Raw genomic sequence first — 70,922 nt, 5'->3', positions numbered from 1 at the left:
ATCCATTGGAGGCCCACGGTAGCCCTACCTGGCAGACAATAAACCCAGCTTCACAGCGCAGGCTGCATTCTTGGTCTCTTGGTCTTTGCAATTCCCCTGGTCTTGTCTTTATTCTTCTCTTCTCTTCTCTTCTCTTCTCTTCTCTTCTCTTCTCTTCTCTTCTCTTCTCTTCTCTTCTCTTCTCTTCTCTTCTCTTCCTTCTCTTCTCCTCTTCTCTTCCCTTCTCTTCTCCTCTTCCTTTTTAAAAGATTTTATTTATTTATTTATTTATTTATTTATTTATTTATTTATTTATTTAGAGTGAGTGAGTGGGGTGGGGGTAGAGGGAAAGGGAGAGAGAGAGAAACCCAAACAGACTCTGTGCTGAGTGTGAGCCCAACACAAAGCTCTACCCCACGACGCTGAGATCATGACCAGAGCCAAAACCAAGACACCCAGCAGACCGAGCCACCCAGGCACCACTCCCCTGGCATTTTCAAACACTGCCCTCAGAGTGGATCAGTAAATAGTGTCCCTCTCAGTGCTCATGTGGGCCAGTGGGTTTTTCAGAATAGACCATTAAACAATGACACAGCCTCAGCCGTAGAAGCCTAATGGGCGCAGAGGTGGGATTGCAAGCAGGGTCCATCTGTCCTGCTTGAGAGGCTCTGTGCTCTCCGGGGAGGCTTTCCCTCTCTGAGGCTTTTCCCTGTCCTTGCCTTCTCATAGCAGAGAAGAAGGGACATGCCTGGTGTCAGCCGGAGCCTCTGAATGGGGTCCAGCTGGAGTGAGGAGGGGTTGTTATGTCTCTGGCCCTTCACACACTCTTTCTTCTAACCCTTAGCGAGAACTTTCTAAGCTCATTCTAAAAAATTGTCCAAGTCTCCATAACTGATATCATGGAAGGGAGTCAGGCAGGCATTTCTGCATTTCTCTTCTCAGCTTGCTTATAAAATGACACTGTTGGGAGTACCTGGGGGGCTCAGCTGGTTAAGTGTCTGACTCTTAATTTCGGCTCAGGTCGTGATCTCAGGGTCGTGAGATTGAGCCCTGCGTCAGGCTCCACACTCAGCACGGAGTCTGCTGGAGACTCTTTCTCCCTCTCCCTCTGCCCCCCACCCTCTAAAAAGATAAATCTAAAAAAAAGGCGGGGCGGACTGTTTTCCTGACTTCCAAGGTCCATGACTTAGGAGGGCATGTCTAGCAGATACAGCAATTGCATCTGGTAAGGCTGCTGTGTATCCTGATGTGACAATGATGGTTTCTTGACTTTGCTAAATCTGCTCCCCTTGTCTAAATCTAGCAGCCTATTTACTCCAAAGACTAGAATCCAGCCAAGCCTAGAGCGATGATGCCAGTGTACTAATTGGCCAGGTCAAAGTGTGCAGACTGAGGGGTTAGCAAGGAAAGAGCAAGCAGGCAGATCGTGGCATCTCCTGGTGCCTTCATCTGTAGGCTGAAGGCTGGGTCTGTGCTTCATTCTGCTCCACTGCCCTTCCAGGACTCGCCCTTCTCATGTGGGCTGCAAACACTCAATAATCCCACATTCCATTTCTGTTCCTAAAAAAAACCCCTGTGATTTTGGGTCCGTACAGATTCTGTGATTGTATTGGATTTTTGTGCTAGATTCCAAATCTATTTATGAGAACATAATGTCCAATTAACTTAGTTTACTACTCATCATGGGTCAAGTGGGAGGCAATCCCACCTCATGAACATAAGTGTCCCTGGAATGTGGCAGTTTACCTCGCCCTCGGGAGATGCCATCCAAAGGTGGGCAGGGTGGGCTCTGTTTTGAGGCTCGTGCTGTCCTTCAGAGTCACCTCCAAAATATCAACACAGCTTTATGGGGTCCATGATGGTGACAGTCTCCAGTGAGTGTGGGAAATGCCCAGTGAGGGAGGAGTTTGATCCTGTGCAGACAGGTGATCTTGTCATTTATCCCTTTTTCGTGAGCATGATCCTGGAGCAGTTTCTGTTTTGATTCTATTTTTTTAAATTATTTATTTATTTGAGAGAGAGAGAGAGATAGCAAGAACACACACATGGAAGTTGGGGAAGGGGCAGAGGGAGAACATCTTCAAGCAGACTCCCTGCTGAGTGTGGAGACTGACTCGGGGATGGGTCTCACGACCCTGAGACCATGACCTGAGCCGAAACAAAGAGTCGGACACTCAACCGCCTGAGCTACCCAGGCGCCCCTACTGTTTTGACTCTTAAAACGTGGAATCACAGGCCAAGTCATTTCCATTTAACTGGACTTTCCAATTAGTTTGATTCTAGCTAATACAGAATTTGTTAAGCTGAGATTTTACTGTCAAGATAATGGTTGTGATGAATTTTGACTTCTTACAAGTGTTCAAGTTTATTGATCCAGAGCAGTTGAATTTTATCATGCTTGTGACTTCCCCATAGGAGGGCCCATGAACGTGCCTTGGAAATTCTGAGGAGAAAGCCAGTTCCAAAGGCCTGGAAGCCTGTTCTTAAATTGGAGCCCAGGTTCACATGACCATGAAGTAGGAGGATGAACCTAACCAAAGGGTTAATTACAAGAAGACGAATTCACTTCTCTTAGCTCCCCGTCAGGGCTGGCTGGTGGTTTCCAATGTCATTAACCAACTACTAACTAGCTAATTATTCTTAAAGAAAGATGACTTGGGCGTGTCACATTTCCCGGAAGACTCCTTCGCTGAGATAGTGATGTTGATCTTGCCTGGACTACATTCTGGCCCTTTCTGGGACTCAGAGATAGGGAAGATAAAGACATGGCGGGCTGGTCTTGGGAGAGAAAGCCCTCAGGAGGGGGGCGTCCAGGAGGGAGGGAGGTGTCTTCCCACTCGGGACAATAGGAACAACTAAAAGGACACCATGGAGGTGGGAGAAAGATGGGTTCTCAGCCTGGGAGAGATGAATAATACATTGGAAAGCAAACATAAGCATTATTTCTCTTCTAATCAGGATCATGAAGCATTTTACAAATTAACCACTTTCCTCAGACACTTACCATATTGAGTGGCTCCAGGTAGAGCCATCAGCGCGCACTCTGCCATCTGCATTTAGAAAATTGCCTATACATTTATTAAAGTGAAATTCACCCATTAATTAATGCTGTTCTCCCTGAAGACTCTCATTAGCACATTGAGCTAATTACTGAAACCACAGGCCCAAGGGTAGTTTGTTTTTTTTTTTTTTCTATTACAGTAAAATTTGCTCCTGCCTTACCTTTATAGGATTTAAAAAGAAAAGATGGCAGAATCAGAATAACCTTTGGACCCGGGAATTGAATAAAAACTTTCATGCTGGCTGCCTTTCCCTTCTCTGTGGGAGGCATCCGCAGCTGCTATTTCAGCAAGAAATCCTTCTAGAGTAAGAGAGGCCTGAATGTCTAGCCAGCACTGTCTTCTAAGAGCCCAGCTGCTGGGTGGGGGTGAGTGAGGGAATAAATTTGGAGTGATACACAAGTCAGTGTCTGTCCAATGGGTCCTCTCAGACATTCATTTTCTCTTTTCGTCTTCCCCACCATCCTTGTGGCTCCCACGGGTCCTTCCCATCCAGCGGAAAGCAAGGGGGTTGCAGATGACAAAAAAGGGGGGGGAGGGGACAGATATATTTCCGAGGTCAATTGAAAACATCTTAAGCTGTCCTGGAGGTGAGGCATCAGGGGACCAGGGACCGGGGCCCTGATGTTGACTTTGGGAGAAAGAAGCAATCCCAATCACCTAGGAACACCTGTTAACCTCAGTAGTCCCCTGGTATTTTATAGAAGTCTGTTACCACACCCTCTTTGGCACGGAAGAATAAGCTAAAATAAGTTCTCGGTTACAGAGAACTTTAAAATACATATTAAGTAAAAAAGGCAGAACAGAGATCATATTAAGCTTATGACAGCAATTACAGGATGGTATGTCTGCGTTTAGCCAAGGACAAGAGGGAGAACAGGAAAAAGAAGAGTTGTCGATTTGTTCAAGGGGTAAGTAGTGGGATGGTTTTTCCTCTTCTATACTTTTACAAATAATATTTTGAAGTTTACATTTTCGAGTGAATTGTTTGCTTGCCATATTGGCCCTGCCCATTAAGCCCTCTCGCACCGGGTCCTGGTGGCGACGTTGGGTGGGGTCAGCTGAGTAATGGTCCCCCAAGATGTTCATGGCCTGAAACCAGGAACATGCAAATGTCACCCTACATGGCAAAGGGGACTTCGCAGATGTGACTAACTTGGAGATCTGGAGATGGGGAGCTTGTTCTGGTTTATTTGAAATATAATCACAAACAAGGACCCTGGAAGAGGGAGGGAAGAAGGTCAAAGTCGTGGAGGGGCGGGTGTGGGAATATACTATAGGACAGAAGCAGAGACTGGAGTGATGGGCAGACAGAGCCAAGACACGCCAGGAGCCTGCAGGAGCCAGAAAAGGCACGGAAGCGGATTCTCCTCTGGAGCTTCCAGAAGGAACCAGCCCTGCCAACACCTCGGGGAGACTGATTTCCAAATTCTGGCCTCTAGAATTGTAACTGAGTACATTTTTGTGGTGATAAGTCACTTGGTTTGTGTTGATGTGTTACAACAGCCACAGGAAACGGATACAAGGTTCTCCTCGGGGGGGATGGCTCGGGAGCCGCACCTTGACCCGATAACGGGCTCAGACTTTCTCGCCTCACACAGGCTGGCTGACCACGGGATGGGTTTTGTGGCCTCCACAGCTGTAGCTGCAGTGTATTAGTCCCTGAGCTGGAGGGCCAGAGTGAGTCAGTCACCTGGACAGCGCTGAGGGCTTTGACCCTGAGACACTGGGTACTGGGTATCTTGAGCGAGTTTGTGCACTTTATTATCTCCATGCAGAATCTGCTCCTCTGTCTCCCCATCTGTAAAGTGGGGGTATTTATGCAATTCATGAGAGTAATACAAGATCGTTTTTACATCAAACCTCAAGTGCACAGCACCTGGTAGGCATTCAGTAGGGAATGGGTCCTACCATCTCCTAGAGAGCTCTGCTTCAGTATCCTGAGGGAGAGGCCTCCATCGTCTCCTGCTCGAGGTCTGGCCCAGCCACAGCCAGCAGAGGTTGGCGATGTTCTTCTGGAAATCTAGAACCATCTGCAGGCCTCACGTGCACGCCACAGAGTTCATGGAGTGGTGGGGGCAGTCTGCTCCTGGACCTCTGCCCAGCGACCCAGGTGCCTCCAGTGAGACCACCAGGCTCCCACCCTTTGTGCCAGAATGCAGCAAAGGGCAGCTGACCGGGTCCTTTTCTGGAGAGAAGCCTCAGAGTGAGCAGAGGCAATCTAAAGACCCAACTGGAATGAAGGAGATAGGAGAAAATGCTTTTTTTCTAATTTTGAAAAACTCAAAATATAAAATAAACAGAACAAAGAAGACAACGAACCTCATGTTCCCATCAACCAGCTCTGACAATGAGGAACTTTCTGCTGTTTCACCTCTGTATGCCCACCCTCTCTTCCCTACTCACTGCAGAACGTACACATTGGACTGCACACAGCTCGGAAGGACAATTTTGACCAATGATACACCTTGGAACCCACACCTTATCACAAAATAGACCATCTCCCTTCTTGCAGAAAGCTTCCTCCTATCCCTTTGCGGGTAATCCCCACATCCTCAGAGGTAACCATTGATCTGATTTTTTTTCACCTTAAAATGTTTTTGCTTGTCCTAGATCTTCATATAAATGGAATCATGCAGTGGGAGTCTTTGTGTCTGGCTTTTTTCACTCAACAGCATCTGACATTCACCCATGTTGTTCCGTAGATCAGGAATTTGTCTCTTTTATGACGGAGTAGTATTCCACAAGAACACATATGTATGTTTAAAAAACATCTATTTGGTCTCCCTTTGGATAGACCGCTCTAGAGGACTGCAAGAGGGGACAACAAAGACACAGAAGACGGGACCTCTGCTGAGCTCAGGAAGCTTGGTCCACCTGTAAGGAACAAGTCAGCGCTGAAGGGACAATGACGGGTGCTGCTGGTTACCTACCCAGGAGCCTTTCCTCCTATTTCTTGCCCACAGAACTCCAATTTGTCTGGCCAGTGGGGTCTGCTCAGTCATGGGGGTTGACTTGTGATTGGTCTCTTCCCAATCGCATCTTCTCTTTGCCACCGTGTTCTCTAAGGTTGGCCATGTGGCCAATGAGACACACGGAGAAATACAGTGGGGGCTTCTCTAAAAAAGAGGAGAGGGAGAGAAAACCCGTGAACCCCATCCTCTTCCTTCATGCTTTGGACATTGCCATGCGAAGTCGATGCTGTGTCCACAAAGAAAAAGCACACCTGACCTACTAAGGGTGACAGCAAAGAGTCTGGTCTTTGATGATATTGTTGAGTTGTCAAACCAATCCTTATGCCGCTCACCTCCTGACTTCCTGTTAAATAAACAATACAAATCCTTCTGGCTTAAGTACCACTGAACAAAGACTTCTACTATTCGCAGCCAAATGCAAACACAGGTGAGGCACACAGAATGCTTCACAGGTGTGTCAGGAAACAGGCCTCCAGCTATGGTACAGGATCACCTGCTCCCACTGGGCCAGTACAAGGAGGAAGCCCAAAGTGGAAATAGAGCAAGGGACTTGAGTACCAAACAGCAAAGAGGACCTACCAGGAGGTGGGCCTGGGCAGAGGGAAGACTTTTAAGGTTTGGAATTATTTTTAAAATATCCACACTGATCGAAAAATATGGAGCTTTGTGGTTTGGGACCAGTCCTGGGGTGTCTGTCACTCACCGAGTGCACAAAGAAGTCCTTGTTTCTGGTGAAGAAACAGCTTGAAGTGTCACCTCCCACCTCCTGGTGAGCACCACAGGGAGAGTGTCACGCCATAGCACAAAACATTTTAAGATGGTTCTACTTATGAAGATATTTATGATCAAAATTAAAATAGGTATTTGATTAAAACCAGTTTTCCCACGGTGGCTGCATTTTAAGATGGTTCTACTTATGAAGATATTTATGATCAAAATTAAAATAGGTATTTGGTTAAAACCAGTTTTCCCACGGTGGCTGAGGATTTCCATTTTGCAAAGTTCTTAAAGATACAGCCCCTGAGCCTGTGCACACATCGGGGAAGCTGCTCAGTCTTGCAATCTTCCCGCTTGCCTGGATAACTCCCGAGCAGAGCCTTCCAACCAGTATCTGCAAATGAGCTACATGCGTGCCAAAAAATGGATCCCGCCAGCCCTGGAGGTGGCCGGGGGGGGGGGGGAGGGGGAGGACAGGACCTGGGACAGCTCTGGCCCCTGGTCTGTGTGCTCTGGCCATGAGTAGCTTTGACCAAGTACACTACACAAATGTTACTTTCTATGCATCACATGGCATGAGACATTTGGGAAGCTCGGCTCTGAAGGCCGCACGTGTTAACAAATGCTCAGTCTTTCAACTGCCTTTTCGGCTAGAGGTGGTCCCATGACACAGCTCTGGCTGATGAGCCCTAGAGGACATCACCAGTGCTGACCCTTGCTCTTCCTCCTTCCTTCTGGAGCGCAGCTGTAGGACGGGGGATAGGTAAACTGCGGCCTGACAGCCAAATTCCACCCGGCACCTGTTTTTGTAAATGGAGTTTCACTGGAACACAGCTAGGCTCTTTGGTTTGCATGTCTGCGGCTCCTTCTGTGTGACGAGTGGGTCATCAGCTGTGACAGAAGGCATGGCCCGCTTGCCTCTCTCTGGCCCTTCAAGAGAAGTGTGCTGACCCTCGATGCAGAGGGCCCCTTGACGGCTATGAGGATCAGGGCCACACACTAAGGACGACAGAGCAGGGGGAGTCCTTCATAAAGCCACCGGGCCCACCGGGGACTCCCCACCTCAAGTCTACCTGGTGCGTGACACAAACTTCTCATGGTTAAGTCACTATAGTCAGGTCTTCTCTGATACTGGCTTCTCCAGAAAATCACTACATTGGCTGGGGTTCAAAGATGCAAATCAAAGTGGTGTTGAAAGAGAAAACAGACTTGTTAAAGGATGTTTGAAACATCTTTAAAAAGTTTTTGAATAACCATCTCAAAAATAAGATGAAAGCTCCAGGGTCTCTGGCAGGGCTGGAACTCCAAGCTCGGAGCCACACAACTAGGAACAAAGCCCAGCGACATCGCAGCTGTTCTTTTGGCAACAACACTTCTGCCGCTTGTTCCCTGATGGACTTCAGGGCTAGGTTCCAGAACCTTCAGCCCGGCCACCTCCAAAAGAAACAGATGCCTCTGCCAGCATGCAGGATGCTGCCTCATCTCGCCTCTTAGTCAACTCAGGTGGCCAAACAAAATACCACCCCAGATGGGGAGGCTTCAACAACAGAAATGTATTGCTCACAGTTCCGGGGGCCGGATGTGGTCAACATTGGTTCCTCTTGAGGTGTCTCCCCTTGGATGGCAGGTGACCACCTGCTCACTGTGTCCTCACGTGGCTTCTTATCCAGTCACCAGTCCCTGGTGTCCCTTCCCCTCCTGGTAAGGACACCAGGCCTATTGGATTAGGGTCCCATCCTTATGACTTTATTTCAACCTTAATTATCTCCCTAAAGGCCCTATCTCCAAACAAGTCATATTGGGGGTTAGGGCTTCAACCTATGAATTTTGGAGGCACACAAGTCAGTCCACAGCACCTTGCTCACTACGGGGTCCGGCCTCATGGGGACTCACCTGATTGGCGGAGACCAGGCCATACACCTGGAGCCTGGTTTCGGGGAATTCCTGGAATGGAGATTTTCTGGCTTCCACTTCAGAAAGGCAAGACCCCATATAGAGAATTATCACAATGTGGAGAGGTGGTCAAAGTAGTAAGCAGCCCCAAATGACAAGTGTTTACTCCAGCAGACATGCAGCTCAGTACCGGCCCCCATCCTGAGCAGTGTTCTAAACCTCTTCACACTGTTTTATAGGTTGTTTTACTAACAAACCTGCCTCCAGATCCTGCCTCTTCTGGAGCCCTTTCGGCCCCCTGGCCCAGGGAGCTGTACGCCATAGGAAGCTATTTACATAGACACCAGCGCGAATGCTGCCCCCTAGTGCTGTCACAGGGCAGTCCTGTTTCTGGACCTTGAGCCAAGTACACCTGTGGTTTTCCCTCTTTCTATCCTGGTTCTGATTCAAAGATGTGTTCATCTTATTTTTGAGATGGTTATTCAAAAACTTTTTAAAGATGTTTCAAAATGTTTTGAAAGATTGTTTTTGTCTATCATTGGTATGTGTTTGGAGCACAGAAAGAAGTAGGGGGTGGCTTCCATGTGAACTAATTTTTCCTCCTTGACAGATACTAAAACAGTTATGCGATGGACAACTTTATTTAAGTTAGTCCTTTGTTCAGCATTTATATCAAAGTAATTTTTCAAATTGACATTGATTTTTCTCATAGAATATAAGATTAAATATAAGATTAACTACATCAAAGTGGTACTGGTAAAAGAGTCGAAGAGAATGAAGAGCCCAGAGACAGACCCAAGTATATACAATAAATACACTATCTATTAATAGGTGATAACAACCTGATTCTCTTTATTGAACATTTTCTATACACAGGTGCTGGGAGACAATTTTCCACGGGTCTCTCACTTTTCTGCATGTCTTGCAGGAGAGACGCTAACTGTTCTTTGTTCCAGACCATCGTTTTAAGGATGGTCATATAGCAAAGAGCCTCAGGGTACAGAGGAAGTCCCTTAGAGCAAAGAGCAGGCATGCTCCCTGAGCATTATGGAAGCTTTGGATTCCCTAAGCTCAGGGTTCCTTTTCTGGAATGCACCCTCTGTGCCTACCCATTCACTGCCAGGGTCCTTGTGGCCAGGTACTGAGGCAAATATGTGATGCTCCTGCTGCCGCCGTGCCTTGAGTAACAAAGTCCTTTGTCTCTGATACAGGAGTCTCGTGTCTTATATCAGCATCCTTGGAAGTGTGGCGGCTAACTTGCTAGTTGGAAAGCAGGGTAAAATCTCAGACTCTTCACAGTTCTTGACAAGAGGCTGCTTGTAGGGAATTTTGCATGTATTATATCATTTAATCATTATAATCCAGCTAAATGGGTGCTATTATCTCCATTTTACAGGTGATAAAACCAATGTTTGGAGAGATTAAGTAACTTGTTCAAGGTCACGTGGGAATTTATGCCTGCGCCAGGATTTCAGCTGAGGACTCTGTTTCAGTGTTTTGCAAGTTATTACTTGTTAGTTCAAGTAAAGTTAAATTCTTACCTCACGAGGTAGACTAAAATTCCACATGGAACCCACAGTAAAATACAAACATACATACCTGATCTCTAAATGGATAAGAATTTATTTAATGGTGACTGTAACTAACAATATGGTATTATATACTTGAAAGTTAAGAGAGTAGATCTTAAATGTTATCACCACATAAAATTTAAAATGGTAATTATGTGAGGGGATGGAGGCGTTAACTAACCATATCGTGATTATCATTTCACAATATACGTTTGTATCAAACCATCACGTTGTACACACCTTAACCTTGCATATGTTTTATGTCAATAGTATATCACTAAAGCTGGGGAAAAAACTTATTTCAGCATAAAGTAAGATATTTTAAAAAATGATTTTGAAGGCATGCCAAAAAGCACGGGTGAAAAGCAAATTTGAAAACTGGGGAAATACTTGAAGTAGGGTAAGGAATTACTATCTTTAACATATTAGGAGTTCATAAAAATCAATAAGAAAAATACTAAGTCTTCATTAGAAAAGTGAGTAAATAGCCAAAAAATCCCCACGCTCTATTTTTTATAAAGATTTTATTTATTAATTTGAGAGAGAGAGAGAGAGCACAGGCAGGGGGAGTGGCAGAGGGAGAGGGAGAAGCAGGCTCCCCGCGGAGCAGGAAGCCCAAAGCGGGACTTGATCCCAGGACCCGGGGATCATGACCTGAGCCGAAGGCAGACGCTTAACCGACTGAGCCACCCCGGCGCCCTGTAAGATATTTTTTTTTTTAAGATTTATTTATTTGACAGCAAGAGAGGGAACACAAGCAGGGGGAGTGGGAGAGGGAGAAGCAGGCTTCCCACCGAGCAGGGCGCCCGATGCGGCGCTCGATCCCAGGACCCTGGGACCATGACGGGAGCCGAAGGCAGGCGCTTAACCGACTGGGCCACCCAGGCGCCCGTTTTGTTGTTTTAAATAAATGGAATCCATAGCCAAAAATAAGCACAAAGGAAAAATGTTTGACTTCATCATTAACGAAATGCTGCCCTCAAATACTTTTCTGTAAGTTGGCTATGTTGTTTAAATTAAAATACACAGTACTAGTGAAGATACAATCAAATGGTTGTTATACACCTGCCGATGAAAACATACATCGCCACAACCTCTCTGAAAGACACTTTGGCAATATTTTCCAAGAGCCTTAAAACTGCTTTTTGACCTTTTGACCTTATTGATAACACTTCAAGAAATTTCTCCTGATGAAACAATCAGAGGTGCATTCAAAAATTGATGCATATGCCTAAAAAAAATGTTTTCCACAATTTTTTAAATGAAAATACCTTTGTAGTTCTTCACTGAGACAAAAGGAATGCATACCTTTCTGGTGGGCATGTGTTACTTTTACAATTAACAATCTATTGGAAGTCTTTAAAAGAATCTTAAGAGAAAAAGGCAAAACTATTTTTGCAGAAATAATGCAGGCTCATTGTAAATAATTATTTAAATCTAAGAAAGTGTGTAATGTCGCCTTCCCTCCCTTCCCTGGTTGTTGGAAGGTTTTGTTTTTTTTTCTTTTTTTTGCATCATATTTCTAGTCTAACAAACATATATGAATATGTATTTTCATCAATGTCAAGAATTTGAAAATATGTGTAGGTCCCCCAATTTCAAAAAGGATGCAATATTTAGCATACTCTTAATTTTCTACCTCCCTTCCCCGGCATTTCCGCTGTGGTCGAAATCATCTAAATGTTGGAGTTTCTGCTAATATTAACTTTTATGCTATGTCTCTTGTATTTTAAGAATACTTTTACAAATCTATGGAACTTAAGCTTGTTACCAGTAATGATTCAGACTCAACTACAGCTTTTATTCTTGTTGTTTAAAGAGAGAGAGCACGTGCAGGGGAGCTGGTGGGGAGAGGGGCGGAGGGAGAGAGAGGAGAGAGAATCTTGAGCTGAATCCCGCTGAGTGGGGAGCCTGCGGAGCTGGAGGGAGGCTCCACGTGGGGCTCTATCTCACCACCCGAGATCACGACCTGAGCTGAAATCAAGAGTCAGACCCGTAACCGACTGCACCACCCAGCGCCCCTAGAGTATAGCTTCCGTTGTGTATCACTGTTTCTTCTCTTCATCTTTTCTGAAGTATCTATTTTGGTGCATTTTCACTTACGGCCTGGAGGCTCTGTAGTTGCTGTGTTTTGTTTCAACAGAGGAGAGATGGTGGCCTTGGGACCACACCACAGACGGAAGTGAAACTCCAGCTCACAGTTCTTTCTTCTCAGGGGCCCTGGGAATATTGTTCCACTATCTTCCAGCATTTGGTGCCATAGGCAAGATGTCTGTTCTCTTTTATTTGGTTCTCTTATTAATTTTTCTGGATTTTTTTGCTTTGTTTTGTTTTTCTGTCTTGAAGCTAATAATTTTTCTCTTTGACCTTGGAATTGAGGTGTCATCAGAACATGTCTAAGTGGGGTTTGTTTGTTTGTTTCCTACTTGGCACTTGATGACCCTTTCTCTCCACTCGGAAAAAAAAACGTATTATATATTGTCACTGATTCTTTTTCTCCTATTCATTCTATTCTCTCCTCTTGGAATGCCTATTAGTCAGGAATTCATTTTTTTCATCCAGTTACTCACTCATCCAGTTACTCTGGATTCATTTTTTTTTAATCCCTCCTTATGATTTCTATCACTTTTCCTCTAATTCACTGGTTCAATTTTCAAGTGAATTACAAGTCATTGTACCCATTTGGTAGATTTTTTTTTTCTTTTTGAGACGGCATCCATTCATGTTGGTTTTCACATCCTTTTTTAAATTTCTGTGTACGTGAAACCATACTGTGTATACTTTTTGGGTCTGGCTCCTTTGGCTCAGCATAATGCTTTTGAGATTCATTCAGGCTGTAGTCTCACAATAGTTTTTTTCCTTTTTATTGCTCAGTAGTATTCCACTGGGTGAATCTACCACACATTGTTTCCATTTCAGTTTTTTAATTTCCAAAATAGGTTTCTGTCTTATTATCTAAGTGCTCTTTTTCAAAATGTCTGCTCTTCCTTCATCAAAGGAACGTCTACTTGAATATTCAGAGAATATAATTATAGTTAAAAAAATTTTACCCCTTGCTTCCTGAATTAACTCTGTTAAATACGGGGGCAGGCATTCATTTTGATCGCTTGGAATGCTTTCTTTCCTTCAGGGTGCTGATTCTCCACAAATAACCGATGATCTTTTGTTGTTTTTGTCAGTTTCCATAGATCACATACCATGATTAGCAAGTATCAGTAGCTCCCTCAGCAACTGTGTCTGATTTCCCCACCGGGACCCCGCTCCCCAACAACTCATAGCATGTCAGCTGCAGGAGGCAGAGAGCAGCTGGTTTTTCTTCTTAATATGCTTAGAGAGTCCCTATCTGCAAGCCTGAAATCCCTCCACTCATCTTCAAAATATTCATTTTCTCTCTATTTTGCAGTAAAGAGGAAACTAACAAAAACGAACTAACAGGTGTTATACTGAGGTTTATGGGTGCCTTTTCCAAACAGACAGATTGCACATGTGATCACGGTAAAGTTCCTGTTCAAAAGTGTCATCAGTCGGCTGCATAATGCTGCTATGAAGAGCAGGAGGGCTATGGCCATTACGACTGCCCTGACTGCCCACTGGTCATGGCTGGACCTCATCACTCACGATCATTTACCCTGCCACAGCTTATAAAAACGCCTCTCCCACTTTGAGGCAATCATTTGGTTGCGAGCAAACACTTTGGTCCACCGCTGAGAGGCTGAAAGGCGGGTGATCAGTATCTGCGGATCGTGCAAGCTCTCCCCAGCAGACAGCTGGGCCAGTGCGGGTAATGGTGGACTGTTGTTTAGTACTCTCTGGATGGAAAATAAAGAGGCGGTAAAAACAAAACCATGAAGAGCCTCTCACTGGTCTATGGAGTCCTGAAATTTTCACCCCATGGCTCACTGGGAATACAAAAAAAGGCCTTTGGGGCACCTGGGTGGCTCAGTTGGTTAAACATCTGCCTTCGGCTCAGGTCATGATCCCAGGGTCCTGGGATCGAGTCCTGCATCGGGCTCCCTGCTCAGCGGGGAGCCTGCTTCTTTCTCTCTCTCCCTCTGCCCCTTCCCACCGCTTGTTCTCTCTCTCTCAAATAAATAAAATCTTCTTAAAATTTAAAAAAAAAAAAAGAAAGAAAAAAGGTGTAGGCCAGGAAAAGGAGTTCCACCTGATTTGGGAAGTAAGACAGTGTGGCAGAGGACCCAGGCCCCTGCTGGAGAGAAGCCCAGGCGGAAGACACACAGCCAGGTTCTTCCCAACCAGCTCACGAGTCCAGCCCCTGTCCTGCTGAAGTCTGGCCTGGATGGGGAGGGTTCTGTATCCCCTTTCCTGAATGGTTCCCCAGGAAGGAGATTCAGGGAAGCTAAGTCCTTGCAGGTGTTCTGAGCTGAGCTCTGTCTTTGTGGGGCAGCCAAGGCTTCCTGGCCCTGCCTCCAAGTGCACCACCCTCATCAGAAGGCTGCCTCACCTTCTGGTGGTGTTGGGGAGGGGAGCCTGGAAGCAGCCTGACACCTTTGCTCTTCAGGTCCTCTTCCCACCTCACCACTGGCCCATGACCCGCCTAAGCTTGGCCTGGTTGGGGAAATGGTCCAGTGGTTTCTTGGGAGAGCTCTGCTTTTCTTTCCCTGTGGGAACCGTAAGGCTGAGTGTGGCTTGACCTTCGCATTGCTCCAGTTCCCTCTAGTTTATGGTTCTGCCTGCCCGTCTCACAGTCTTGCTACGCGTATCAAATGCACTGCATGGACACGCGTTGCACAGTGCTGGGTACGTGGTAAATCCACAGAGCTCTTACCATCTTTATTATCACAGCAGAATTTCTCAACATTTCTATCTTATGTTTTCCTAATATCTACCTGTGCGGTACATTTTCCCCCTATTGTTTAGTGTTTTTGTGTTGTTATGTATTTCGATAGGGTCTTGAGAGCGAGGGTCTTGAGAGAGATAAACACATGACAATTTTCCATCTTTAAACCTCAAGTCAACATTATTTTTTATAGTTTTTTAAACGTGGCAACAACCTAACGTCCAGCAGTAGGGCAAGAGTTAGGTCATGGGGTGCTTGGAGGATGAGATTTTAATGTAGAAAGATCTTATATAGAAAATCACCCTGAAGCAGATCTTAAGCTGCAAAACCTTGTCAATGCCATGGTCTCCTATAAACATAGGGCAAGGAGGCACCCATTTTCCCAAAGCAAGGAAGACACAAAACATTTTGTTTTTCCAAACGGTTAGTAAAAGCTGACACATTCCTTGATCTGCAGAGCTCTTTGTTGGGGAGGAAGCCAATCGGTTTGCCTAAGAAGCCCAGGGTTCTCTGGTTGAGTCAACAATTCAATGGCTGCTCCCCAGAATGTGGAAATAGCAAGATCTGTAAGGTACAAAAGGGAGGGCTCAAATCTAGTGGCAGGGAAATGAACAAAACCCTGATATAAAATTATCTGGAGGGAAGAGAGTCATGGCTCATGTTCCAAGTGCACAGCAGGAGCTTAGGCACTGGTAGAGGAACTGGTTTCAGAACAGTAGGTGGCTGATCTTGGAAGTGCCTCAAGACCCACAAGTCTTTCCCAGTGCCTGTGTCTCAGAGAACAATGGCTGAGAGTGGGAATGTAAACTACAAGGGACTGGACCAGGATGTCCTAGGTGGGGATGCTTACGGACAGCAGGTGTGCACGGGACTACCCTCCAACAGTGACACCTTGTGGCAGTCTCTGGGAACTGCAGTCCGGGCGAGTTGGGTCCCCAGTTTTGTTCGCTGGGCCTCTGGAGTCCTTCCTTTTCTTGGAGTGAGGAAGGATCAAGTGTTCTTGAAGAACATGGGTGGGAGGTGGATAGGCAGGGAATATTGAGAGGGATGCAACGGACTTTCTGCTTAAAGGACCTATGGTTCTCCAGAAATTAATTTAAAAAGGAATATAGAAGAGCCATTACCATATTTTTATTCTGTGTAGAATAGGTCTTATAATTTATATCTGTATTTCTGAGCAAGGATTAGATGGACTGCTATAAACCTATTAATATGATGTTTTAAAATACTTAAAGATTAAAAATATTTATGATGTGTTAATTTTAAAAAGCAGAATATAAAACTGTACATATGTATGATCACTTTTATTACATTTATCTATCAAAACTAGGATCATAGGAAGAACTGAAAGTAAATGTAAACAAGGAGTTAATTAGAGATTATGTCTCAGTTATAGCAATATGGCTGGTTTTATGTTCTCATACTCAATATACTGCCGCTCGTGACACTGGCCTCCTTTTCATCCAAGACTTCAGGGCCAAAACACCCCAATGACCCCGTTATCTGCACAGTTTGCAGTGGTGGTGGGAGGAGGCATCCTTCCTCCTTCTTTCCTTTACTTCCCACCTTGGCACTCAAGATAGGATCTTCTGTCTACATTTTTACCACTCAGAGAGGTATTACAAAGGGATGCTTCACCCCCTTCTCACCCCCTCCTAAGGGAGAAGCAATAATCTGATTGTCAATAGTAAGGGTAAGGTCACTGTTGCTCCAAAGCAAGACCAGGCCCCAGGCTTCTCTCTTGTCCCTTGGATCTGTTTGCCCTCAGGGAAGTGTTCTTTCTGTCTTGGTTTCCTGCACCCCCCACACCCTCCTGAGCAGGGGCCTGCTCTCCCAGCTCCTGCAGCTGCTGCTAAGCAGGGACGGGCAGTTTGGGACTTTGGGACAGGGAGAGAAAAGCCCACATTTTGTCCAGGACAAGATTGCAAGCCAGCTTTGTTGTTCTACAGCTCATCTTCTGACGCTCTGGCCCCGTAGCCATTCTCAGCTGGGTGGAACTTAGAAGCCAGGGCCAGGAGTGACAGGAATCCTGCAACCACGGTGCCGTCATTTATAAAACATGTAGGAGGTCCTTTTAAACTAACTCAGTGTTTCCATCTTTGCAGTTTGGTAGGTAGACTAAGAAATATTTACCTGGCATGACTCCCGTACATCCTGCTAATAGGTGGGGAAGTGAGGGTGGTTTCAGCCCCAGCGACACTGAGGGGAGCAGACTGCTCTCAGTGTCGCTGGGGCTGAAACCCAACCAGCATCAGGGTCAGCTGCTTCCGGCGGGGCGGTGGCTCAGGAGGTACTGGTAGGAGACTAGAGAAAGAAAGGGAGAAGCCAGGACTCTCCTCCCCCGCCCTCCATGCTCCTCTAGAGCCCTGGGTCCCCACCAGAAAGGAGCTCCTGCAGAGTCACCCCTTTGTCCCTGCAACCTAGAGGTGATGGTGACTTCCTCCTAGTGCTAATCAGAGTGCCCTTTTGGCTCCTCAGCAGGGAAACCAGTCTCGTATATTTATTTCCCTCTGTTTGCAATAGTAGGAGATGTTTCCATTGTCCTAGTTGGACCTTGCCTGATAATAAATGGTCACCTTAAAGCCCAAGAGTGGAGGCATTCCACGGTCCCAGAGTTCTCAGTCAGACCCAGGATGTGGCATGTGGGTGAGAGACTCAGAAAATAATCAGAAAGCTGTGGCATTTCTTCCCTGTCACCACCGCATCCCCCTACCCTCAGATACTGGTGTCCCATCCTATTTCTCCGAGGCCTTGCTCTGAGCTGCCTGTTCATTGATTCTTCTGAAAATGTTGCCTGATAATGAATTAAGAATTAACCAGTTTCCAGGGTACTTTTATAGAGGAAATAAAATGTTTTTCCCCCTGATTAGTAATAGAGTCTCCTATAGACCTTTTGAAAGAATGTAAAAAAGGAAACTAAAAACCAATTATAATTCTGACTCTTCAGAGCTAACTTCTTTTAATACTATGGTGACAATGTGCGGTCTTTTTTCTTCAACTGCACGTGTGCACAAGCGTGCGTGCATATTCATAGCTGAGATTATATATAGCTTGTATATGGTTCTGTACCCTCGCTTTTACCACTTCAGAAACAAAGGCTGTTCAAAGCCAGAGAATCCCTCCCTCCCACCCCAACACGTGAAATTCACTCAATATAACAAACACTGATTGAATGCTTGCCCACATCTCCCTACTAAGTGCTGGGATTGTGCTGGTACAACCAAAGAAGGGGCTTGGAGACAGGCTGACAGGAGCCACATACTGAATCCAAAAGAATGGTCCGTGTGTGCATGCAAATCAAGTGACAAACTGAAACCACGGCATTTGGGGGAAGTGGGCAGCTGCCGAATAGGGCTCTGGGGTGCCCCCCCCCGTCTGCCTCTTTCTTAGCTGGCAGAGAAATAAACCATGCTCTCCGAGAAGAAGAAGTAGGGGTGGAAAACGTGCCTCCAGCCTCCCCTACACAGAATAAATCCTCCATCTGGAGGAGACGTGTCCTCAGTAATAAGTGTCTTTTGCAATAAGCGCATCGTCTGCACAATTTAGCTTTGGGTTCTACCTGGTGTCCGGCCCATCTCCTGCACAGTGAGCACAGCATTGTGTAGAGTAAGCTACAGATAGAATTCAGAACTCCCTTGGGATTGCCTGGCTTCTTAATCCGGGAATAGTTAATCTCAGCTTTATTTTGTTTGTTTGTTTATTGAAAAAATAAAGCCTCTTACATGTGGATATTGTATACAGTAACATACAGAGGAGACATGAATAAAAATCCTACCTCCTTCACAAAGATGCAGGGATTCCCCTCCCCCGTTGGGAGCTTTTCTTGCCTGGGAAATGTTTCAGAGAGAGGCCAGGGTGATGACCCAGGAGATATTATGTTAATGAAAAGCAGGATAAATGCTCAAAATGATTTGCATAGAAGGAACCTGACCCAGCTGATATTTGAAGAGGAAGTCCCAGCGGAGATGCCCCACATAATGGGCCTTCCTTTGTCAGCCTTGAATGGGGGAGAAGTGTCTGAATCTAGAAAAACAACTTCACAGCCTGTCCCCTCCAGCCAATGCTTGCAAGTCTCCAGACCAGCGTTTGCAATCAGAGCAGTCATGCTGCGGTTGTCTGTGTGTTTGTACTAATGTTTGCTCTGGTAATGCCTGGCGACCCCTCTAGGGCACTGCTCCCTGTGGAGCCCGGGGAAGCCCTGAGCTCTGGCACAGCCTGCCAAGGACAGAGAATGGTGTCGCCAACGGCTGGTTATTTCACGGTCACGTGGAGCCTTCCTCGTGGTGGGAGTAGTTCAATGGCAAGTTACCAACCTCCAGGGAGGATTTTCAGCCTCCCTCCCATCCTCTACTTCCCTACTCCCATCCCTGCTGACATCAGCCTCTAGGGCTAAGAATAGTGTCCGGCCATGGAATTGCCGATGGAGACCAGGCAGGGGGTTCAGGACTCGCAAAGAGGTTCTCTGGACCTCACAAGGTGCCCGGAGCCTCGAAACCTTCCCACCACCCTCTCTTTGCGGGAAACACCACCTTTCATGGGAGCCATGATAATTTGGGATGCTTATAGAAGCGAACGCGTCCTGACCCTCGGACTGGATTTGTGGTAAGAGAAAAGATGGGCAGTGCCACTGCCGAGTGCCTGCTGTGTGCTGGGCAGGTTGCTGGTGCATGGTTCCCTTGATTCTCCCCAAACACCTGCCACCTTGGTGCAGGAGCCTGCTGCAGGTATGGAAGCTAAAACTGGGGAAAGCTCAAGGTCATCCAAGCTGCGGTTCAGGTCTGCATCATCCCACTTCCCTCAGCGCACCTTCCCACAGTCATTCTTTTGTGATGTTCACATCTGTCGAGCACCTACTGCCTGTCAGGCTTTCCCCGAAGCGCTAGGAATACAGAGGTAGTCTAGCCGCGGAAACCAGTCTCACGCCCAGAGCCAGATGTATGGCGACAGCTGTGCACGGCGCCAGGACAAAACCTGAAGGTGCCCGGAGAGAGGACAGCTGCCCTCCTGATTTGGAAGGCACCCTGGAGGCAGCAAGGAGGCAGACACTGCGGGGTGAATGACCCAGGGGATGAGGGTGGGAACAGCCCCCCAGCTGAGACCCAGCCAGCACCCGGAGGAATGTGAGCTCAGTGGCGGGCCCCAGCGGTGACGTCTCAGGGACGCAGGCTGGTGAGACAATTCTGGAAAGGTTGCACAGCATTGCCAGCTCGTTAAAGGTTTGGGGGCTTATCTCACCTGCGGGAATATAATCAGATTAGCATTAAAAAAATATTCTGACACAACCCAAATGTCCACTGATGGATAAATGGATAAACAAAATATGGTACATCCATCCATACCAGGGAACTTTTTTTCAGCTTTACCAAGGAAGGCAAATCTGCCACGTGCTATGTGGGGGAACCTTGAGGACGATGCTAAGTGAAATAAGCCCCTTACAAATGGACAAACCCTCATATGAGGTAAATTCATAGAGACAGAAAGGAGAATGGGGGTTGCTGGGCTGGGGAGGAAAGGGGATGGGGAGTCGGTGTTTACTGGGGACAGAGTTTCAATGTGGGAAGATGAAAAAGCTCCGGAGGTGGATGGTGGTCATGGTCACACGACTGTGTGAATGTGTCTATGCACTTAACGTGGTGAAAATGGTAAGTTTTAGGTTATGTATATTTTCTCTCTCTCTCTCTTTCACACACACACACACACACACACACGCACACGCACACACACACACACACACACACACACACACACAAGACCATGCCAGTTGTCACCTCATTAATCCCTCTACATGGAAACATTTCCACCTAAAACTCACCAGGGGAATAGTCTTAGCTCTCCAGAATGTCTGGCTGGTGTTTGTCTTGGTGAGGATGGTGGTGGGTTCCTGTGCAGATCCACCAGGGGGCTGCCTGTGGCGTGAGGCCCCCAGACACGTGGACTTCGCGTCATAGACCTTTGAGGATGAAAGCAGGACTGTGGCTCCCATCTCCAGTGGGGCACTTGGGGCAAGTCCTTTCTATGGTTTTGAAGCTTTGGCTATGTATATGTAAACATGACAAATGAGGCTAGTTGTGGGCAGGACCCAGCACATGGTGGGCGTGGGGGAGATTTGGCTCCCCAAACTTCACCAGGCCTTCCTGGGTCTCAGGAGGAAGATGCCCTCAGGGCAACATCTCTTCCCGCCCCCCCTTACTTTAGCCGATCAAGTTAGGGGTGTGTGCCGATGCTCGTCCTCTCCCCAGACGTTTTCACTGAGGAGCATCCGAGGCTGGCCTCCTGGCAGTGAGGAAGTTATGTAACAGGGGTAAATACATCTTTGAGGCCTGTTCTTATAGAAGAATAACGTTCTGACTCACAAACAAGCATGCTCCTAGGTCTTGCTAATTCCTTTCTGAACTGCGCCCCTCCCCATTCAAACAAAACCACAAGGCTCTCTTTGTTTCAGGAATGGATGAACCAGCAGAAAAGCACAGACTTAAGGAGTCTTTGCCTGCCTTTCCATTTCAGAAACCAAAGCATTTGTATATCAAGGGCCAAGGTCATGAAGAACGCAAGCCTTAATCACCAGATTTAGCTGAAAAGTGAGCAACAGAAGCAGTTTCCCGGGCTCTGGTGGGGGGCTAATAATTGATTTGGCTGAGGAGACAGAGGAGTCTGAGGGCTTGAGTCCCTCACCAGCTGGTTCTAGGACCACAGGTAGGTCAAGTCATTGGGGGCCTCAGTTTCTCATCTGTGTCCAGGGCTCCTGCACCACCCACCCCGAGCCACTCTGATGTCAGGGTCATCCATAGACTCTGACATTGGAAAACCCTCAACTGAATCATTTCTCCCAGCTGTGACATCTTAAGTCTGTCTCCAAAAGGACTTCACTTCCTCCATGTGCCAGGCCAATTTGTGTCTCTACATGGATGCCAACTTTGCCAGGAGAGGGTGTGGGATAGTGGGAAAGACCTGGCCGGGGAATTGGACAGAGGTGGGTTCAGAATTCTGAGCCAATCGCTTTTAGCTTTGTGTCATCTGAGCCCCAGTCCCTCACCTGGAAAATGGAGACAAAAGACTATGTCTCAGGCCATCGTACGGATGAGAAATAACATGAGCACCCAACACAGTGCTGACACCCACACACAGCAGCCTTAGAACGTAATGGCTAAAAGCTCAGCCTATGGGGTCAAACAGACTTGGATTTAAACCCATTTCCATCACTTCTGGCTGGAGATCATGGGCAAGCACTAAATAAGAATCATATTCGTTATTGGCAATTGTTGGGGGAGGGGTTTTAGCGGTACGTAGAGGTTAAGAGGGGCTTCTTGTTTTCAAGTGGGTTTTGAGGACTATAGTCATAAATCAATGCACTACAGAGCTCAGAGTTGCAAAAATAGGGCACAGGAAACTTAATCTAAAGGAGCAGAAATCGCCAGTAATAGTGATTTTACGTAGATAATCTGTAGATTGAAAGCTCCTTCCACCTGGTAATCTTAGTGTCTTCTCTTGTGAAAAGATTGTTTCAGCTTCTGGGTTCTATGCCCACAAAGCCAGGCTCGAGGGTAAGCCCAAGAGCAGCCACTTCAGAAGGAGTGGATTGTTTCCAATAAACAAGGTAGGGTTCACCCCTCGGACCTCCCCAACCCGTGGTGTGGCCATCCCCCAGGGGCTGGGGTTCCTAGAGAGACACCTATCTGGTCATCAGCCCCACAGAGACAGCCAATTCTGGAAGGTCAGGTGACCACTGTGGAAGGATGTTGCTGCAGCCCAAGCTCAGAGGGCTGTGCTTTGCTCCCCAGGAGATCAGGGGGGCGCACATGGCCCCTCTTCCCAGATGAGTCCTCAGCAGACTTTCTTACACTCCAATGCAGATTCTGATTCTGCTGATCTGGGGGAGAGCCTGAGGGGTGTGCCAATGCCGCTGGACCCGGAGCCCTCCCCCGGGGGACCAGTTCTTCCTTGAGAATCCCGGATGAGTCTGGGCAATCCAGACAGAGCAGAGGACCCCAGAGTTACCTCCACCATCTTGCAGAGACCATGACGAGAGGCAGCTGGTTTGGCCCTATTCCTGTCCTTGCTGATGTTACAATCATACAATCACAGTATCAAATTAAAGGTGACAGAAACCATTGAAATAGGACTGCAGAAAGGCAATAAAAACCAAATTGCAAATCACAGTAAGAGTGAGTCACTAAAAATAAAGACTGTTGAAATCAATGTCCGGGGGGTAACTATAAAAACCAAGGTGGGGGGGGATCTAGACGATTCTGCCTTCCTATTGCTCCCCAGTTGTCTAATTCCCGACAGCACAGTGTGGAGTGGGTGTGACTTGCACAAGAAGACTACATGGCATTTGAGGCAGCAGACTCACGCTCAGAAACCTTTAGACTCCACATAAAAAGGCTGGAAAAGAAAGGTAACTGTGTATTTTTGAAGTAAAAATAGATCCTGTCTTTGAAATATGTACTTTTTTTAAATCACTGGTTCCAATTGAACTGCACAGAAGGATTCCCTTGTATCACTTCAAAAAGCAAGTTAATATTCCCATGTATCATAATTTAGTACATCATTGGGTTTTGCCATCACTAATGCTCCATTATATCATTTGTAAATATTTTTAATCATGCAACAATAAACACTTTTTAGGCATATGGGTTTTTGCTTATTGGTTAAGGATTAACTTTCTGCTTTCCAAAAGGGTAATTATTTCTACTTCCTTAATGTAACTCTAACCCCCATAACTTAGGGGCTTAAAATGACCAGCATTTCATTATTTCCTGTGATTCTGACGGTTGACCAGGGCTCAGTTGAACGGTTCTTCTGTTAGTCTCCTTTGGGGTCTTTCCTTCAGCCACCTAGTCAGTGAGCACCTGAGCATGTCCAGAGAATTTGGTGTGAAATCTCCAGGCTTCTGGCAAATAAACTGCTGAGCTAGGCATGGGTTCTCAGAAGGCCGAGAATTCAAAAGTGTGAGAAGGAAAGATTGCTTTTAAGATCAGACATTTCAATCTACACCTTCTCCCTCACCCCCTGCCCCAGTTGTGCGTGAGGGATGAGGGATAAAGCATCACAGCGCAACTCAGAGCATGGGCCCAAACCCCAAGACGTGGGTGGATTTCAAGGGCACTGAAGTCCTTATTTAATTTATGCGAAGAACCTTGCTTTAGCTAGAAATGAGGATTCCAGCTTCCCCCCCGAAGCAGGGGGAGTAGAAAGCTTATGTGAAAGCTTTTGTTCTGAATTCATTCTGATCCCCACACTGGGGTGTGCCCTTAATAATTACTACTTTCTTTTTTAAACACCACTTTGGCAAAGCTGGAGTGTCACCAATATGGGAGGCAAACGTTGACACGGAGACCAAAATGTATAAATAGCCCCTCTGAAAGCACAACAAAGGCTGGGCTGTGACCTCCAGGGAGGAATCAATATTTCAAATGAGCCTCGGTGCTTCTGGAAACATAATTCTGTCTTCTCAGCCAGGCCCCATCCCCACCCTCCGCTGCACTGCTCCCCCCACATTCCACCCCTCCCCTTCCCCAGCGCCCTCCCACGTCCCACCTCCGAACAAAAGAGCAGGACTGGGAGAAGCTCCAATATAATTGCAGAAGGTTTCCAGCAGCACGCCACGGATGGCTCTCAGACGGCAACTTCTGGAAGGAATGTGGGACTCCGCAGGGGGCTCTGGCATCCGCCCTACATTTAGGAAGTCAGCAGTGGCTTAAGAATGCCATGGGAAGAGTTTCCACGACCAACCCATCAAAAAATCGTCTTCCCCCCCATGCTGACCTGAAGTTCTCCCTGGGTGTAGAAGCGTAGAGAGAAGGTGGAAACCGGTTACGGGTGGGAAGACAGCGGGAAGATGGGGGAGAGGATCCGTGGCCCTTGTGGCGAGGCCACGCCAGGGACCACCACACGTGGCTGCACCCCCTGCCAGCCCCAGCCACGGCCACGTGGGCTGCCGTCCTGCTGAAGGCTTTCTTCTTGGGCGGACCCAGTGTGGATGGATCTGTCCCAATGGTTCAACATCACTGGCTTGGGGAAACCCTGAACCTGCCCATCCTCCAGCACTTTGTGTAGCATTTTATCATAAAACCACAACCGCAATAAAGTGGCTGTACCTAATACACATGCGGCGTTCCAGCTACGTATCAAAATTCTTTATCCCCATTTGGCAGAGGAGTACAACTCTGCACCCACTGTAACAGCGGACAAATGGCGAGGCCGGGGTTTAAGCCCAGTTTCACCTGCCAGCAAAACCTAGGCTCTTTTTTCACTTTGCCGGGTGGCCTCTGTTCGGGAAACATGCCCATCCATGAGAATCGCTCAGGGTTGCCCTAAGAAAGCGTGCTCCTCCCCTATCTTTTGAGCTTGTCCGTGTTCCCGGGGGGACAGCAGCAAGGTAGGTGTAGCACAGAGCCCACTGTCAAAACTGAGCTCTCTTGAAGCAGTAGTCTAGAAAGAATGTTGTTTACCTCGTTTTCCTGACTCTGTGCCCTAGATTCTGGCAGCAGTCACCAAAGTCCGGCCATCAGTTTTAGGTATGGACTCTTGCCAGTCCTCAGCAGGGGTCCCTAGCCCTCGCCCTTTATAGGATAACGAAGGACTGGTGAGCGTGATCGAGCTTGCGCTCTGGACTGAGGCGTTCTACCCATCACTGTGTGGTCTGCTCAACTATAAGTGTATACCGTGAACTCTGGAGATGAGCGCCTCGCCCTTCTCTTGTGTTTCTTTTCCCAGAAGGGTTTAGAGGAAACAGGCCCTATTTGGGGCCGCTGCTGGGCCCTTGAGGGGGCACTGAACAGAATCTTGAAGAACGAGAAGGCGTTCATTAAGAAAAACATTCTCTCTTCAAGGATAGTAATTGTGTCTTACTTATCCTCCCAACATAGGGACTGGCGCTTTCTAGAGATATTCCAGAAGCACTGAATGAATTAAAAAGAGCAAATAAGCAAATGAGCGAATGAACGAATGAATGAAAAACTCTCTGCATTGGTGCTTCTCACACTTTAGTACACACCAAAATCACGTGGAGAACTTGTTTCGTCAAAACGAGATTGTTGGTCCCCAGGCCCACGGTTCCTGAACCAGTAGATCTTTGAAGGGGCCCCTGAAATCCCATTTCTCACAAGCTTCCGGATGCTGCTGCTGGTCCACAGACCCTACTCTGAGTAGCACTGGTTTGCATAGTATCTCCTCTTGAGTTTATGCCCAGAAATCAGAACATACTCAGAGAGAAGTATTTCAAGGGAACCTGGATCAGGAGATGAACAATACCTGACATTTGTATATTGCTTGATAGTGTCAAAAATATTTTAATATGTCTTATTTGATCCCTGCAAGTCTGCGACACCGTTATCCCACTTCCCGGGGGAAGAAGCTGGGGTCCAGAGAACCAAAATTAATTGCTCCATGTCCCCTGAGTCTCTGTCCTCCCCACCGAACATTTTTAGCATAAAGTAAATAGTAATGTAAAGATTACTTCACGATTTTCAGTATGGCCCTCCTAGCAGTGTTTTTGAGAAGAAAAGGAAGTTCTGGGATTATAAATCACTTTAAGCCAGACCTAATCACGTATTCAGTTTAATGGCAATAATAAATTAGTATTAAATTATTATTACATGAATAACATACTGCAATATTATTTTAGCTATCACTTCTGGTATAGTAGCTAGGAGTATGAACTCTGGAGACAGACCTCCTACATTCTAATCCCAGCTCTACCATCCATTGCTGTGTGACCTTGAACAAGTTACTTGACCTCTCTTACCTCAGTTTCCTTATCTATGAAAGGTATATTAGAAGAATAGCAGTACTTAATCTTGGGATTTTTTTATGAGAACTAAATGAGCTGATATGTGTCGAGTGCTTGACACACACGGTAAGCTATATATACGTGTACGTGTGTGCATGCTATTACATATTATATCATGATCACTGACACATGCGCTGAAGGCGTTTAGCCTTTAGGCTGGGGCCAAGTGCTCGCTGTGGGAAGCCGTAACTCAGGCTAGGACTCCTGGGTGTTGAGGCTCAGTTTTCTGACCCAGAATTCTCTTTCTCCAAAACAAGGTAGAATCCCTCCATCCCCAAGACCAGAGAGGAGGCATTCTTGAGAAGGAATATTAAGGAAGAATTTGCAGAGCATCTCAGACCCAGCCCTTGTGTTGGAGGCAGGAAGAGCTCAAAGGTCCCCCCGGGGGGAAGCGGTGTGGGCCAACCAGAGGAGCAGGATCGGAAAGGCGGGGCAGCCCTGCGGGCTGAGGAGCCCATCCCTTCACCCCCTCCCCCTCCACCTCGACAGGTGCCCTTGGCTGGGTCATTCGGGTCTGTGGCTGTTACAGTGTCATTTCCAAGGCACCGAGGCTGAAAATCAGGCAGCCGGGGAAAGCAAGCCGGAGTGTCCTGTGCTGCCGCCAAGGGCATGCCCGTGGTCCCAGCCAGGTGTGGCACGAACCGCAGGTACCCGGCTCTGGGAAGGTACTTCCCCAGGGTTGATTCAGCCCCCTCCCCGGGTACTCACTTAGCCCTGGGGACTTTTTCTCGCCATTAGTGCTCCCCAAGCACATCCTTCCCCTTGTCACCTGGGCTGCTGCACGGATTTCTCATTCGCTGCTTTCCTAGAGGTTGTGTGTGCTGCCCCCCTCAGGAAACCCAGGGGTCAGCTGTGACGGAATTAAGGACAGAATTCACCACCCCACTGGGGTCCTTTCCTCAGGAGCCCGACTCCTGTTCAGTACAGTATCTTCAGGGCATGAAAATGATCCAATAAGTAACATTATTTTGTGACAGAAACCCTTAAGCCAGCGAGGCAAGACTTTCGCGGAAGGCGTCTAGGGACAGAATGGAAATTCTGGAATCTATAGGACTATGTTCCAGATCCAGCTTCTTTCTTCGGAACACCTTAGACACTCAGTTACTTTGAATACGAAGGGTCAGCTCTAATCTGGCCTCCTCTCATGAGAATGTTTTAGACAATCGGTAAAAATAAGAAATCTCTATTCTTTTTGGGATAATGGAATCATAAACTTTACTGTCTGGAATAATGGACTAATAAGCTTTGCTGCTCATACAGGTTAATTTATAAAAGAAAGTCCCATTTGCGCACGGCCTGAATTTACAACATACTTGTCACTGAAAGTGTGATTCATATACAATCTAATGCGAAATGTAGCTGTGTTTCGGTTTTCCTTTTACATAATATTCCATCAGCGGTAACCAAAATGATACTTTAAAGTTATGACAGCTTTTAAACATAAGCTTCATAAAAATTCTGCTATAATTTATTTTTTAATTACTAAGGCAAAGTATAAAATCTGAACACCCTCAATCCCTTGAGATGCTGACACACTGGGGAAAATACATTTCTACCCATTACCACATAAATTGAAATAAACACAAACTGCATTTTTGCACAGTAATAATTTTAGAAAATAGAAATGTTGTTCATATTTAAAATCCCAATAAGCATTCACTGAGACAAAATTAATGCAATACTGAGAATAGAACTTTGGTAAGATGACCATCTTATTATATCAGATTTTCCTAAAAGTGTTTTAATTACTTTATTATTAAAACAGTTTCTCTTTCGGGGCACCTGGGTGGCTCAGTCGTTAAGCGTCTGCCTTCGGCTCAGGTCATGATCCCAGGGTCCAGGGATCGAGCCCCACATCGGGCTCCCTGCTCCGCAGGAAGCCTGCTTCTCCCTCTCCCACTCCCCCTGCTTGTGTTCCTTCTCTTGCTATGTCTCTCTGTGTCAAATAAATAAAATCTTAAAAAAAAAAAAAAACAGTTTCTCTTTCTTTCTTCCTTCCTTCCTTCCTTCCTTCCTTCCTTCCTTCCTCTCTCTCTCTCTCTCTTTCTTTCTTTCTTCCTTTCTTTCTTTCTTCTTTCTTTCTTTCTTTCTTTCTTTCTTTCTTTCTTTCTTTCTTTTTCTTTCTTTCTTTCTTTCTTTCTTTCTTTCTTTCTTTCTTTCTTTCTTTCTTTCTTTTTCTTTCTTTCTTTCTTTCTTTCTTTCTTTCTTTCTTTCTTTCTTTCTTTCTTTCTTTCTTTCTTTCTTTTCTTTCTTTCTTTCTTTCTTCTCTTTCTTTCTTCCTTTATTTCAGTAGGCTCCATGACCTGTGTGGAACCCAATGCAGGGCTTGAACTCCTGGCCCTAAGATCAAGACCTGAGCTGATGTTAAGAGTCAGATGTTTAACCAACTGAAACTCCCAGCCACACCTCTTTGGTTTTTTAAAAATAACTTTATTGATATATAGTATTGATACATACCATAATACTTACATACCATAAAATCACTCTATTTTAAATGTATAATTCAATGAGTTTTATTCAAAGGACAGAGTTGTGCAACCATCACCACAATCTAATTTTGTACCGTTTACATCACCCTAAAAAAAAAAAAACAAACCTTTTTCCTTTGATAATTATTCCCCATTCTCGCCCCCTGCCCCAAGCAACCATTAATTGACTTTTGGTTTCTATATATTTGCTCTTTGAGGATAATTCATATAAATGGAAAACTGGTAAGCGTTCTTTTGTGTCTGGCTTCTTGCACCAACCGGAATGTTTCTGAGTTCATCCATGTTGTAGCATGGATCAGTACCATGCTTTAGTTGATGGGTATTTGGGTTATTTCCACATTTGGGCTATTGTGAATAATGCTGCTATGAACATTCACATACAAGTCTTTGTGTGGACATGTTTTAATTTCTCTTGGTTAGTACCTAACCAATGGAATTTTGGGGTCATATGGTAAGTCTATGTTTAACTTTTAAAGAAACTCCTAAACTGTGTTCCACAATAGTCACACCACCAGCAATTTATAAAGGGTACCATTTTCTCCATATCCTTGTCAACACTTGGTATTGTTTTCTTTTTAATTCTAGCCATAGCAGTGGATGAGAGGTGGGATCTCATTGTGGTTTTGATTTGTATTTCTCCTTCGATTTTAAAAATCTTTGTATTCGTCCATTGTCAACATTGAAAATTTTTTATGCTTTTTTGTGATAAAAAAAGTCAAAGGCTTTGAAGTCAATGACTCTGTTGCCTTGAAATGGTGGCAACTAAAAAATGTATAAAAAGCCATAAGCTACTTGTCATCAAGATTCACTCAATCAGAGAAGCCTAGGACAATGAAGCCATGCTACAGCATGCTCAAGGTATTAGGAAAAATGAATTCAAATGAAAGATAATGAGGAAGATTATTTTATAACCCAGTTTTAAATCACATTATGAATAAAAAAACAAAAAGGTGATAGAAAAAGATCGGTTTGGGATCATTAAAATTCAGCCAATACAATCTAATCTACTGCTGTTCCCAGAAAGAAGGCTTGTCCGTGTCTTTTCTGGGAATGACACGCTACTTTTCATAAGTCTGTTTTCTGTGTATTACTTTAATAGCTAACATTCATCAAGCACTCCTAAGTGCCAGGAACTGAGTGTGCTTGCGTGTGTATTTTCTAAATGTTAACAAGTCCACGTGGAAAATACTTTTTCTATCCCCACATGACAGATGATGAAACAGCTCTACAGGTTAAGTTGAGTAGAAGGCACACAGTGGCTAAACTAGCAGGGTCTAACTCACTGGCTCCTAGTTTGTGCTCCTGCTACTGAGCCTTATGGGCAACCAGCACTTGGCCACGTGGCTCTCCAGGTGTCCTTACACATGTAGAATTGGCTCTCCAGATGTCCTTACACATGTAGAATTAATTCTTTGTTGCCTTGTGTTTCCTTCTCTGGCTTTGTTGCATTAACAGCGTGAATATGTTTCTCAGTGGGGTTTATCCTTTCATCCTTGCCATCAGTTTTGCACTTGGGAACACGAGAAGCTCGTGTGTCAGCCCCTTGGCCATACTGGGTGTCAAGGAAGTGAGGAGGGCCTGGCCTACCCAGACTTTGGCTGAGATGAAGGTGCCATTATCCCAACTCTAACTCAGGCGCTCTCTCCCCCATTCACGAAAGCAGGTGAGCTAGAGGCCAATTATAAAAAGAATAATTTCAAATCCATTCTAATTGGTAAAAAAAAATAGTAAATGATTGAAATCAGTGCAAACTTCTGCGACTTATGCTATTATTAATATAAACGTACGTATACCAATGTGTCATGACATGAGGGTTGAGTGTGAAAGGGGTATTATGAACATCAAAGGCTATCAATTATACACTATAAGTGATGTATCATAAATGTGAGGCACACAAACCTTTTTCTTCATTATCCCACATTATTCTGTTGCATGCCTCACATTTATGATGCCTCCTTCTAGACTATAATAAAATTGCAGTTATAATTACACATGGATCCATTTTATGGTGTCAGGTTTTTTTACTGTGGGCATTAATACCAAAACCTTTGACCAAGTCAGTCATAACATCCATCAGTTATGTACAGAACATTAAAGAAATGGTTAGACTGGATTTTCTACTGTGCTGTGACCTTTCTGCCTTAAAGGTAGCAAGGTCAACCCAATGTTACACATGCATGATCATTTGATCGTCTTTTTGAAAATGATGATGATGGTTATATGGGATGTAGGTTGCAATTATAGAGTCCATAATGTAATAATTAATACAAGGAAATCAAAGACCTTGTTGTTACTCCTTTATGAGACAGACTTTCTCTGTGATATTTTTCATAAATCTTCTAGACTCTCTGTGCGTCTAATTCAGTAATTGTAAATCACGATAGTAGTAAGCATACTACTTAGCACAAAAGTTTGCTTCAACAAAAGATGCCTACCTCAGCAGAGCTTCCCAAAATGATTGAGAAAGATTCCTCCTAAAATCATAATAAAATACCTAGTGGTCTCTTATTAAATGCTCTCAACTCAAAGCCAGAAAAAAGGGAAGAGAAGCCTCTACAGACACAAAGTCTTGCACCAAAGCTCATACATTTTATCCAAGAGAGTCCGCTTTCTCTTATTTCAGAGACCATTAGAAAAGGCTTAGTTGTACATTTTACAGCCCACAACTGTTCAGCAAATATTTAATGTACACTAAAGGTATGCAGGCCTTAGGCTGGCGCTAGAACCAGCTTGGCAAGGGTGCAGTCCCTGCCCCTAAGGAGCTGGCAATGTAGAGGGCGGGAAATGCCAAGTATTCAAGCCACTATATTGTGAGGCAGAGGAAAAGAAATGCCACAGAATAAGCATACGAAAAATGACAGGGTCCCGAAGAAGGGAGAAATTCACCCAGTTGGGCTGAGTAAGGGAAGGCTTCATGGAAGAGGGGGCATTTGGGCTAGGGGTGGAAAGATGGCTCTGTTCCAGGCAGAAGGCAGGGCACAAACAGGCACAGAGGCAGAATGCACAAAATATGGTTAGGGAACAGCAAGTAGTCATTTAGCTGCTCGGTAGTGGTGGGTGAAGAGAGAGTTAAAGCTATAATGATGTCTGATTGCACTGAATAGAAAGTCACTGAGAGAAAATCCACCTAAGAGGTAGCTACAGGTAGGAAATGCAGACCAGTGGACTCCATGGAGACTGGAATTAGAAAGCTAGACAGGAAAGCTTCTACCCCATTTTTCACGGAACCCCACGATCTCCTATTTTTCTGTATGGTTCTTCCCGCAGGTCTGTTTTATTCTCCTGCCTCTCTCTGCAGACAAACTTGGCTGCATGAAGAACTCCAGCATGCATGTGGCATTTGCCTGACTTGTGAAATAAACAACTTTATAAGACTTTTTGTCTGAGTGACGTGTTGCAGGAGTAGGTTCAGCTGCAATATAAAAGCTTGTTTCTCTCACACAGTCAGTAAATCCAGAAGCACCATGTGCTGGTGTGTAAGGGCCCAGGTTCCTTCTATCTCATTGCTCTGCCATGCACTGTTTCCATTCCATGAGCCCCTCATGCTCCAGGATGCCATCAGAGCTCCAGCCATTACATCCACCTTTCAGCCAGCAGAAGGCAAGAAGGGGAGAAGAGCAAACACTCCTTCTAAGAGAACTTTCTGGAAGTTGCACATATCACAGCTGCTTATTTAGTGTGGCCATGTGATATGCCATGTAAGAGTGAAAGAGGATGCTATTTATTAATAATTATACTGGGATAATAGGTATAAATGAGGACTCCCCAGGACCTACAGGGGATAAGTCACATAGGAGTAGGTATACCTATATTCCACTGGCCACACCTGTCTGCTGGGGAGGCTGCACATACCGTCCTTACTCTGTGCAACCATGTGCCCAGCTAAAACCGGGAAAGAACAGGATGAATACCCAGTTAGTATCTCGACACATTTAACATCCAGCAAATGTCCCAGTCAGAATGGGCAAGTTGTCACAGTTTGTGGACTGGATTTCTGTAGGGCAGGCTTCTCCTCTGGTCCAACTAGCTGTGAACAAGAAGAAGAAATGAGGACAGGACTTTCATTCTGTAAGGCTCCCTGTTCAGGGGCTGAGGAAGGAGCCTGGGCAGAGCAAGTAAACTGACTAACTTGTCAACCCCAGTCGGTTATAGATGCACTGTAGAGGGCGGTAAATGCTCGAGCAGAATCTCACAATCCAATTCAGCAGGTGGGATGAGGAAAATCGTCACAAGAAGTGGTGCGGGTGGAGCTCTACTAAAACAAGGTTACCCTGGCTGCCGTGTGAGGGCTGATCAGGAATAAGGACAGATGGAGAGTAGAAGTCCCCTAAGCAACCCCTGCATTAGGCCAGGCGAGACTGAACTTGACTTTGAGCAGAACGTTAGAAAGTGGGGAGAACTATAAAGCTAGGTAAGCAATTATAGCAACAAGAAGGGGAAGTTGGCAGTATTATGGTAAGAGAAGAGTAAGAAAACCTATGACAAGTAGAAATTACAGATTCAAAAACCAATGCATTTTGGTACATTGTAGTACAGTGGCATTTGATACAAGTATGACTATATTACATAGCACCGTATAATAACCTATAGTCATAATGATGCCCTTGTTCTTAAAAAAAAATTCATTATGCCATGTTTCAGAATGCAATACTTTGTAATACATTATATAAATACTTTTATCCAAAATGGTAAGACCTTCTGTGTTCATTTGAGAGGTATGTATAGGCATCTGGAAGATTCTCTTAGACAAAACATCTTATTTCCCAAATAATAATTAAATGAGTCCTCACTGTACCTGAAGTAAACATGTTGTCAAATGCATATTATCGTATAGCACTTAGATGTGTAGATTACACTCACACTTCTGACTGTCAGATAGAAACCATGGCTCTGGAAACCCAAGTTCAGCATTCTAAAACCTCAACCACGTGAATGTATAAGACTCATTCAAAAAAAGTCAAGCCACTTATTTATCATAGAAATGCAGCTGAGGCCTTCATATGATCAGCAAGACACTCAGCATCAGTTCTGGGTAAATCATACCTATTGAGAGGTGTGTTTCCAATTGAAAGGCTAGAGTTGACATGACTCTCTTTCCAAAGACCAAGAGTTGGGTCCTTAAACAGGAAATATGGATACTAGAATGATCACAGCGTGAAGGACATATGCAGAAATCTACAGCCATGTTTTTTGCTTGAATAGAGAAACAATACACAACTAGTTATGCCCAGTACTAGGCTCTAAATTTAAAGAAAACACATGTATGGAAACTTAAGAGGGGGCCTCTTTGGTAATTTTGAAAAACAACTGGGAACACTATGCTAGGATGGTTGAAAGTAAAATACACACAAAGAAGCTTCTAGAAATTTGAGCCCCTGCATCTGACTGCTGAAGCATTCCTCCATTTCTAATGGAGATTTTTTTTTTTCCACATCCCTCACAGATTATTTTTGACTTAGCCAAGCAGGGAGCCTATTTTAAAACTCCCAATTTGAAAATCATGGAAGCTTTATAAAGTACTCCACCTGCATCTCTTTTGGGGGACACAATCCTTTATTCTCTAAAGGATGAAAACCTCCAGCATATAAAAACTTTGTTAAGCTGTCACTATCAATAGGGGAAAAAAAAAAAACACAGTTGACAAAGAAGAAACAAATTGCATCTTCGAATAAGTTTTCTCGAAGCTCTTGTTAAAAGCTATAACCTCTGATGTTAACTAAATTTAACCCATTCTGACCCTCGTGGTGGCCCTTAACCTCTTCTTTCTTCTGCTTCCTGTGGCTGCTGGAGAAAACGGGCCCAGCCCTTGGAAAAGCGTTCTCTGTAGGACACAAAAGGCCCAGCCTTCCTGCTACCCCGCCAGGAGGCCCCCGATCGACCGAGGGGTCAGCACCTGTGCAGAGAGGCAGGTGACAGTGGACTGCCTGCAACCTTCCCCAGCAAGTTGTAAGAGTGTCTACCCTTCAGCCACCACGCTGCAGTGTCAAGCATTGAAGCCACTGCAGTTCAGGTTTTCTTTGCGAACACAGACTTTACACAAATTAATCTATTGCTGTTCAACTGACTGTAAAATTAATAGATTTACTGTTGCAAAAAAAAAGAAAGAAAGAAAGAAGAAAAACTGAGAGCTTTCACTTCCACTTTGGTAAGGTCACAGATGCATCCTAAGCTGCCAACAAAACAGCCTTGAAAATCTTGGCCGCAGAACCAAGCAACTTTCAGGGAGGGGGCCGGAAGCAGCGAAACAATGACTGAGCCGTACAGTGGGAAGTCTTCCCAGTACAGTAAATATGTAAGAGGCGAAAGATTTATGCGAACTCCGCACTGGAGGAGCTTCTCAACAGTCAGAGTACAAATTTGTTTTATCGTGAACCTTATATTGGCGGTCAGTCCTGCCTTCCATGAAGAGCCTTGTAACTAGCAGATCGCATGTGTTTAAAAACATTATTGGGTTTTACTTAAAATGTGAAATGCTAATAACTTGGTTCTGTTTCGCTCTGATTTACACAGTAGTACATGCTTTAAGGTTTCCTATACTAGCTCTTTAGATTTCTGCAGGATGCTCTGCAACGGTGATGGAAATTATTTTAAGCGTTTCAAAATGACCAAAGTTAACTGAATCACCCCCCAAATGTAGTACCTTTGAAATGGAAACACATGGCTCTGTTGTTTTTCCAATGGAGACTTTTGGACCTATTTTCTGCTTCATTCAGTTGCACAAGACTTTTCACAGAAGATAAATGGAACTTGCATATACAACTACTCTTTTATTTAGCAGACAAGAAAGCTTTTCAAAAAAAAATGTATTACAATATGCCATTCATTTTGGATGAATTTATTTGCTCATTCACAACCACCATCACGTTTTAATAATTGGTGCCATCATTTTTTTGCCAAGAGGAATGATTAGTCTGGAGTCTAATGTTATGGGAAATTTTGCACATGGCAAATGTATCCTGAATCTAATAATAGTTTGAGAGGACATTAAGGGTTTTAACACAGATGTGGTCACCAGATGTCCTCCAGCTCTTCTGGGGAATCAGCACAAGCAGCCACATGATGGATTTAGGTCAAAGGAAGAGAGTCCCTCAATCTTTCAAAACATTGAAATAGGCTTCTTAGGGAAGGCTAAATCTCCCTGCCTCGAGTTTTCTTTTCTTCTTTTTAAAGTGTGTGGAGGCTTACATATTTGGAATAGATTAATCACAGTTCTGCCTGAGGGTAAACAGTAGAGATTCCATAAGAAGACTTCCAGCTTTCGTGTGTTATGATAATGGACACATGGTATTGGGCTGAGGGTATCTTCAGGATGTTTTTGACGAGTTACCTCACACTCCGCCATAGCCCCTCGCACACCTTGCTTTCCATGTCCCTTCTGACAAGCTTGTAAACATAGACTAAGGGGACCGTGGACCCTCTCGGCTGTTTAGAAGGCACTGTAGGGAGCAAGCTGTTGCCACTCAAGACAACTGCTGCCAGCTAGATTTGGTTGGTACCGCATAGGATCTCACACATAATAGACTGCAATTCCCCTATTTTAGCAGAACTTTTCTGATAAGAGCTTACGATCTAATGTTGGAGAGGGCATATAAACTAGCTATAATCCATTAACAACTAGTTGTTGAAGAATATGCTGAAGATGTGAAGCCACACAGGCTTTGACTCATCAATGTAACTTCAAAATAAACACAGTGCTTGATTAGCGTTAAGATTAGCCTCTTAAAGTAATTGGTGTAGTGACTGTGGCATCATGAAGATACAGCCTAGTGTTAATAACTTTTTAAAGAAATCACCCATAGAATAATGACTTTGTGGAGCAGATATACTGCATCTCAATGACCTCAGGCTGAGACTGTGTCTCATGGGCCTCCCTGGTCCAAAGGCTCCCCCCATGCTGTGGGGAGAGGGGACTTTGGAGGCTAACAGGCAAGGCAAAGAGACAGAATATTTCCTTTAATCCTTCATCAGAGCAAAACACCACTATATGCATTGTGTGAGAAACGGGGATTTGGGACCAGCCATGGAAATTAACATGGAATTTACTCTGGAGGAAAATGTAGAAGTTTTAGCGTCACCTGGATTTGAGTCTTATTGAGTCACACTTTGATATTTTCGGGGGTTTGTTTTGTTTTTTGTAAATTATCGGTAGAAACAATAGCCATTGGGAAAGCTCTGTAAATTTCCAAGCATCCTATTCTATGAATGTATTCAGTTTACAGAGGATTTGTGGCATAGTATAATACTTTCCCTAAACCAAGAAGTTGAGGCCACAAATACAGGAAGGGGGCCCAAAATAGCCAGTGGCCTGCTTTACTATCTTTATTCAAGGGTCTTCAAAATCCACCACAATGGAGCTAAATCCAATACTCTCAGTGACTCTTTAAAAGCTGCCATGTCCCATTTCAGCTGGAGGTCAAAGCAGGGTTCAAGATCTAAGATTAAAAAAAAAAAAAGTCTTCTCTCTGAGGGCATGTCTTCAATGTGCACCTTTCTCTGCTCATCTCCTTCCAGGAACAGCAAATCACCTCCTTCTTGAGATACCTAATGATGGCAGTCTAGAAAATTTCCCAAATCATCTACTCGGGACACATATGCCTTCAAAGAGGGGTGACCAAACGGGTGCTAGCTCCATCTACCAACAATTCATTCAAATTACAATCTTACCAAATTTCAAGTCCTTAGTTTGGGTATTAACCCTCTTCAATTTTACACATTGTTCACCAGATACCCTCACAGACTTGTAACTCCACTGCTTCACTACTTTAGTGTAGCAGTGTAAGAAACATTTAGCATTAAGAGCACCAACTCTGGCTCCATGCTGCCTGCATTTTATTCTGGATTCTGCTACTAGTTGTGTGACCTTGGGCAAATTACCAAACTTTTTTTTTTTTTAATTTTATTTATTTATTTGGCAGAGAGACACAGTGAGGGAGGGAACACAAGCAGGGGGAGAAGGAGAGGGAGAAGCAGGCTTCCCGCTAAGCAGGGATCCCAAGACCCTGGGATCATGACCCCAGCCAAAGGCAGACACTTAACGACTGAGCCACGGAGGCGCCCCAAGTTACCAAACTTCTTTATGCTTCAGTTCTTTCATCTGTGAAATTGGGTAAGAAGCTTGTCCTGAGGATTAAATGACTTGATAGAAATAAAGCACTTAGAGGGTGCCTGGGTGGCTCAGTTGGTTAAGCCACTGCCTTCGGCTCAGGTCATGATCCTGGAGTCCCGGGATCGAGTCCCGCATCGGGCTCCCTGCTCAGCGGGGAGTCTGCTTCTCCCTCTGACCCTCCTCCCTCTCATGCTCTCTGTCTCTCATTCTCTCTCTCTCAAATAAATAAATAAAATCTTAAAAAAAAAAAAAGAAATAAAGCACTTAGAAGGGTGACTGGCAGGCACATAGGTAAATACTGGAAACGTGCGCATTTGTAATTGTTGAGCACCTACCATTCCCAAGGCATCAGCTAGTCACTCTACACCCGTATCTAAACAAACTTCTATCTTGGTATTAAGGAATAATTTGGCTGGACTAATTCTTGTTTAACTGGGAAATGGCCCACACACAAATACTAATCTTAGACTTTGAGCCACATACAGATGAGTTGTTTTCTGGGTTTACCACTTCACTATTTCAATAAAATAGCACCTAATGTGCCAGACACTGGGATTTGATGAGGAAATGGAAACTCGGGCCTTTGCTCTCCAGGAGCTCTTAAGGCCGAACTAGTGTTTACATCTGTAATAAAGCACGTAAAAACTGATTCAAGGAGCTATTTAAGGAGAATAAAGCAATGTGTTCGGCGGGACTATATCCTGTAGATGCAGTTTCCTCCCATAGGGTAAATTCTCTAATTAGGTGGCTTTACTACGTCACGATTGCTGATTCCCACTGGGTCGCTGAAGAATTTCCTATTGAAGACGAAGTGAGAGGTCAGGTGACTGACACCAGTAGTGCGACGACGGAGCGCACAGCGCCCTCGAGGCAGGGGTGTGCCGCCCCCCCCCCCCACAGGCACGTGACAGCAGGGAGCACCCGAGGTTTGCGACTGCCCTATTGACTCTTGACAAACCACTTCACTACCACGGGCCCGTTTTCGCTTTCGTGAAACTGACGGCCTGTTCGAAACTCTCCCAGTTACACTACTTGAATCTTACACGCCCGAACCCATCTCCGGATCTGTCTCCGGTGACCCCGCGCTTGGGAATCTAGGGCAGTCTTTCACTTCTAGAGTCTGCTCACCTGCAGACCGGAGGCAGTGCTCCTTAAGTCACAGGAACTATAAGAACATTTATGAAATCTTTTATTCAACATTAAATTAAAAGAGCCCGCAGGAACCGCCCTTCGCACTTTCTGTCGGAGGACTTCCGTCTGCCAGCTGGACAGCATTCCTCCCTGCGTCACCTTTCCTTTAAAGACGCGGGCTCCGCCCACTACGGCAGGCGAAGGGGGCTGCCCGCGGGGGCCCGCTCCCTGGCTTCTTCCGCCAGAGCTTACCAATCGCCGACCCGGCAAAGGTATATAGCTAAGGGCGAGGGGCGCCGTGCCAGTGAGGGGGGGGGGGCCTGCGGCGGGAGGACGTGGGCTTAGGCACAGGCCTACGGAGGAAGCGGCTTCACCTCGGCTGTGTCCCTGGAAGGTCAGTGCCGCCCCTGCCGCCGGACGGAGCGCAGAGAGGCACCACAGACCCTGCCGCGGGTTCGGGGATTCGGCCGGTCTGTAGCCGTCTTTGGGTCCGGAACGCTGCCCGTGCATCCGGGAACCGTAGGACCTAGACCCGGCGCCGGCCTTTCGATCCCCGGGACATTCCGTCCCGCCATCGCGGCGCACGTACAGGCACGCGTGCACGCTCGCCGTACGTCCCCACGCCCCCTCTCTGGCCGAGGCGTGCGGGGGGAACTCTTTCCCGGTGTGGGCGTGGCCGCGGCTGACACACGTGACCGTCCTGTTCCCCGCAGCCGCCGCGGCGGGAGGAGTAGTGGGGAAGGTTGCTAAGTGATTGCGGGATTTCTGTTTTTCCCTGTTTATCGTCTAATAGGCTCCGTGGCATAAGACTCTCGAAAGAAGTAAACAGACTTTATTACTGAAAACTCGCAATTGCACATTCGTGTAGTGAAAAGCTTCAGTCTAGGATTAAAGTACAGAGAGTGGAGGGGCGTTTGAAGTCAGCGGCTGCTTACTGTGCCAGGGACGGGACAGATAAATCAGATTAGTTCCCCGCTTCAGAGAACTTACCGTCTAGTGAAGGAGAGGAACAGCGATAAGATAATCACAAAATTGTAATTGTGATGAGTGCTAAAAGGGAAAGATAAACTACTACGGGAGCATTTACTGTTGAGCATTAAGTTGCCGAGCTCAACAGATGAGGGAGCAGGGGGATTGGGGGCTTAGTTTGGAAGGTAATCAGAAGAATGCCCGGAGAAAGGGAGCACTAAGCAACAGTCTGGCGTTTCCTAAACCTAAGGGAAGAGCATTTCAAGAATCTGGACGGCCAGTGTGGTTTAGGCAAATAGGAAGTTTGGTATAGAATGAGGCCGGAGAGGTGGCACGAGCCTCTAGGCTTCATGAAAGATGTTGGCCTGGAATCTGGGCAGTTTTATGGTGGGGAGGGTGGGGCTGTGTGGTGACAGTAGCGCAGAGACAACGGATTGCAGTGTTCCAATTGGTAAATCCTAGTTAGGAGACTGGTGGGAATACACACGAGATGGAAGATGTCTTAAACTAAGGTGGTGGCAATGGGTATGGAGAGAAGTGGTTGGATTTGAGTGGAAGTAGGAAGTAAAATTTATGAGACTTGGTGTTGGGTTAGCTAGGAGGATGAGGGAGAGCAGAGACGCTAAAGATGGTGCTCTGGATGAACTGTGATGCCGGGCAGTGAGATAGGAAGTTCTGAAAGAGCAAGTGACCATGTGGAAGATTCATGTACAGGAATAAGTCCATCGTTAATACTGAGTATGTAGCTCTGGATTTAAAAGCTTTAAAAAAAACATTTCCTGGATGGTCATTGAGCTATTTCAGTAAAATAACTAAAATATAAGTTAAAAAATTTTATAGGTAAAGAAATATGGTTAAGTAATTGGCCACAGATACATGTTGGTTTTTTCCAGTATTGTAAATTGGTGTTACAGCTCTTAAAAAGCCAACCTGAGTATGGAGAGTACTTTGTACCCGGTATGTGCCCCTTATGGAAGAGCAAAACCAGAGCCAAGGCAGAGCACCATGAAGGCTCAGTGACCATGGTTCAGTCCTCTGGTATTAAGGCTGCAGAGCCCACTGGAACAGAGCAGATGGACTGTTGGCAGGTCTGCAGGCAAAAGCAAGGACTTTGTGAAACTCCTTTGAAAGGTGTGAGAGAGGATTCTTAAAGTCATAGGAATTGGCAAAATTAGTTTCAGAAATATTTAGTCCACTAGAATCTATGTAGCTTTGATCCAGCCTCCCTGGAAATAACAAATATCAGTAAGTATGAGCTTGTGAATATCAGCTGTATAGGAAAGAAGAGCGGTGAGCATGCAAGCAGTTTAATCCCTCATAACCACATATTTAAATCATGTTCCTAGAACTTTCATTACAAATACATTATCAGTACCTCCTGAAGAGGTACGTGGTAATGCAAAATAATGATTCATAAGGGGAATGCAGCCATCTTTGGGGGCAGTTATCATTTGATCACTTTTTTTTTCTTGTACAAAAATGTTCATAGCAACTTGATTCATAACAGCCCCAAAGTAGAAACATTCTAAATGTTCATCAGCAGAAAACTGGATTTAAAATTTGTAGTGTATTCATATACTGGGACGATTCTCAGAAATAGAAAGGAACAAACTAATGACACATGCAACAACACAGATGAATCTTAAAAACATGCTGGGATGCCTTACAACAAAGAGTACATACTGCTTAATTACATTTATATGAAATCTGAGAACAGACTATGATGGAAAAATATCAGAACAGTTGTTGCCTCTGGGTGGGGTTGGAGACTAACTTGGAAGAGGCATGAGGGAACTTTCTGGGGTGATGGTAACATTCTACATGTTGACAGTTTTGGTTACAGAGGTGTTTGTACTTGTCAAAACTAATGAAAAGATATGTTTAAGATTTGTTTTTGTTTTTGTTTTTTTTTTAGGTTTTCTTTATTTGAGAGAGAAAGCAAGAGACAGAACACAAGGCAGGGGGAGGGGCAGCGGGAGAGGGAGACGCAGACTTCCCGATGAGCAGGGAGCCTGACATGGGACTTGATTCCAAGACCCTGGGATCATGACCTGAACCAAAGGCAGGCGCGTAACCCACTGAGCCACCCTGGTGCACCTGTACATTTCATTATATGTAAATTTTGCCTCAAAATGGAAAGAATCATTAACAAATATTGAACCCTAGTTAATGGAATGCATGCAGCAGTATTTGAGGATGAAGGACTCGAGGATGCCAGTGTCTGCTACTGCTTTGAAATACATCAAAACATAAATGAAATGGATAGAAAGAGGAATAAATAGATGGATAAATAACACAAAGATAGCAACATGTAGAATCTAGATGAAGGGGTATTGGGGTGTTCACTGTATCATTTTCTGTATATTTAAACATTTCCATAATAAAAGTGGGGAGAAATAGTCCTCAAAGAATATTGTTCATTTTAAACAACTGCAGACTTAATGTGAAAGTATAAAGAACACAACCCTAAGCTCTCCTGAAATACAGAGTGTATGGAAGTAACCATGTATTTATTTCATAATTTCCCACTTTATGGCTTACTGTTTAAAATCCTTTCAATTTCTTATGAAATATGTGGATCAGACATTAAAATTATTCTGTGTTGTGTGCATTTGGAATAGTGCAATTGTCATTTTTCTTACATGGTCCCAGGCAAGTTTGTGATGGTGTTGAAGAGGTCCAAGCAGAGGAGTGAGGACTGAAATTAGGGGGAATTGCCAAGACAGAAGAGTGAAGGGGCTTTGAGGGCGTTTGTCAGTTTATCCTCCAGTGCTTGCAGGATATGGAGTTTTTCAGTGATCCAGTCTCACGTAAATAAGGGAAATTATATGTTTTCTCCTTACAATGTGGAGTCAGTTGCAGAATTTAAACTCCCAACAGATGCAGATAGCTGCAGCACAGGATGATCTCAATAAGGTCTGAGTTACCGTGAAACGAGACATGGCTATCTCTTACTATACGATTGTGTACTTTAAGTAAATGATTTTAAGATAATTGGCTTTTCAAATAGTTCTGGATGTCTCAGAAGGGACAGCTGTGGAAGTAAGTGACTAAAGGTACCCATACTGTCCTAAGAACATGAGAACCTATTTCGATTTAGACTGCTGTTTCATTCGGCCTATTTGTTTGACAGAGATATCAAAGACATTTAGTTGGAGAAATTTCATGAAAGAGCAAGGCTTTCTATTTTGCACACACTTGGAAAGCTTTCTTAACCTTTTCCTAACCTTTGCTCTTGTACTCCCAGACAGCCTAGCTTAAAGCACTTGAACCCACTAATGTTATAATGTTTTATCATGTATTTTCTTATGTCTTCTTTTTTGAGGGGGTCTTGACCCAGTGGTTCTTAACAAGAGAGGAACAGGGAGACATCTTGTGTTTGAAAAAGATGATGCTGGTAGGCCTCCAGTTTCTGAGAACCGCTACTCCAAAACATGCTCACTTTTAACTACTAGTTAGCCAAACATTGCACAAGTTCTACTTCGAATTGAAACCATCTTCATTAATGAAGGTGAGACACTTATAGACTGCTCTGATGAAAATTAGATGGAGAATAAAGGTGATTTGCATTACCAAACAATTCAGACTCTGGAATCTGTAAAGTTCCCCAGACATAGGCTTCATTTAGATATAGCCTTGAAACTAATGAAAACTAACATTTTTTGAAGATCTATAAAGCCAGAATGCCAATTTATTAAATTATAGTGATGTCTATAACTTACACAGATTGGAACAGTCATACTGGCACGAGTAGGGAACTTTTTCCTTCCTGTGGGCAGCTGGCTTCTCTTTTAACTTTTTAATTATGAACAAAATTAAACATACAGAACAGTTGTAAGGCTCAATAACCAAACATCCGTGTAACCATAACATAGATTCAGCAGATGTTGCCATGCTGCACACGTATTTCCTGCCAAACCCTGTCTGAGCAAGTGGCAGTTGTCATGGTCCTCTGCCGTAAATACTTCAGAGTCCCCTCCCAGTGATGGCATTTTCCCACCTAAGACAATTCGCAGTATTTCTCAGAAAGCACCCGCTCCATCAGGAATCTCGTCGTTATTCAGCTTGTCCCCTGTATCTCAACATCTTTGTAGTTGCTTTTTTCAAACACATTGCATTTTATAATTATGTCTCCTCTTTTTATTCAAGAATAAACCCCTTCTCTTTTTAATTCCTCCTAACACTTTTTTTTTTTTTTTTTTTTTTTTTGACATCAAGCCACTTGGCTTGTCTCACAGTCCGTATTTGTCAGATTGTTTCCTTGTGGTGGTGCCTGATTTGTTCCCGAGTCTGGCCCTTGAATTCCCTGGAGACTGGGAACCCGGTCTAGAGGCCGGACCAGGTTCTGGTTAAACCTTTTCTGGCAGGACTGTTTCACAGAAGGCACCGCACCCAGGCCATGGCACAGGAGGAGGTATGCGCTAGGATGTCGGGTTGTCCCATCGCTGGAATACTGAGTCTGACCTTAGGTTAAGGAGGGTGACAGCCAAAGTGTGTTTTTCCCATTTCAGTTTGCAAGTCATCTTTGAGTCACCCTTTGGCACCATATGAATACCTTGTTTCCTCATTAGCTTTTTACCTAATGGTTTTTGCATCCACCCTTGCCTGGATCTGTGATTTGATTGAAGGTGGCAAAATGGTGATTTCTAAATTACTTTTCTTCTCCATTTATTATAGCTGGCATTCTCTAACGAAGAGCTTTTCTTCACCACCTGGGGATGATTGCTGATTACAGTTCTTCCTAAAAAGGTAGGATGAATGCTTAGTCCTTTTTCTTTACCAATTTTCACAGTAAGAAGTCTGGGTAAGAGTCACATGCAGTTCTGGCAAATGATCTTTCTTTTTTATAGATTTTTGCATATTCCATGTGTTAAAACAACTTTCAGCCATTGTTCTTTAATGTTGAAATTACCTCACATTTGGCCAGTGGGAGTCTGTCCATGCTCCCAACCTGTGAATGAAATGTAAACAAGCAAAATCATAATAACAGGGGGGAAATCAGAAAACTAGGTATTTGATAATATAAAGGAATGATTGTTAGTTAGGGTAATGTTATTATGGTCATTAAAAAGACAAAAGAGGCCTCACCTCTGAGAGATGACTTACTGAGGTATTTGCTGGCAAGATAGGATTTACCTTGAAATAGTTCATGGGCGGCTGGGGGTGTAGGAGAGTAGTTGAAGCAGAGAGGAGGCAGGTTTGGCTACGTGCTATTAAGAAGCTGCGTGATGGGTGCTTAGGGCTTTATTATACTATTCTTCCTATACGTGTTTGAAACTTTTCCTAAGAAAAAGCTTTTTAGAGGTGCCTGGGTGGCTCAGTTGGTTAAGCATCTGCCTTCGGCACAGGTCATGATCCCAGGGTCCTGGGATTGAGCCTCGCCTCTGGCTCCCTGCTCAGCAGGGAATCTGCTTCTCCCTCTGCCTCTGCCCCTCTCCCCACACCCCCCCATCCCGCTTTCACTCGCACGCCCTCTCTCTAATAAATAAAATCTTTTTTTAAAAAGCTTTTTAATTATTACAATTTAAGTTGGTATTTGCAATTCAAATTTAGTAATCTCACAGCCTTTTTCTTAACATTGTGTTTATATTTTAGCTATGAAAAGCTTATTTTGAAGAAATATGTATATGTTCAGCCTTGCTGACATAAAGCCAAAATTTAGCTAGTATTGGAGCTTAATTGCTCTATAAGTCAAGAAAATTTAAAACTTTTGAAAATTTATTTTTATTTTTTTAAGACTATTTATTTATTTGAGAGAGAGAGAGAGCACAAGCAGGGGGAGCCGCAGAGGGAGAGGGAGAAGCAGACTCCCCACCGAGCAGGGAGCCTGATACGGGGCTCGATCCCAGACCCCTGAGGTCATGACCTGAGTCGAAGGCAGACGCTTAACTGGCTGAGCCACCCAGGTGCCCCAAAAAACTTTTTAAAATTTAAATAATGGTACAGAACTTAAAAATATAGTTACAGTATTTTTCTACTCTTTACCTTTTCCTGGAAAGTGTTTTTAAAGCTTTAAGAAAAAATTCTACATAGTTTTTCTGAAATAGTCTTTATTTTATAAATAAATATATTTTATTTACTAGTATGAAAAATACTTCTTCCATGTAAAAGATTGGGGAAAAAATGATAATTAGGAAGGATAGGGGAAAAAAATCACTTGTGTCCTCGACTACAAACAACCAGGGTTTTCATAAATTTCTTTTCATCTTTTTCCTATGCCTAGTCTATTCATATGCTTACTTGTTTTTAAAAATCCTACATTTTGAAAAAAAAAATCCTACATTTTGAAATATTTTCTGTTTTAATGTGTTGAGGATTTACTACCCAGGACGCAGCCAGCTTTCATCCATTATTGTCAGTGCCATCCTAACTCATAGGGAGATTTGGTGCTGTGGCTATTTTTCTGATGATAAATGGAAAAAAGTCTTCTCTGGTCTCCTCAGGCTTTCTTGCTTTCTTGGTCTGGGGGCTTCCTCCACCAACAAATATCTGACTTCTTTTGTTAAACATCTTCTGAGCTATTAAAATCCAGTCTGCTCCGATTCTAGAGCCTTTGCCACATCTGCAGCTGGAGTCCCAACCAGGTAGCAACTGTAAGTGAGTTCATCTCCTTCGCTGTGGGCGGAACATCTGGCCATAGATCTCACTAAGGTCAGTGGGCAGTTGAAGGGCCAGCCAGAATGTGAAGAACGTGGGTAACCAGTGTCTGTGTGTATTGCTAGGGAATGACACATCTGAGGACCCGGGGGTCAGACGCCAGCAGACGCTGCCTTCCCTCCGGCTGTTCCCTTTGGCTCAAATGTTCACTCAGCATGTCTGTGCCGAGCCGGGCTCTGGGCTCTAGTGTTAGGAACACAGCAGTGAACAAAATGGACAATTACATTTTCTTGTGAAGCTTGCATTCTAGTGAGAAACATTATGGACGTGTGCAAATAACCATATAATATGTCCGGCAGGGATTTTTTCAAAGGCAAGCTAATGGATTTGAAAATGATGGGGTGTACAGTATTTTACAGAGTGGATGGGGAGGCCTCCCTGAGCAGTAACACTTGAGCCAAGGCCTGAGGTAAATGAACCACACAGCTGAGGGAAGGGAACTCTTGGGTAGAAGGATCCAGAGGAATACTGTTTGGTGTTTGTGAGGAACAGCCTGGCGTCCAGGGAGGCTGGAACAGAGCTGGAAGAGGCGGGGTGGGTGCGGTGGGCAGAGGTGGGCGGGGGCCACTGTGGGCCCCTTCACAGGCTTGGCTTTTCCCCCGAGCAAGATGAAAGCCAGTGGAGGGTTCTGAGCAGAGGAGGGACGTCCTCTGCCATGTATATTTTAAAAGGATCACTGTGTGTGCCATGTAGGTGATAAATTATAGGGGGTAAGGGCAGAAGCAGGAGGGCCGTCAGGAGGCTGACTGTAAACCAGGTGAGAGAGGGTGATATTTTTGGAGCAAGGTGATAGCAACGGAGGTGAGGGGTGGTTGGATCCTGGCTGTTTTTAGAGGCTGAACAGCCAGATGCCCTGCTAAATTGTTAAGAGAAAAAGGAGAGTGGAGGATAACTTTGCTGCTTTGGGCCTGAGCCGCCGGGAGGGCGTGTGCTGTATGACCTGGCAGAGACTGAGGGAGGAGGCAGCATAGGGGGAAGACGGAGAGCCGGCGGGGGACGTGTTCGCTCTGGGCGACATTAGCCGTCTGAGTGGACAGCGCGGGCTGGCCGTCAGCCCTACAAGTTAGGGATTCGGGGAGGAGGCTGGAGCAGCAGACACGGGTGTCGCCCGGCTACGTGAGGACAGAAGTGGGAGGATGTGCGCCCCATTGCTTTCCGTTCAGGCTACCGTGTCTGTTTTGGTTTTTCCCTCTCACTGGTCACTAGAGGCCTAAGGCAGTGTGATGATGGGGCTAGGTCCAGCGTTTGTACAACCCGGTGGCATCAAAGCTGGGGACCAGAGGGCATTTCTGGTTTTAGCAAACACTCCAGGTGACTCTCCTGCAGGTGACCCAGGGACCATTCCTTGAGAAGCACTGCTGAAGGTCCCTCATCCCTTCCTCTTTGGTCGTGGACAGGCCCACCTCCCTGAGTTCTTGTGTTGCTCACCCCAGATGACATGAGTGGGTCCTCCCATCCCTCCTCCAGCCTGCACCTCTAGGCTTGGCCCGACATGTGCATAGAAGGAGAAAGACACTTATCGGGGGAGAGAAGCCAGTACAAAATCAGAATGCCATTTATAAGAGCAGCGGTTAGTCCCATGAAGTAAACCAGGATCACCATGTGTGCCTAACACGTCATTAGCGTTTACTTGTCACGCCGTACCTTGTGAGTCATCGTAGAGTTTCTGAGATCGGCACTCTGATTCACGTCAGCGTATTTCCTTTCTGAGAGTCTCAGTTAGTGCTCCCAGGGGTCAGCTTCCTTCATGGGGAGTCCCCTTTCCCAGAATAGTGCTCTTGTCTTCTGTATACCAGCAGATGTATTGATAAATTGTTAGCAGTTGATTGTATTAAAAGCTTATGAATTGGTTTTTATGAATCACTAAGGATTTTATATGCTGCTTTCTCTTAAGTAAACCTTTAGGATGATCCTTGCTTTTGGAGTTGGCACTACAAGATCCTTGGGAAATAGAGTCAAATGAGATAGTATTGGGGGAAGAAATGATGGGAAACGACAGCACTGTGCTAATATGGTTTATTCTGACAATAACTTGTGCTGGGGACAGTACCTCCGCGACTTAGTGTGACCACAGTCACCTGACAGTCCACGTCATTGGTGTAAATTCCCCAGGCATGGATCCACAACGTTCATAGATGACCTAGGCCTGCAGCCTCACACACACCCTCTATGTACCACAGTTCATCAAAGATGAACTGATTGAATCGTAACAAACCTTCTCCCTGCCTTTTAGGATGGCTGCTCTTCTTCTAAAGAGGCTAACATTACAGACCATAAAGACTGAAAATAATTGCATTAGCAGGTGTCTTGGTAAATACATCCTGCACAAGACCATACCAGCGCAGCTGTCCCTTGGAGCTTCTGTCCCAAGACTGTCGTACCTGGTTCATGCAAAAGCTTTCAGTACTGCTGCGGACACCCAGGACGGAAGAAAGAAGAAGAAAAAGAGTGAGCCAGCTTTTAGCAACATCGGCAGAAAAATTCATGAGCGAGTCATTCACGTGCTGGATGAGGCAGGCAATGATTTGGGAAACATGCACCGAGCAGACGTGATCAGGCTCATGAATGAGCGGGACCTGAGGCTCGTTAAACGGGACAGCGGCGTGGAGCCTCCGCAGTACCAGCTCCTGACGGGGGCACAGATTCACAGGGAGCAGCTGAGACTTCGGGAACTGGAAAAGGCCCGCCCCAAACCTGGTAGGTGTCGTGCTGTCTGCAAACGGAGTCCTCGGGACCACAGACCAGCAGTTGAGAGCGGCATCTGCCAAGGTGCTCATGACCGTGGGGATGTAAAAAAACAGGGACATTCACGGTCTCACCACCAGTGCCCACATCTTTCTTCAGCTCTCCCTTATTTCCGTTCCTCTTCTTTTTCCCTTGATGCCCTGTGGTCAGCATTCTTTTCCTTTAAGCCTGTGTAAAAGGAGGGGAAAATAAGGTAAACACCCCAAAGTGAGGGAACCTCTTTCCCCTTGGTCCTTAGCTCTGTCTCTGATCTGGGGGTGGCAGAGCCACTGGCGGCAGGCCTTGGAGTGCCCGTTCCAGGCCTGGGCCACCCTTTCCCCCACATCTCTGAAGTGGAGGTGCTTGGCTAATTGCCTGGAAGCACTTTCCAATCTCCGAGGTGATTCACAGAGCACCTCTCACACCCCAGTGTCTTGTTACAGTATTGGTAAGGAATGCCCATGTACACATTTTGCCGGTCACCTTACCATGCCCTTGTCATTGATGCCTTCATGGAACCATGAATTGGATAGTGAGTGAAGATTTTTCATGATTCCCACTAAGTGCTGACCGTTACGAAAGATTGTTTTCTGTTAAACAGCCTGGGACAGGGACCAGGAGACTGGTCCCGAAGCTGCCACAGTGAGGTTGTATGTCTTAAGAAAATCGTACACTATCTGTGGCTCACTTTTGTAACAGCACATTCAACAAGGATGTTGACTAGAAAACAAAAAGTTTTCAGAGGCCAACTAGGATGATACAGACTTCAAACTGTATCACAGAAAAATAGTTAACAGCCCAGAGAAGCTTGGAGAAGACACGTTGCTGTTGTGATAGTTGAAAGGCTAAGGTGTTGAAGGCATTATTTTGTTCTGAGAGAGACCTAGGACCCGCTGCAGGGGCTTGAAGGAAGCAAGGAGGTGTTGATAAAAGGACTTTTTTTAAAAGAAAAATTACTTTCATTTGGGGAATTAGAAAGCATACAGAAAAATATGAACACCTGCTATCCACCATCCAGAATGAACAAACATGAACGTTGTTGTGCTTCAGATTTGTAAACAAAATAAAACATTACCGAGTTGTTGAGGTTGTCCGTGCTCCCTTCCCCTGTGCTGTCCCCCCTCCCCACCGTCATGGACTCGGGGTGTAGGTCCGTCTGTGTCGTTAAACCTCGGCTACATATAAACGGTATATAGCAGGATTTTATACACACAAAAATGATGTCACGCTGTTTTCAAGAGCCATGTTTATAGAACAGCTGTAGCTAATTTATCATAATTCCTAAATGGAATCCTAAGAATATACCATATACCATGGCTGTAGTCCCTTTGCATGGACATCGGGCTCGTTTCCAGTCTTTCGTTATGAAGAACAAGGAGCCCGTCTGTCAGTGTCTCCAGGGCCTGTGGGGCAGATCATCAGCAGTGTATGTATGAAACTTCTCTTCCTACACCCCACCTCTACTTGGTACTCTCATCTAATTTTTGCCGTGCTGATGGCTGAGGCCTGTCTTACGATTTATTTGTACTTCCTTTCACCATGTGAGTTACCTCCTCTGTGACTTGCCTATTTGTAGTCCCTGTTTTTCTTTCATGGTCCTCCCCCGACCCCCCATTTAGAGAGTTCTCTGTTCTGTGTGATGCAAAAACCTTGTCTCAGATTTTTTTTTTTTTTGCCCTTTTTTAATTACCCAGTAGTGTTCTGATAGAGGAAATTACCGCTTTTTTCCTTAACAAAATCCTTCTTCTATCCTGAGGTCACAAACATCCACTTTCTTTTCTTCTGTTTTAAAGTTGTATTTTTTTTCACATTTAGTCAGTCCTCCTGGGGAGATTGTCGTATGGGTTGAGACCTAATTTTTCCCCATATGAAAACTCTGAATTGTCCCAACGCTTTTACTAAATAGTCTGTTCCTTCCCTGTAAAATAATTTTGCATGGTCAGGGTTTCCATTTTCGCAATACAGGACATAGGGAGCTCCCTCCTGTCTGATGCAATCTGGATGACCCCACTGTCACTAGGAGGCCATCACAAAAGGAGTCAGATGAAAAGAGTACTTCCCAGATACTGCTCTCATCAGAAGGAAAAATAAGGATAGTCAAGTTTATCATAAAGCTAGACTCGTTCCTTTGAAAGGACCATTTTTTCTTTCATCAAATGAGGGTAATAATAATGGAAGCATTTCATACATTACAGAGTATCTATTTTGCTTTTAAAGTCTGAGACCTAAATACTCTTACTTGGCAGGTAAAAAATCAGTACCTTTAAGTTTGTCCATCTCCATTGTGTCCTTGTTTAAAAAAAACATTTGAAACTAAGAAAGGAGTGTTGGGTCCCTGTGCCAACCTGATCTCTCAGGAAGTGTGTGACACAGCTCAGGTGTTGTGAAGAGACCAGTAAACAGTCCTAGCACCAAGTCTGTTTCAAACTAGGGCCTACCCTGACAAAGGAACTCACTTTTTCTTCAACTATTGGACAACATGATTTGGACACAAAGAATAAACAGATTCAGCAGTGGATTGAGAAAAAATACAAAGTTCAAATTACCATAAAAAAAGGGAAGAACACAGAGGAGCCAGAACATAAGATGGTGAGTACACACAGGTATGAGGAACTGCTCGTGGTTTTTGTTTTCTGATCTAAAGATACAATTGTAGAAAATCTGGATACTTAGCAAAGGCAGAGACAAGTAACTGCTAATTCTACCCAGTGATGACAGTAGCTTTCCAATTCTGTTTTTCAAAATGTAAGCATACTCTGTGTACATCACTTTTCCCACTGAAGCATAATTAAGTATTTTGTCACCTGAAAACATTGCACTTCGTAATTTCAGGGCTATATACTTTTCTTTTTTGCAAATTGCATAGTATCTGTCATTTAAAAACAGATTCATTTTTGGGGCGCCTGGGTAGCTCAGTTGTGAAGCGTCTGCTTTTGGCTCAGGTCAGGATCCCAGGGTCCTGGGATCAAGTCCTGCATCGGGCTCCCTGCTCAGCGGGAAGCCTGCTTCTCCTTCTCCCACTCCCCCTGCTTGTGTTCCCTCTCTCGCTCGCTCTGTCAAATAAATAAATAAAATCTTAAAAAAAAAAAAAAAGATTCATTTTTAAAAGTCTGTCTCCTGTTTAATAATGCCCCTGAGAAGTATTACATATAAAGTCAAATTGTCTTTCTGGAAAGGACCAGTTTACACTCCCAGGATAGGTTTACAGAATATCCATTTTTGCTCTCAGAGTCCCAGACCTTAGCAGCTAAAAGGCAGCCTTAGTCTGGTGGTTTTCACCTTCATTCCAGGTTAGAATCGTGAGGCCTAGGTTTCAGCCCAGAATCTCTAGAACTGGGTGTCTGTATTTTTGTAATCACCCCAATGACTCTGTGTTAGTAATGTTAGGAACTGCAGTTTGGGGGATAAAGAGGTCCTCTGCCAATGCCCAAACCCACTGCTTTGTACCTCTTTTTTCTGAGACGGTAGCTGGAGCCAAATGTAGTCCCTCAATGTCATGCCAGAGTGGGAATTTAAAACTATCATCCTTTAGTGCATTAGTTACATGGCATTTGTAAAACTGCCTGGTTGTCGTACAGGTTTCACTCAGCTTAACCAGAGAAGCATAATTTGATTTATGTAGTCACTTACATAACAGCAAGTCAGGAATGCTGATTTTTATGTGTTTTAGAGCATTAACACTAGAAAGCATCAAAGACATTGGTTTTAAATTCATCTTTGGCTGTTTTCCCTTTCTAGGAGGAGATCTGTAATCAAATACTCCAGACTATGCCTGGAATAGCTACCTTCTCATCCCGGCCACAGCCTGTTCGGGGAGGAAAAGCTGTAATGTGTGTTCTTCGTCATTTGAGCAAAAAGGAAGAGAATGCGTATAGAGAAACTCAAGGAACCCAGAAAGGAGACACTCTGAACAAAGAAAACAGAAACAATCAAGAATCGGATGTTGTGCATCAGTGATTTTAATAAAGAAAAGTGTGCTTCTTAGCAGAAATAATTGAGCTGAATGCTGTGGTCTCGTTTAGACAAAGGGGGAGGGTTGGTTGAGGGCAAGGAGCGCAACGGGCGAGAGCACCTTGTCTTCGGTACAGTTCGGTGTCTCTCCGGTTTCAGGTACACATAAGCCTTGTCCTTGCTTCCTTTTAGGAGGAATATAGCCACTGAGACGAGAGGCCAAACTCCGTTTTTCACGAGATGGTTTTACCTTTGGAAATAAGAAAACAAGATAATGGGCATTCAGAAACTGATCTTCTAATAGCTGTACCCCCCACCGGGCACACAACACTCCTTTGGAAGAAAGTGAAGGCCACGCCATCCCTTCCACAGCAGTGCGGGCTCACATGGTACTAAGGAGCTGAAAACATTCTAGATTGCATCTGGCTGAGGTAGTTGACGTTTCAAATTAACAGCTTGCCTAACTCAACTTACTTTGAGCTTCATTTTCTTCTTGTCAGGGTCATGCACAATGGCATGCCTAGTGAGACTTTGCTACAATGAAGGAAAAAGAAAAACAGTTACATCTTTAAAACAATGCCATTTTGGTATCTCTTAATATGAAAACTCCATGAGTTATTTAAATAAACTCAACCTTCTTTCTGTTACATACCATTGAAGGATATGGCCTCTGCTTACAAAGATTGTCCCACCAGAGCAGAATTCTTCCTCAAATCCTAGACCTAATCACTACCTTTCCCAAAGACCCAGGTTAGGAACTTACACAGTCTCAACCTCTGGTGGCTTCTTAGTTGTTTCATAAGTAAGAGGAGGGGAAACCAGTTCTGAATGAGCTATTCCAAGCTGAAGAAGGTTCTTTTGACTGAAACTATGTCAGCAGCATTCCCAAACCCCAGTGGAAAATTTGACCAAGGTCTTGCTGTCCTCGATAATGCTGCCCACCATCAGCACCCGGTTGTTTTCTAATGGTCTGGACGCACGCTGCGCCTGCCTCAGTGTCTCTTCAGTCTCAGTTATAACTCATGGTTCGCACTTGTAAGAGCACCTGCCAGAGTGAGAGTCTGCAGAGCCGCACAGGCCTGTCCCCGTTCTTACCTATTCAAATCACACCAAGATCCAGACTAGATTCCCAAGTGCTGTGGTCCCTCATGTCCTTGCTGCCCACTTCTCTCAACCCCTAGAAGATGACAGTCTAAAAGGACACCCAAGTACCAGCATACTCTTACAATTAATAAGCATGTGGTACCACAGGCACTGGTTCTCAAAGTTAGGGTCACCGAGAGGGTTTGTTAAAACACAAATTACTGAGCCCCATCTCTGGAGTTTCTGATTTCGGTGGGGGGGCGGGGGGGACTGTGGATATGCATTCCTAGCAAGTTCTCAGGTGATGCTGAGGCTCCTGGTCCGGGACCACGCTTAGAGAACCACTGGCATAGGCAAATCTGGTTGTTTTGCAGACTTGAGTTAAGAACCGCTCCTGCTGGGGCGCCTGGGTGGCTCAGTTGGTTAAGCGACCGCCTTCAGCTCAGGTCATGATCCTGGAGTCCCGGGATCGAGTCCCACATCGGGCTCCCTGCTCAGCAGGGAGTCTGCTTCTCCCTCTGACCCTCTTCCCTCTCGTGCTCTCTACCTCTCAAATAAATAAATAAAATCTTTAAAAAAAAAAAAGAACCGCTCCTGCTGAAGCCAGAGTGGAAGGGCTAGAGCACCCGGCTTTCCCCATCTGTAGGCCCTAGGGCACCATCTTGGAATCTAGGGCTCCCAAGAACCCAGCTGGCAAGCCACAGACCTAAAGGACTGCATTTGTGAGCACGACTACTTACTTTCATTGCAAATGTTTTGCCACAGCCAGGATGTTCACAGGTAAATGGGCGCCTTTCCTCGTGAAAAGAGAGAATGTGGCTCTGGAGATTAAACACGGTTGTGTAGGTTCTACCACAGCCTTCTCTTGGACACCGGCATACATCCCTTTCTGGGGCGTGAGTTTTCATATGCTGCTTAAGGTAATCCTTGCGCTTAAATGTTTTTTGGCATACTTCACATTTTATGTCCTCTGGGGGAGTAGACAGACAAACTTAATTTCCCCAGGTATCACCATACAGAAAAAAATGAATTTGAATATATAAGTAATGTATCTGATGCCGAAAATGTCATGATTATCATACATCAGAAAACTAACTCCAGTTTTTATTGCTTAGAAGTTTGTCTCTTTCCCATGTTCTTATATTACAGAAAATCACTCTGTTCCCTTACCAGGAAGCAGGGGTTCTCAGCATGGTGGCTGCAGGCAAGGGGAGATTAAAAAGACCAGTTTCCTTCCTTGTATGTATTTCCTCCAATACATAAAGCACTGTTTCCCAAACTGTCCCACAGAACACCTGTGCCTCCCATGGTTCTTGACTTGCCAGAGCCTTTAAAACTACTAATTTAGGGGCGCCTGGGTGGCTCAGTCACTGGTTAAGCATCTGCCTTTGGCTCAGGTCATGATCCCAGGGTCCTGGGATGGAGTCCCTCATTGGGTTCCCCGCCGAGTAGGAAGCCTCCTTCTTCCTCTCCCGCTGCCCCTCCCCTCCCCTACTCATGCAGTCGCTCTCTCTCAAATAACATCTTAAAAAAAAAAAAAAAAAAAAAACACTAATCGTGCACAGCACCTCCCGGCATAGCTCCTCCCAAATCTGGGACCACAACTCTGCTCATTTGTCAAACAACTGAGGTAACCAACACGTGACAAAACATCACACAGAAAGGTTATTATTTTAAGGTACATATTTAATATTTCACTCTTTAAAAGCAGTTCTATAGCGACAAATATTTACACTGTGCCATACATGTCTACTTTACCTTTATGGGTTTCTCTCACATGTTTTAGAAGCTCTGTCCATGTTTTTGCCACAAAGGAACATTCTTTTTGACACATATAGCCTGTTTAGAAAAAAATACACTGGTGCATTGCCTTTTGTGAATATTCAGTGTAAACACCAATTGTAATTACAAAGGAAACTTATAAGCCTATATAGTTTTTCTCCAGTCTCCTAATAATACTCTGTTAGTCTTTAGAGGTGGGAATAAAAACTAAGTTTGTTCTACAGGGAAACCAAATAATCACGTATCAAGGTATTCCACGTAGAGTTTTACGTCTGCAGACTTGACAGAAGCACGCTGTTCCCCGTACGTTGTGTGTACTGCCCATGGGCTCCCAGCTGCTGTGCTTCTCCGCCTCCGTGCCCCACATGCCCCACAGCTCCTTTGCCCTCCCTGCTTTATGCTTGCCTCGTTTTCCGTGAAAGAGCGCTGTGGTCCTCTGTGCTTGGCCAACCACCAACACTAAGTCTCAGGGGTTGTGTGCCTACCCCTGGCCTCTAGTCTTACTATCTGGTAAGTTCCACAAACCAGGAAAAAGTCAGGGTGCAATTAAGGGAGAAAATAAGAACCCAGGGGAAATGCTGCAGACAAAAATGGACATCATGCGAGGTGCCAGGACTGGAAGAATCTGTCACTGTAACAGCCAACCTGTGTTTCACCAACTAAATAGCAGAGAGACACCAAAAGGAACGAGGCTACCTCCTACTCTTCAGCTACTAGTCTCTTGTTAAAATAAAACAAAAACAAAAACATAGATACTAAGAAAACTGGAAAACAATAAAAAATCCCTCACGGAAACAGAGAATGGATTCAAGTAATTTAATCAAGTCTTTTTGAAAAAGTTACAATCAGATTACTCCAAAACCTCAAACTCTTATCCAAGCCCTGTGAATGCCAGTAAAGAGACGGAAGTCGCAGGTAGTAAAGAGGTAAACGGTGGTGAAAAGCCAACCGAGGCCAGAGCGCTAACACTCTCAGAAGCATAGAGTGCCACCAGGCCCTTGTGACAGACGGTGAAACACTCGCTTTGAACAGCAACAACAGGAGTGGTCAACAGACAAGGATGTGCAGTGCCTCTGGTCGGGTCTAAAACCTGAACCAGCAGCATGCTGCCCCTGCCTAGACAGCGTTGAGTTTTTCCGCGTGCCCACGGTGTAGAAGAGAAAGCATCTTATAGTCAAAGAACACACACACACACACACACACACACTACTGGGGTCTACTCGAAGCAGGGGGGGGGGGCCCCCAGGGAGCACCAGACATACCCTTGTGGACCTTGCTGTGTCGCTTCAGCCTGCTGGGTGAGGTGAAGTGTTTCCCACATCCTTCATGGGCACACCTGGGTTAACAACACGTCACGCATGAGCCAATCCATTTTTGTGGAGCATCTGCTGAGGGTGAATATTACTCTGTCCTTTTCTGCTACCAAAGTCTCTCCCCACAACCAAACCAATCATAAAGAGGAGATTTAAAATTGAGACTGAATCACAAGTGAAATTCAAGTTACTTGACCAGCCTTGAGACAAAACAAACGGAAAGAAAAGTCATGATGACTTTTTTTTTTTTTTGCATTGTGATCAAATTAAAACTTTCATCTTTAACCTTCTGAAAATGGACTGTTTTCCTGGCTACAACAAGATGGGGAGGTAAACCCTTGAGGCATTCTGAATGGTATCTACTGGGTTTAATGCTGCTGCCTGGAGACGGTGTGGAAGGAGAGCAGCGGCAGACGTGTCGGCTCTGGTGAGCCATATAGGGGCACCGGCCGCTTCCTTGTGAAAGGCCCCAGCGGCACAAGAGGTGGCAGGCCTGCCAGCAAGGACACACACAGGCCCTGCAGTGAACCCAGGCAAGGCGCAACTCTGGGGGGCCAGGAAGGCACTTAGCAGGACGGCAGCACGCAGAGCGGCCAGCCAGTGCCCTTCAAGACGCCCCTCCGAGCAGGCGGCTGGGGCTTTCCGACCCTCTCGGCAAGTCCACCCTCATGTGTCCAGTCACTGTTCCTGTCCCTCAGAATAGGCCGCTCTAATGCACACTAAGCCCCATGACTTCTGCTCTGTAGGAAAGGAATACTTCGTGTCTACGTAATGACAGTTCACACAAATAAACGGGCTCTTTGGGGCGCCTGGGTGGCTCAGTCGGTTGAACGTCTGCCTTTGGCTCAGGTCATGATCCCGGGGGTCCTGGGATCAAGCCCCACATCAGGCTCCCTGTTCAGCAGGGAGCCTGCTTCTCCCTCTACCTGCCGCTCTCCCTGCTTGTGCACACTCTCTCTCTCTCTGACAAAATCTTTAATAAAAATAAACAGGCTCTCACTGAATAAAGTCATTTCTTAGCTTTCCCTTCAAGCTTAACCACAATTGTACTAATCTCACAAATCATTTAGAAATACATTGACTATTTCTGTTAGAAAAGAAAAGCAAAAGGAAACATTTGAAATGACCCACTATATAAATGGGCATTCACGGTATAGAAGAGTGTTGATTAAGATATGGTTTCTGGGGACGTCCGGGTGGCTCAGTGGGCTAAGCGTCTGCCTTCGGCTCAGGTCATGATCCCAGGGTCCTGGGACTGAGCTCCGCGTCGGGCTCCCTGCTCCATGGGAAGCCTGCTTCTCCCTCTCCCACTCCCCCTACTTGTGTTCCCTCTCTTGCTGTCTCTCTTTTTCTCTGCCAAATAAATAAATAAAATATTAAAAAAAAAAAAAGATACGGTTTCTGAACACTTGCACCCAACCTTTGCATTTCAATCTTATTCCCACCTGAACTGTAAGAGATCTCAGCCACGTGAAGCACCTACTTGAACAGCGGCTCATTGGTGTGCTGGCACTGATGGATTCTCAGCCGCTGGTGTTTCTTAAAGGCCTTCTTACAACCTTCAAAAGTGCACTGTTTAATAAAGGTTCATTAGTCTGGAGAAAAATCAAAGAACCGTTCACAAGAGAATTCCCTCAAGATAAACATATTGTGGAGACTCTACTTGCTACTTGCTCCCATCGAGTTACTGTCAAATTCCAGGCCAGGCGGCTTTAAAGATGAACACATTTGAAACAGCGAAAGTGTTTCATTTTGGGGCAGTCTACCAATAATAAACTACATTAGCACAAAAATGTTTGCTTTCAAAATAAGTTGCTATTATGACAGCTAGTAGTTGGGCTAAATTCAGGTATTTGGCAGACAAAATCTGGTTGATGAGCATTTTAGAAACATAGACAATAAGCATAAAAATATTCAGAGAATTTAAGCATAGAAAATCATTCATACTTACTACATATTGTTTTTGCTGATTTTCATGCTTGCGTTCAAAATGTTTCTTCAAGTTTGATTTTGTGTTGAATTTTTGATCACAACCACTAGCTGTACAACTGTAAGAAATTGTGTAAATCACAATGTTAACAAGCCAAAGGAAGAGGGTTTTTAAGATGCCTCTATCCTCCAACTTTCTAAAAATACTTTCCAAAGTACAGTATAAAACAGTCTTTAACAAATTCCGAAGTGCTAAGTCAGTGCCAGCCTCTCAACTCTTACATGATTACCATGTAATGAGATGCATTTTCATGTCAGGCCCTGAAATGAAGCACAGTGCATCAGACATGCTTAATGAACTGTGCAGAGGGAAAGTTCCAAAAGCCCAAACCCTGCTTAGGCTTAAATCGTGTTTAAGTTAAACTGTTCTCAATTTAAAATCTGATAACCTTAATTTTGCTTGAAATGTCACAATTAAGTTGAATTTCCAAAAAAACCCTCAAAAACACTAGTTTCAGCTTACCATCAGAGGTAAAAACAGATATTTAGAGCAAAACCACAAACCATTATGCCCTCTGGCATATCATCAAGCCATTTTAGTCCCCCTTAATGAGCGTTTCTATATCTTGCCCTTGAATTATCTAAATTCTTTGTGCAGCTGCATTTTTTTAATGTGTGCTCTTCTTGTGATGAGTTCTCCTAAACCTGGTGGATGAAGCAGGACTTCCTTGAGAGCCCTAATCTCAGCTATCACTCACGGATAAACACTGGATAATAGTCCTGTCGGGCACTGTGCTATCCACAGGGACAGGCGGAGACACCCAGGCTGACAGTGCGCAGGGGCCGTGGAGCTATGCCCCTGGAAGCACACGGGAGGGGCGCTGTGGTGGAGACTACTAGGAATTCCAACAGGTGTTGTCTTTGGCTTCAGGAACAATGCAGAACAGAACCCAGTTCTAGCTGGGTATGCGATCAACAGAAATAAGAGCTTTTTCCAGCCTTCCTTGCAATTAGGGGTGGCCACATGGCTGTTTCGGGCCCATCCTGTTAAGCAACCACAAAGTGTCTGAGAAGGGGGCACACCGCTTTTGCTCCTTCGTCCACCCTGGTGGCTGGAACGCCTATGTGACAGCTGGAGCTCCGGCAGTCCTCCTGGAGCATGATGTCAAAGCCCCAAGATGAAGATGGCAGAGACAAGTTACAAGGAGCCCAGGACCTCCTGACTGTGGAATACCCCTCAACTGTCCACCTCTGCACTTCTGCATTTCAGTTAAGTAAGAAAAACAGAGACTGTCTTGTTTGAGGCGCTACTTTTTCTGTCACTCTGGACTTGAATCCTGACCAGGCATCTAACCCACGTGTCGGGCAAGAGGACAGGGCCCGGAAACATCCCGACAGGAAGCAGACAGGAAGCACAGGGACCCAGAAGACGCAAGCAGAGTTGCAGGAGGTGCTGCTGGTCAGTTAAGCACCGCTGGACCACAGTTTCATGTCGGAGAGTCAAGCAAATGGGGCAAGATCATAAAAAGGCCAGATCACCAAGGTCATTTACACAACATACTAAGATCCTGGACTTTGGTATGAAAGCCACGCTGAAATCCCGTGCCCAGCTTTAAGAAAGGAAGCAGTCTGGAGGCGGAGAAAACACCATTCAAGTGGGAGTAAGAGCCTGGAGTAAGATCGTGGCAGCTGGAGGAGGGACAGGGTCTGAGGGAAGAGTAACAGAACCTGACGAGCTGCCTGCTGTAGACGACGACTGTGAGGGTGAGGCGCCCAGGGGAGCGGCCCTGCCTCTGCTGCGGGTCGTCGGGTAGACAGGGATGCCACCCGACAAGAAGGAGGGAGAAGAAGACCAAAGGAAGCAGAGCTCAGACTGGACTGGGAGGGATTCTGGCCACAGGGAATTTAAGGAGCCAGAGAGACAGCCCAGTAACACTGTCCAGCTGGGGACCTGGAGCTGAAGACAGGCCGGGCGAGACTGAGTGCCGGCAGGGATTACCACAGAGCTGCCTTGTTCCAGAGGGAAGAACCCTCAGCTCTCCCAGTCACCCTGTGCATCTGTACCCAGCCTGTGTTCCTTGAAGATTTCGTCTTTTAAATAGTATACAGTAACTTAGCTCAGAAACCAAAAAGCATAAAAAGGGACACAGTTGCATGACTCCCCACCACTCCCAGGCGACGTTTTTGGTTTTATTAAGTAACCTTTAGAGTCTTATACAGACAGAAGCAAATATAAATGCAGACTCTTCCTGTCCACCTCTCTCTCCTTTTTACACACAAAACGGCAGCCCTCTGCACACACTCTTCTGAACCTTGGTCTTTCAGTGAATATGCCTTGGAGATTCTGTTTCCCAGACAACATGTGCATACATTTTCCCAGCTGTAGAGTACTCTACTGTGTTGGTATGCTCTTCAGTCCCTCGTGACGAGCAGGCGGGTTGATTACAATGCTCTGTGACTACTCATAGTGTTGCACGTAACCTCGTAGATGCATGTAATACAGGCACGAGTGTGTCTGTAGAATAAATTCCCCAAAGTGAAACTTCCATGTCAAAGACCATAGCCCAGCTCTATTTTCCAGTGACGCTTAGTTACTCTTTGCTGGGCTAGTTGAACTACATTTTGAAATCCATTAAGCTTCACTTGGGGTCATTTATTTTGATGATACACTGTGTTCGTGACTGGGGGCTGAGATAAGGACATCTGCCCCCTCGGTAGTTTGTCCCGTTCCTGCTGGCTAGCACACTGGTCACACAGAGAGGTGGCTCTCCATGTGGAAAATGACAGCGAAGGTGATCCCGTATCAACAACTGACAACTCACCTCCTCAGACTGTTTGGACCCTAGTGAGACACGAGACACTTCACCTTCACCATCATCTTAAACTAAAATAAATCAACTCAGATCATTAGAAAACCTTACTGCGCGAGGAACTGTCTCACAGAACACAATTATGATATCAAATTCTTAACATCTGCAAAACCTGCCACATAGCTAGTTCTCAACATAGTCTCCTATATGTAGCTCTGGATATCTAATAAATTATTTTTTTCAATGAAAACTAAGTGTTTCCATGGAAGATTTTGTTCAGTGGTTCTCCAAGTGTGGACGCCAGACCATAGCATCATCACCTGGAAACTTGCTAGAAATGCAGATTCTCAGGCCTCATCCCCTACCTACCGAATCAGTAACTCCGGGGTGGGATCCAGCACCCTGTGTTTTTAACAAGCTCTCCAGGTGATTCTTATGCTCCCTAAATCTGAGATCCACTGCTTTAAAGAAGTAGTTGATTTAAAAGACAAGCTGTACCTCCATCCTTTCAGAAATAACCAGCAACTCCAAGAAGAATAAAATAAAGCCTGGTGTGAGAGAGGTGCAGGGGCTTAATGTGAAGAAATACAAGATAAAGCTATTAAAAGCTCTACTTCTTCATGCTTCTGTCTCTTATCCCGGCAGCTTATTTATTGGTTCATAAAGACCCTGTACCTGTGGAGCCAAGACTCTGCCAGGGAACCATTATCCCATCTGGTCTGAACAAAGTGTCTTTTTGGGGTGGGTTTCCCAGTTAGTATATACGTTAAAGGGAAAAGAGAGAATGCAAACTCAAGAGAACTTCAGATAAACTCATGCCTGAAGTTATCACACATGAAGGGTGCACAAAACCCCCTCCTCTCTTCCACACATTCAAACCCAGTCTCCCCTTGGACCAAGAGATGCAAATGAGAGAAGCTGCACACTCTTGGTCTTGAAAGTGAACAATCCATTTTCTTACCGGGTCGATATGCCAAACACAACCACTTCAAAGGCCTCAAAACTCTTCTCTACTTACACAAACAGCTTTTCCCCAGTGTGAATCAGGATGTGGCGGCTCAGATGGTAGTCCCTGACAAAGGCTTTGCCACACCCTTCATGGTCACAAACGAACGGTCTCTAGCAGGAAGGAAAGAAGAAAAACATGTCAATCCTGCCCTAGTGAGTAACGCCGGCATTATTTAAAGACCTAAAATGTGGATGCTGCCTCCAGAGATGGTTTCCAACTCAGTAAGTGCGGAGCACCGTGGCTAGATAATGTTTTACAAATGCTGCAACTTTCTCACAAAGGCGGTGCGGCAGATTTTGTTCTATGAATAGCGTATGAAATAAGCAGGCAGCCTTCACAGTAAGCGACAGCACTGCTAACCTGCTCCTAACCTGACAACAGGCTGCAACGGCACCCCCCCGAAGATGACCTGTCTGCATGTCCTACGTGCAGGTACAGCGTGGCCTATATGCACGCATCTCCACCATAGAGTGTTTTTATCCGTTCGAAGCCTAGGCAGAGGAACGTGGAGGTTCGGTCTCAGCCCGGACAAGCCCAGTATCTGTGCTAACAGAATGCCTGGCACACCTCCAGGAAGATGTTCACAGATGTCCGCGCAAAGCAATCAGCTCCCAGCCTAACTGCAACCAATACTTAGGACCCAGGAGGAAGGGTCTCCATTCTGAACCTACAGGAAAAGTCAAAAACATCCTCCAAATTACCAGTTTTGTTTACTTAACTATGAAAAACATAACCCCCGGCAGACCAAGAGGGAGGTACCAAGGCCTCAAATGTTAGTACTAGTAGCAAAGCAAGCAAGACAGGAAGACAGAAGAGTTGTATGACTGCGGGAAGCTCCACAGAACTTTGCACAGGATTTCTAAGTCTGTCTTTTTTTGTTTTTGTTGTTGTTTTAAAGAGAGGGCAGTTTATTGTCTAGAGGGCAGAGCTGAGGGAGGGGTTGCAGAGCTACTTCCCCCATGCCCCGGACACAATCTATCTTTCCCCTGGGCCATGGCTCTGGGGGTGACCCACAGAAGGGAGAGGAGGCTCATGCTGCCCCAGGGGTTCTCAGGGAGGGACACAAAAGTGACCACATGCTTCCCTACTTGGGACATACAAGTTTCAGAACCCACAATTTGAGGAACAGAATGGGCAAGAGAAAGCGCAGGGTGGCAGAACTTAATGGGTGTTTTGAGTGAAGACAGTTACTGGGTAAGACTGCCAAGACAGCTGGGGGGCATGGGTAAAGTCAAGGGCACAAAGGAGCAATGAAAACAGTCAGTGAAGAAGAGAAAAAGAGTTGGGAGGAAATGATCAACCTTCCAATGCTGGAGAGGATAAGGAGGATGGGGGCCATGAGGACACATGAAGGAATGGCCCCTAAGTTGCATAGGTGCTAGGAGCAAAGGCAGGGGCTGCAGGTCCCTGGTTTAAGAAATTAAGGGCCTTCGGGGGCGTCTGGGTGGCTCAGTCGGTTGAGCATCCGACTCTTGATTTCAGCTCAGGCTGCGATCTCAGGGTTGTGAGATCCAGCTCCGCACTGGAGTCTGCCTGAGGTTCTCTCTCTCCCTCTTCCCCTCCCCACCATTCTCTCTCTCTCTCTCTAAAATAAACCAATCTCTAAAAGAAGGAAAGGGAAGGGGAAAGGTCAAGGGAAAGGAAAGGAAAGGAAAGAAATTAAGGGCCTCCTGATGAGACAGTGTCAAGCCAGGCTCTGTCAAACATTGGGAAATTGGGCAGATTCCTTGGCCTCCATGAGCTTCCCTTTCCCCAGGGGTCATCTTCCAAAGGCTTCCTATTGCCCTCAAAGTAAAACCCAAACTCCAAACCCTATTTCTACCCTGGCCTACAAATGATCCCACCAGACCTGCTTCTGAGACCTCTTCCTGGATAGTCCCCAACTCAATCACACCCAATCGCAGGTTCCTTTTCTGCCCAGACTGTTTTTCCCTTATGTGTGCATGATTGGATCTTTCCCTTCTCATTCGGGTCAAGAGAGGCCTTTCCTGACCATCCTCCAGGAGCTCTCAATTTACTGCATCTCATTCCTTATTCCTTTGCCCCAGTTAAAGCATAAGGTCGGTGAGAGCAGATGCCTTGTCTGTTTTGTTCACTACTCTCTCTTCAGGGCTAGAAAGGTACTTAATTATGGAGGAATGAACGCATGCTGCTTGCCAAACCTCCAGTACTTAGAAGTCTTCCTCCATTCCAGTTCCAGGAGGCCAGGGATTAAGTCAGGTGTCTGCTGGGAGTAAGCGTAGGGGATGTAGAAAGTACGAGAGTAAATGAATCCTTCCTCTGCACGTATTTAGATTATCGGGAGGTGATGACTGGCCAAGACTCAAGATCAAAGGGGAAGTGGGGGTTTGGTAAGCCCCCAGCCCACGACAAGGATGTCTCGGTCTCAGAACGTGTCTACCTCTCCTCAGCTCCTCCCAAACCTAATGCTGAGCTGGTTCGCCTCTGTGATCCAGGGTGCCAAAGCTGAACATGTCTTGCATAGGCATGTGCACCCACGTGCCGCCCCGGGCCTCACGGACAGAGCCCACCTGGCGGGCCACCGCGTCATGAGTCCCTGGGCCTGGACGCCACGCCCCTCCGCGGCCTGGCCGGCGCCCGGTTACCTCCCCGGTGTGCTTGCACAGGTGCGCGTCTAGCTTCCAGGCCTTGTTGTAATTGGCGCTGCAGTCAGGAAAGGAGCAGATGAACCTCCTATTGAGCACGGAGGGCGGCGGGGCGGGGCTCTCGCCGGCCGCGGCGAAGGCGTCGGCGATGGTCAGGGATGACACAGCCTCCGCGACCGAGGCCGGCGGCTCCAGGGCGCCCGGGGCCGTGGCTCAGCCACGTGCCGAGAGGCAAGTGCAGCGAACCCGGAGAACTCTACGCGCGACCCCGCCGCACTTCCGGGACCGCGACCCCAGCGAGGCGGGACGGGAGCGCCGCGCGCGAACAACAGGCCCCGCCCCCGCCGGCGCCGTATTTGCGCATGCTCCGGGAAGCCGCTTGTGGGTTGGCGCCCCTCCCGCGGGCGGCTCTGCGGGTCATGGCTTCCTGTTCCCGAGCAAGAGTCACCTTTACCTAACCCTCACTACAGAGCAGGAGGCACAGCTGGCTTGTGACCTGTCTCCCACCCGCCACCACCTTCTGCAAAGCACTAGCCGTGCATAATTTAAACTAACTTGTCCTCACATTATTGGTTTCTTTTTTATGGATATGTTTGGTCGTATGCTTTCTACGTGCTCCCTAAACTTGGCTGCACTTTAGATAATCATATGGCGTTCTTTTACAAATTCCAAACCCAGAGCATACCCCGGACCAGTTAAACCACAATTTCTGGAGGTAGGAAATAGGAATCAGAAGTTCTGGAAACGCGCCCAGGGATTCCGGTGTGCAAGAAAGTTTGGAAACCACTGCCCTAAGCTAAGGTCTTTGCTTCTCCAAGTGTGGTTTGCGGACCGGCAGCACCATTAGAAATCAGAACCACAGACCTACTTGAATCAGAGAGATCTCCAGGTGGTACGATGCACATTAAAATTTGAGAAGCGCTGTTTACAGACTTGAATGAATATAGGTGTCTTGGTTTACGAGGATCACATGTTTAACGGCTGTCCTTGAATGAGAGTAACAATGACGGGATGGATTGTCTGATGTTCTGCCAGGCGTGTTGTTTTGTTTTGTTTTGTTTTTCACATCCTGCATCATTCCAAATCATGAAACAGGTCTTTGTCAGAGGGTGACGAACAGGTCCCTGCAGAGAAGTGCAGTTTGGAAAATAAACCAGGGCTTACTGGCCAGCCCTGATCTGGGATCCTCACATAGTATTCCCTCCTGAGCTCAGTCCCCTCATCTTTACAGTGAAGATGATGATAATAATGCCTGTCTCGGGGGGTCATGAGGACTGTGAGAGGGTGTCTGGGATGTGGGTGCACCTGTTGCTTTTCTTGATTGCTGCACTAGCCCCGCTCCATGGGACAAGTCCACACACATCCCTCCCTCCCACAACTCGGAGAGTCTTAAATGGTTTCCTTTGTGTTGGTTTTGGCTCATGCCCCCTGCACCCTGGACATGGTACTCTTCGAGATACTCCCTTAGCCTCCTGACCCCATACAGTGCGCCCACGGCTCTCCTCCTGCCTTCTTGACTTTTCCCATCTCTTTAGTTCTCTTTCGTTCTTCCCACCTTCTTAGCTCAGTACCCACATTCTCTTTCTCAGCCTTCTGCTATGGTGTACTGTGGTGGGAGAGCCTCCCACTACACCTAACTTTGGGTTCCAAGTTTATTAACTGTAGGAGTTTGGATAGGTTCTTTGAATCTCTTTTCTCACCTTTCAAGTGGACTATTAATACCCACCTCTTATAATCGTTTTTGGAATGAATGAGATTATGTGAACCAACAGTTCCCATTTATTACAGGCCACTGTGCTAGGCCCATTGACCACCAAGTTTCAGTTTTCCCGCCAGCAACACTTCATATAAAGCAGCTAATAGGATCCAGACCATGCCTTTTTCCTTCTGTCTCTTTCTTTCCTGGGAACAGAGCCATTGCTCCAACTCTTCCTTTCTGCAGTTTATTCCCCAGTGTATTTTTCCAATGCCCACATTTCTAAATGACAAGTGGATTTTTTTTTTTATTTTAACACCAAGCAATTAATCTTACCTCCTCCATCTGGCTATACCTCCTTCCCTCTCTTGCCCTGTCAACAGTGGTAGAATTCTGTCTCCCACTCATAAAATCTTAGAACAGTGGTTCTCAACCCTGGCTGCACACATGAGAGTCACTTTTGAAAATGATGACACCTGGGGCCTCCAGTGAAATCAGAGTCCCTGCTCCTCCTCCTTCCTGTGCCCATCACTGGCCTAGCTGACTTTTATGCCTGTCCTATCCATTCTCCTTCTCACGCTCTGTCTCGTTTTTCTGGACTTGGGACCTAGACACCTGAAACAGCCTGTCATGCAGCTGCCAGCCTACCTCCCTAAAACATCTGAGATTTTATAGGTTTAAGTTTGCAAGACTGGTCATTGCAAAGCATTTTCAGTCCTCTTGACTATTATGCCTTGCAGCTCGGGTAACAGCACTCAGGTGGGAAATGGGGGCCTTGAGCTCAGCCCCCCACCAGGCTCCTTCCTACTCTAGATAGATCAGGTCCTATTTCCTCTAGATAAGCCTTACCTGATTACTGCAGCCCTCACCCATCTTTTCTGCCTTTGAACTTCTATAGCCCTTTCCTTCTATGGCACTGAGTAGAAAGTTTTCGAATGTCTGGGTTATCTTTAACTATTCAGGCTATAATTGCCTGTTAACTATTCAGGCTATAATTTCCTGTTTCCCCGATCTTGATTTAATCTCCGTGAGGGCAGAGACTGGATCATATTTTGAATCCTCAATAGCAAGGTGACTTGCACACATTATTTGTTAGTTAAATGAGCACAGCTATGAAGTATTGTGTGAAACCTTAAAAGTTTTACATGAATGTCTTCATCAAGGAATCTTTCTGTGCAAGGAACGCTCAAACTAATCTACTTGAAAAGAGATTTAGGGTAGACATGCAAGGGAACCTCTCTGCACTGATTGCAGAAAGACCTCATAGGATCACAGTCGTCCATAGACTGTCCTCTTCTCAGTCTGACTGACGCTACTTGGGTCTGCTGCCCTCCTTAGCCTCTCTCCGGGCATCTCTTAGACAACTCCAGGAAACTACTTGTTTCCTGTGTAGGTGTATGCCTGGGTGTGTACCCGTATGTATGTGTGTATGCGTATGAGTGCATGTGTGCCTGCGTGTGCATGCGTTTTTCCCCTTCCCCTTCTCTCCCAGGCTTCATGCCCCCACAGCTCCAGGTCTCTGGTCATCCTTGTCTGTTTCTCCACTCTTCTCTCTAGATCAGCTGCTTCTATGAGACTCTGAGTTTCTGCCCTTGTGTCTGCGGTTTTCCAAGGGCTTTGGCTCAGCCCAAGCAGCCCTGATTTTACAATCTGGCCCCTTAACTCCCCATGGCTAATGATTCCTGAAAGAGAATCTTGGGCCCACCGGAGGTTCCAGCTCTTTTCCCCAAGCCCAAAGAGCTTTAGCCTGGAAAGGATAAGACTATGCATCTTGTGGGACGCCTGGGTGGCTCAGTCGCTTAAGCGTCTGCCTTCGGCTCAGGTCATGATCCCAGGGTCCTGGGATCGAGTCCCACATTGGGCTCCTTGCTCGGCGGGCAGCCTGCTTCTCCCTCTGACTGCCACTCACCCTGCTTGTACTGTCACTCTCTCTCTCTAACAAATAAGCAAATAAAATCTTTAAAAAAAAAAAACAAAAAAACTATGCATCTTGTAAGTCAAGCCAAAAGGTTAACATAGAATTCTGATATGCCTCTTCTAGCTAGAAAATTGCATTTACTAGCCTCAGCTTTTTATCCACTTTGTTCTCCCCATGAAGGGAGCTGGAGATATTTTCTCTCTCCTTGATGCTAAGCTCAGCTGTGTGACTTGCTTTGGCTTGTCAGTTAAAAGTGACAGTATGCTGGTTCCAAGCCTAGGCCTCAAGAGAATTTGTGTGTTGTTCTCTTAGGCTTCTGGCATTGCCCCCAGGAGGACATTTCTGCTTTAGTCTGTGCTAGGGAGAAGAGAGACGTGAAGAACAAAGCTGAGTCATCCCCCCTGAGCCCAGTGTCGATCAGTCTACCATCAGCTGACCGTCCACCTATCTACACATCTTGACCATAAATGATTGGGAGCCATTATATTGTGGATAACTTCTTACGAAGCAGTTTTGTGTCAATGGCTAAGTTGTACTCTCTTCTCTTGTGCTTTGCCTCAGCCAATAAACGTGCTCTAGTGTCTCATCTTTAAAACAAAAACAAAAAAACAAAACAAAACAAAAACCAACAAAAACAAAAAACTCCTTTATGTCTCTGTGCTTCTGCTATCCATTGCATGGTTTCACTTCTTCCCTTCCCAGCCAAGTCTGAGAGGAATAGTCTGTGCCCTTCTTCCTCTTTGCCTCTTCTTGCTCTTATCATCACCACCATCATCATCTTCAAAATTTTAAGGCTACTTAAAAATAGAGTGAATAGTACAGAGAAACCCCATGGACCCATCACTCCACTGTGACAACCATCAATTTGTTTTCATTCTAAATGCCTCCATCCCCAACTTTCCCCATGTTTTTTTTTGTTTTTGTTTTTGTTTTTTTTTTGCTGGACTATTTTAAAGTCCAGCAAAA

The 70,922-nt window shown here is 45.5% G+C and overlaps 2 protein-coding genes across 4 annotated transcripts; one reads left to right on the top strand and one right to left on the bottom strand.

Moving 5' to 3' along the window:
- The first annotated feature begins 39,667 nt into the window (after positions 1-39,667).
- Positions 39,668-53,857, top strand: MTIF3 (mitochondrial translational initiation factor 3). Of its 3 annotated transcripts, XM_028104763.2 has the most exons (6): positions 39,668-39,781; positions 45,156-45,227; positions 47,027-47,129; positions 49,369-49,832; positions 52,291-52,448; positions 53,598-53,857. In XM_028104763.2, exons 4-6 carry the CDS (start codon positions 49,370-49,372, stop codon positions 53,814-53,816), a joined length of 840 nt encoding a protein of 279 aa, XP_027960564.1. In that variant the 5' UTR covers positions 39,668-39,781; positions 45,156-45,227; positions 47,027-47,129; position 49,369; the 3' UTR covers positions 53,817-53,857. The 3 variants fall into 3 exon arrangements, with proteins under 3 accessions (XP_027960564.1, XP_027960553.1, XP_027960560.1); XM_028104752.2 differs by lacking the exon at positions 47,027-47,129 and having other exon boundaries at positions 39,669-39,781; XM_028104759.2 differs by lacking the exons at positions 39,668-39,781; positions 47,027-47,129 and adding an exon at positions 39,843-39,903.
- Positions 53,801-66,706, bottom strand: GTF3A (general transcription factor IIIA). Its single transcript, XM_028106653.2, has 10 exons — positions 66,620-66,706; positions 66,343-66,555; positions 63,746-63,846; positions 59,940-60,036; positions 59,472-59,560; positions 57,938-58,011; positions 56,652-56,732; positions 55,634-55,863; positions 54,285-54,344; positions 53,801-54,060 (listed from the first exon to the last, which is right to left on the bottom strand). Exons 1-10 carry the CDS (start codon positions 66,704-66,706, stop codon positions 53,878-53,880), a joined length of 1,215 nt encoding a protein of 404 aa, XP_027962454.2. The 3' UTR covers positions 53,801-53,877.
- Positions 66,707-70,922: the final 4,216 nt, after the last annotated feature.

Source organism: Eumetopias jubatus, unplaced genomic scaffold, assembly GCF_037043125.1.
Source record: "Eumetopias jubatus isolate StellerSeaLion01/CBP00866 unplaced genomic scaffold, mEumJub1_p1.0 scaffold_3, whole genome shotgun sequence".
Lineage (NCBI taxonomy): Eukaryota > Metazoa > Chordata > Mammalia > Carnivora > Otariidae > Eumetopias > Eumetopias jubatus.
The sequence above is the reverse complement of the archived record's forward strand: the minus strand, read 5'-3'. Positions and strand labels throughout refer to the sequence as shown.

Excerpts from the sequence above, each read along its gene's own strand:
- GTF3A (XM_028106653.2), bottom strand. The coding sequence starts at position 66,706 with ATGCGCAAATACGGCGCCGGCGGGGGCGGGGCCTGTTGTTCGCGCGCG. Across the intron at positions 56,733-57,937 it reads ACACAGCAAGGTCCACAAGG|GCTATATGTGTCAAAAAGAA; the intron begins GTATGTCTGGTG and ends TTTTCTAAACAG. Across the intron at positions 54,345-55,633 it reads GCAAAACATTTGCAATGAAA|CAAAGTCTCACTAGGCATGC; the intron begins GTAAGTAGTCGT and ends CCTTCATTGTAG.
- MTIF3 (XM_028104763.2), top strand. The coding sequence starts at position 49,370 with ATGGCTGCTCTTCTTCTAAAGAGGCTAACATTACAGACCATAAAGACT. Across the intron at positions 49,833-52,290 it reads AAAGGCCCGCCCCAAACCTG|GGCCTACCCTGACAAAGGAA; the intron begins GTAGGTGTCGTG and ends GTTTCAAACTAG. Across the intron at positions 52,449-53,597 it reads AGGAGCCAGAACATAAGATG|GAGGAGATCTGTAATCAAAT; the intron begins GTGAGTACACAC and ends TTCCCTTTCTAG.